The following is a 72,089-nucleotide window of genomic DNA, read 5'->3' on the forward strand; positions in this document are numbered from 1 at the left end:
TCTCAGATGGGTTTTTAAAAAGTCACTGATTTTCATTTTATATAGCCCAATCTAAAAATCTCTGCCCTAGAAGTTTGCACTAAAATATACTGGGAAAAAAAAAAAAAAGATTAATTCAGAACTTTAGGATCTCTGTACCAGGAATTTAGGATTTAAAAACTCAGGAGTTACATAATTTTGGGGGTGAGGGGTGCACATACATCTTTCTTTTTTTAAACTGATTTAAAACTGAAATTTATCATGTCTTTCAATTATAAGCATAAGCAACAATGCACAATAGTATTGGCAGTAACTGTGACATTGTTACCAATGGAACTCACATGTATTTTCATATTACATTTATAGTTTTTTCCTAATAAATTAATATATCATTTATGCTGAACCCTTTGAAAAAGTGTTAGTAGACTCACCACTTGATCTTATTATTTAAAGCATTAGTGAAGATGAGGACATATAACTAAATCACGAATTTGCTTAAACATTTCTTTCACTAACTATATTTAGGTATATTCATTTCCTTTTCAATTTGGTGTATTTTTATTTTAAAATACAAAATTATTCTGAAGAAGTATGCGAAGCAGAATAATGACCCCCAAAGATGTCCACACCCTATTCCCAGGTACCTGTGAATTTCTTAAAAGAGACTTTGGGTTTGTTGGCCTGTAAATTAGTTCAACCAGTGTTGAAGACACTGTGGAAGACAGTATGGTGATTCCTCAAGGATCTAGAACCAGAAATACCGTTTGACCCAGCAATCCCATTATTGGGTATATACCCAAAGGATTATAAATCATTCTACTATAAAGACACATGCACATATATGTTTACTGAAACACTATTCACAAAAGCAAATACTTGGAACCAACCCAAATGCCCATCAATGATAGACTGGATAAAGAAAATGTGGCACATATACATCATGGGATATACACTATGCAGACATGAAAAAAGATTAATGAAAAAAGAGTTCATTTCCTTTGCAGGGGCATGGATAAAGCTGGAAACCATCATTGTCAGCAAACTAACACAACAACAGAAAACCAAACACTGCATGTTCTCACTCATAAGTGGGAGTTGAACAATGAGAACACATGGACACAGAGAGGGAAACATCACACACCAGGGCCTGTTGGAGGCAGGGGGCAAGGGGAGGGGTAGCATTAGGAGAAATACCTAATGTAGATGACAGGTTGATGGGTGCAGCAAACCACCATGGCACGTGTATACCTATGAAACAAACCTGCATGTTCTGCACCGGTATTCCAGAACTTAAAGTATAATAATAATAAAAAGAGAGACTTTGGAGATATGATTAAAGTTAAGGACCTTGATATGGGGAGATTATCCCAGATTATACACATGGGCTCAATCTAATCATACAAGTCCTTAAAAGTGGAAAAGAAAGGCATAATGTTGGGTCAAAAAGATGAGACATGAGTAGAACTGTACCTGTTTTTGCTGGAGTTGAAACTGCAGGCAGGTGACCATGAGCCAAAGAATGCAGTGGGAAAGACCTTCAGCTACAGACAGGAAGAAAATGGGGATCTCAGTTCTACATCTGCAACAAGTTGAAATCTGCCAGCAATCCAAATGAATAGGAAACAGATTACCTCCTAGAACCTCCAGCCTGCCTACATTTTTATTTTAGTCTGGTGTGACCTGTACTAGACCTCTGACCTACAGAACTGTAATAAACTGTTGTTTTAAGCCACTAAGTTTGTTCTACTTTGTTACAGCAGTAATACTAAACTGATATGCAAAGGATGCCCATACTTCATCAAAATATCAATGTTGTCCATGGCAAGCAAAGAACCCAGCTGTAGTTTAATTCAACATCACAGTCCCAACATGTTTTCAAAGGTAAATGTTATGGAATGAAATAATTAATGATCATTAAAACACCCCAAATTTTGGCACTGAAAATGATTCCATCTATGTTAATAAAGGCATAAAACAATTGTAATAAATTTCTACCTTATCTCTTCTAATTTGGCTCCTGAATTTTCTAACTCTATGTGCATGGCTGATTATGACAATTCAAAATTCTTTTTCTGAAAATTATGATGCATATATAAACTTGGGCACCTAACTCAAGAGTAGCTTTTAAGGAATTGATTGCCATACGCAATCAATTGAATGTAAACTTATGTCATTGAAGAATGCATATGGGTGGAAAGGTTGTACTAGCAAAATCTAATGAGGAAAATGATGTATTAGAAATACAGAAGAGTGATGACTTGTTCTGAGTATGCCTCTTAGGTTAGAAGAGATTATCTTCTGTTATAATCTCAATATCCTTTGGTAAGAGTAACTCTGAAAATGTATGTTGGTGCCAAAGCAACATCACTGCGTATTATTTATGTAAATATGTTTCTAAAGTAGTAATCAGAAGACCATGAAATTCTTTAAACACCTGTTAGAATTAGGGAGTGGTAGAAATCTAAATTAGGCTGTTGGAATATTGCAGTATTGCTACCAGATAATAGAAAGTCCATAGGCAATTATATGAAGGGACAATTCTTGAAAAACAGATTCTTGATTTTTTTCTTGGCATACACTTTCTAATTAGTTTTACTTTAGCACCTTTCTTTTTTATAATTTGCCAAAATGTACTATCTTTTATTCACAGCTTTTGGTCCCAGGATTATTCAACCTAGCTCATAAAAGAAAACAATATTGCATTTCTAAGCATTTGTTCCTAGAATTGGCAAGTTTAGTCGAGAAAAGCTGGAATGACATTAAAACAACACCCTGTCATCTTTCAATCAGTCCTTAGCTGAAGTTAAAATCCCACTCATTCTACATGATTCAGGTAAAGATCTTCTTCCTTAAGGCACTTCACTGCTTCAGGCCTCTGTGGTTTGCTTTTTCCCTAAAAATCCTTAAATGTTTTGCACCCATAAACACTAAATTGAGTTTTCAGTATTCAATTCACTCATTCATCCAACACTATTTGATTGTCTGCTGGATGCCAGTCATGGGGCTAAGCTCTGTAGATACAAGGATGAAAAGGACTCTGACCATATTCTTAGTATAAGAGGGAAATAAACATGAAAAGTGATAGTTACGGTACAGTCTGATAAGCACTGTCTTAAAACTTGGAAGATTATCACACATTGACAATTATAAAATTATGGAGATGTGTTCTCTCTTTAGCTGTTAGTTAAGTCCCTAAAATGCTTTATGCTTTGTCTCCTTGTATTACCATGCTGATCTGTTCATAATGCCTGTTGTTAATTAAGTCTTCTTGATAAAATGTTTTTCTCTTACCGTGCTCTTCTCTTATGTTTTTTTCCCCATTCTTTCCATTTCGTACTGTGAACAGTGAGAAGGCATTTCTTCTCAGCCCAGTACTACTACTTTGAGTGAGGGGAGCGGTTAAAAATTCAGGCTCAGGGTAGAGATTAACTGCATTTGAATCTAGGTCCAGCCACTGGATAGCCTTTTAACATAGGCAAGTCATGCAAACTCACAGTGCCCAAATCTCCTCATCTGTAGAATGATGAGGAATAGCACCTGTTCCACAGTGTTCTTGTTAGGATGAAATGAGATACTGTGTGTAAAGTGCTTGGCATATATTAAGCACTGTGCAAATAGCGGCATTATTATTTGACAGCAGAACAGAGGCCAGACATTTCTTCAGTTTATAATTTAGGACCAAATAGAAATGCTATTAATAAGAAATATATTGTTTTTCTTTTTGATTGCACATGACTGCTGGAGAGCCTCTGTAGCATAGAGTAAGTAGCCCCTTAGCAAGAACCAAAATGGAGGGTATGGATGAGGCTCAGATCATCACCATCTGGAGAATAGAGACAGTGCCTGAGTCACCAGGAAATCTGTCCCCTGCTCATCCCAGAATCCCCAATCTTTGACTTTTTAAGGGAACATGTGACGGATAATGCCATCTGAGAAGGTAAGCAGCAGATCTTCTAAGTGGTAGAATTGAGATTTCAACCTTTGGCTCTCTGACTTTAAAACATGATTTTTCCCCTCCATAAAGAAAGTGTGTTCCCAATGGGACAAGGATCCAATGAATGAGTATGTAGGAAAGAGACTTGTACAGAAGATAAAGTGGTCTTAGCAAGAATTGGGAGCAGATACGGGAGTGTGGGATGTCATCTGTTGTCTAGGGCAATGACGATGTAGAACAGGGACAATATCTCTTAGTAGTGCTGCCATATGCTTAGATACACCCTAAGCTTTGTTGGTATGAAGTAGTCTGTAAGATGATTGGCTGTGGGTAAAACCACAATCAGTATTGGCCTTTAAATTATACTGTGTTGATATTCAATATTGACTCTGCTGGAGTGTCATATAGATTTGCTTTTTCTTCTCAATGCTGTGGCATGACATTGCCTTAAATTCGAATATATTATTAGTGTTTTAAAAGAGTGTGTCATTTTATATTCATATTAATGAAATTCTGATGTTGTTAAGGATCACACAAGGTTGTCAAGAAAGACAGCATTCATACAATGCGCCTTCCTACAATGCTCTTGGCTAAAGGGCTTTCACCACTGGCAGGACCTTGTTACAATAGCCCTACCTTCCTGGATTCCCACAGCCTGGACCCTGAGGGCTGCCACGGAGCCAGGCTCCTGTATGGCATGGGTTTGGGGAAGAAGCCAGACAGGGTTCTTAGCAGGAATATAAATTGTGTGAGGAGTCATAAAAACTAGATAAGGAATGTGTTGTTCAGTAGTTAAAGATGTGCTGGCCTTAGTTTAACTATTGTAAACCCTTAGAAGGATTTGGAAAATGAATTGAGAGCTGGTTTGTTATTTTTGCCCCCATGAGTCTTTCTTTCTTTGTCTTTTTAACAAGCACAACGGCTTTAGAAATCCTGTCTCTAGTGATGTTTACTTCTTTTCTACTTGGGAAACATTCTAAGGCTCACAATGGTACTTGTGGCACCCTAGCACATTTCCCCACCTCTTATCCCCCATCCCTCCCAATATAAAAAGAAAGAAAAGGAAAAGCTACTGACCGCACCTGAGGCTTTGTCAAAACTCTTTGGCACAATTCAGTGCCTGCAAATGTTACAGGAGGATGTGCAGATAGATGCAAAAGGGCGTTTGTCAAATCAAGAGAACACTATTCAACCGAGACACATTTCCAGCTCTCTGTTGTGTGGTTGCCTTGAGAATAATTATGTACAAGTACTGCTTGGATCTTACGGTGACCTGGCTAGGGGAAGAAGATTCTGGGAATAAATAGCAGCTAAGCAGCAACAGAGCTTGCCGTCTGTTTAAATAATGCTCTGTAAATGTCTTCAGGTAGCCTGTCTAAACCCTGGAATTTTATTTTCTTCAGGGCTGCTAACCACCTCTCTGTGCTACTAAACTGTATAGGAGAAACCTTTGCATTTTATCTTTTAAAAACCTGCTTCTCACCCCTCCCTACATACAGCTACCATCACATTTTTCATGATTATCTCAGACTCTTTTAGCATTTGCATGTGGTTAGTTTTCTTTCATTATTTGCTAGCCTTGAATGAATCTGTAGCCTTTTATATTTTATAGATATTATATAAAATACATCATGTTTGTTTCATAAAGATCTTGTTTTTCAACACTGATGACTGTAGATGCATAGTTTTTGCAGCATGCTAAATCTTAATCTCAATTTTGTATTTTCTGGTTGAAATCATCTCTGTAAAACATCAATAAAAGAGAGAAAGCACACTTTTTTTCCAGGTGCTCCCAGGTTGATCTTGTACGGTAGAAAGGTACAAGAGTTCACATATATTTGTCCAATCTAGAAAAATTTATTACACATATGATTCTGAGTGAAAATACAGAATTACTATCTTTAACTTTCAGGAAGCAAGGACTATAGTAGCTTTTTTTTTTTTTTTTTTTTTTTTTTTTTTTGCTAATGGAAAATATCCATTATTCCATAATTTTTGGAGCCTGTTGCCAAATTTGGTGGAGCATGAATAGAGCTCTGGTTTTATCTTTCGTGGTGCTTGAATCTTCGCTCTCTTTCTTGGCTTTGGAGAAGTGTACAGTTGTTTTTTCCTTCTTCTTTTCTCAGTCCTTCTCTGAAATTCTTGAATGGCTTGTTTGCCTCTGTTCACTGTTTTATGGCTTTAGAGCTCAATTTTATATCTCCTGCCCTGACATCTCTCATGAGCTCCAATACCTGGTGGAATTTCCACCTTAGACTTGGCCTGTCTAACATTGACTGAGCTCACATCTTCCTCACTCCATCTTTCAGCACATTTGTGCCAAAGTTGTTTGCTGCCTCCTTTAGTCAGGCTCCAGAGGGCTTTACTAAGATTTCTATCATTTATCTTGATTGTGCCTGATTTAAAAAATGATTTAAATAATAAACTCATCTTACTTTTAATTCTAAATCTTCCTGGATGGGTTTGAATTCAAAGTTTTCTTTTGTTTATTCAAAATCCACTGTCTAAAAATTTTCACTTGTGTTGAAGTTTTATGAAAAACTGAAAAGTATGAAAAAATTTAAAAATATATACTTTCTACATGCTTAAAAGGGTCTTAGAAGTCATTTGGTAAAATTACTCATTACATAGATGAATAATTCATTGTAGACTGTAGTGAGTTGGGTTTCTAGGCCCTTGGTGAAGCTTTGCTTCTACTAAATATAATGAGAAAAGTATGGTTGTTAATGAATTACGTATTCCACATCTCTATGTATATTCATGTTTATTTCTTCATTCATAACATTTTGAATCTTCAGACCTAAAAGAGGATCATCTTTTGGGCATTATATGCTTTGTATTTGCAAAAGTCCATTTCTAAAAGTCTGACCTGAGTTTCATATAACTTGAGTATATTGCTTTCCTTCAGAGAACATGTGTCTTTGGGCCTCATCACACGTTGTTTCTTGTGTAGAGTCACTGCCTCAGACCTGTCACATGGCCAGTCTCAAATCATTAGCCAAGTCCAAGTTTTGCAATAACCAACCCATGAATAATGACACAATAATGGGAATTGAGCAGCAATATAAATTATGTTAGATTTAGCAAACCACATGTTATGAACACATTAAAAAAAGAAATACTGTTCCACTTTTAGAATGACCTTATTATGTGATGAAAAAAGAACTGAAGAGAAGGTGGGCACTGCTAACTTCTAGAAGTAAGGAAAGTACACTTAGATATGGGCATAATTTTTGGTGAACTGAAATTCCTGTCCTCAAACTAATAAAATTTGATTCATTTCTCTAAATGATCATCTCTAAATAGATCTATACAATACTAAGTACCTACTGGCTTATATGGCTGTAGTTTCTCATAGTTATTTGAAATGAGCCTGTGGTGATGGTTTGAGGCTAATATAATTATTTTCTTCCACTGCGGGCAAGGTATAAATCCTCCAGGACTTCTGAAATGCCCTTTTATACACCTTTCAGGAAGGTAAAATGATCGCTTTATCAAATCCATGTCCGTAGGAATTGCATTTCTATGTATGCTGTTTGATCTTATTAGATCAAATCACTTTCTATGGATCAACTTGTCTCAGTCTTCATTTCTTTTAAGAGGAAGGAGTTATAAAGACTACGGTGGGGATATTTCACTTGGTTTGCACACTATTGATAAAGGATAAATGATAAAAGAGGATATAATCATGACTCATACAAATATAAAATAGATACATGTCAATGTTTTTATTTCACTCACTAATTAGTGAAGGAACTGGAAAAGTTGTTAAAATTGGTTGCTACAAAGGAGAATTTAAACAGCCAACCAATACACAAGCTCATCAGAAAGGCTGATTTAAATTTGCTTAATAGATGCAAAACTAGCTTCTTCAACAATGGGAGAGGGAAGTCGATTGAATTTCCACTGGACAGAGTTTATTTGCATGCCTCTAACCAAGAATTATTTGCATTGCTATCAGTTTTCTGCAGGTTAATGTCTACCTCTACAGAATTATAAAATAGCTGAAGAAAATGAAAAGCACAAACTTCACAAAATTAGATAACCTTGGGTGTGTTCTAAACAATGCATTGTTTTGCATTAATGACACCCTTAGTCTTTTGGTCTACTTCATTAGCTTTCCCAGTTTTTCCCTACAGATTGCCCTCTTCTTTTGGCTTTAATTTTTTCAATGGTTTTGGGGAAGGTAGCACCCAATTTATGTTTCAGAATAATTTTAATTATCTCTGCTTAAGCCTTTTGTTCCCTCTTCTTCAAGTCCAGCTTAGGCAACTAGTCATCAATGTGTCCTCGCAAAGAGCATATCCCCAAATTGGAAAATAATCCTTCAGGGCATCTGAACATAACTACATTTGGCTTACTTGGTGAAGCAGTTGTCTGAATACAATAAGACCACATGGAAGGAGGCGAGTGTTCGACATTTTAAAATGCATTTTAAGAAAAATTAATTTTGGGTCTTTTTGCTTACCATATTTATTTGCTATGTATTTTATTATTATTTTTTGAGACAGGGTCTTGCTCTGTCACTCAGGCTGGAGTGCAGTGGCACAATCATGGCTTACTGCAGCCTCTACCTCCCGGGCTCAAGCAATTCTACCACTTCAGTTTCTTGAGTAGCTGGGGCTACAAGAGTGTGCCACCACACCTAGCTAATTTTTTATTTTTTTGCAGAGATAGGGGTCTCACTATATTGCCCAAGCTGGACTTGAACGTCTAGGTTCAAGCAATCTTCCCACCTTGACCTCCCAAAGTTTTGGGATTATAGGCATGAACCACCATAGTCACCATACACTGCTATGCATTTTAGAGTAGTTAATACAATTGTGACAAATTACAGTGGGAGGTAAATCAATGAATATTGTAAAACATTAGCAAAAATTCAAGGTCATATGGTCCAAACATCTAAACAGTTTTACTATTACTTCACTAATGAATTAATTCATTTATTCACTAGATCAGAAGCTCGGTAAAGGCAATAACTTCACCTATTTTGTTCCCTATTGCCTCCCCAAAGCCTTGCACAGTGTTGGAGGCATAGTATATTTGTGATATACACTTATCCAGTGAAATTTTAAGAGTAATTTATTAACCACCTACTCTTCATCTGACACTATGATAGGTGCTGGGGGTTAAAAATAAATGTATAATATGCATTATGATTAATGTTTTAGAAAAGTTCCTCATCTTTTATTGGATCTTTTCCCTCAAAGGAATTTGTCCTTGATGAGAGAATTTTAGGCATTATGGCAGACTAACTGGAGAACAGTCTGAGTTTTCCCCAAATCACACCATATAGGCAAGTTTCTTTTGAATGTGTGGTTAATATTATCTCTAGTGGGATCTCTCCAAGCAGTAGGCTGGGTGTCACCCATATAGAGACATTGGAGGTTGCTGAGATATAGACCACTGGCTTCAATGGCAGCAGTTCAAGTTCTCCTAGCAACCCTTCACCGTGTTTCTGAGTCTGATCAGAGATTCTTCCTCTTATAGCAGCCTAAGAAGAAGAATCACTACTACCGATTAGTATGTGCCAGAATCTAGGCTAAGCACTTTGTAACTTATATCTCATTTAATCTTTATACCTACCCTGTGGAGTAGGTGAGAAGTTAAGGATTGTTATTTCATTAATGCAGCTAGTGAGTGGCAGGGTTAGGACATGATTTGAGGTCTGCCTGAAGTCAAAGGCCATACGCTTTGAACTGTGTAGCCTCAATATCTAGAACAGATGTGATGAGAATATGGCTGAGTCTATGTTGAGTGTTTTTGGGTCTGCATGAGTGGATGTGGGAGAAACAGGATTCTTTTTTCTTCATTCGTGATGCAATAAAGACAAAATGTGCATTATCCATTTTTGCTCTGCTGTAGACTTCTCTCCATCTAGGCTTCTGTTGAAAAATTACATAGTGACTCTGACAATTGAATCAAGACTTCTATTAAGACCCCAGAGAGGTCAGCCTTTCATACAATGGCATTTTGACCTTCTCTTCCACCCTCAGCCTGAAGAGTTCTGAAATAGCTGCTGTCTGCCCATAAGTCATCCTTCAAACCTTTGTATTTACAGGACAACTTGGCATTTTTCTTCTCTTCATCTTTCAAAATTTCCAATACCCTTAACATTTGATTTTTTCTCTCAGAATTTACTTCTCTGAAAATGTCTACATTTTGGCTTCCTTTAGTTTCGTTTCCAATTTTGAACTCAGTGTGCTCCTCTGAAATCATTTCCCTCCTTCTAATTAACCTGACTCCATTACATACACATTCCCTATTCTTAGCTTCATTGTATCATCTACATAAATTACTAAAGTTATTTCAGCTTTATCTCAGACCTCCTTTAACACCTACTCTTCAGAATTCTTGGTTTCTTGCCATTATCCCTGATTAGCCTCAAATCTCTCTCTTTTTTTTTTTGAGACAGAGTCTCTCTCTGTCGCCCAGGCTGGAGTGCAGTGGCATGATCTCTGCTCACTGCAACGTTTGCCTCCTGAGTTCAAGCAATTCTCCTACCTCGGCCTCCCAAGTAGCTGGGATTACAGGCACATGCCACCATGCCCAGCTAATATTTGTATTTTTATGATAGAGACGGGGTTTCAACATGTTGGCCAGGCTGATCTTGAATTCCTGACCTTTTGATCCACCCGCCTCAGCCTCCCAAAGTGCTGGGATTACAGGTGTGAGCCACCACACCCCCAAATTCTTTTGATTGTCTCTTTCTAATATCCCAACTAATGTGAACTGAGAGGAAAAAAAAAAAGAAAAAAGAATGTGTGGAAAACTAGAATAAATTCTATAAAGATTTACATAGTCGTTTAGTTTTTATAAACAGACTCTACTCAACTTTGTTGGTCTAAGTTCTAAAAGGTACCTCTGGGGTAAAAAATAACTACATAGCATATTATAGCAAAATAACTATGTTTTAAGAGTTTAATTTTCAATTTTTATTTGATCTGTGACTATTTCAATGTAATGGTTTATGTATACTCCTTTTGTTTTAACGTTTTTTTTTTGTAGAAAATTTCAAAAATATACAAAAATAGGATAGAATTAACAGCCATGTAGCTGTCACTTAGTTTTAACTATTTAGAACTCATGACCAATCTCATTCCATCTACTTCCTCCTTCCTCCTGAAGTGTTTGGAAACAAATTCCAGACATCATATCATTTTATATAAGTATTTCCGTATGTATTGCTAAAGGAAAAGCAGCACTTTGGGAAAAATCATAACTACAACTAAACATTTTCTTAAAGATCATCAAGTAATAGCCAATGTTCTATTGTCCTTGTCTTATTTATTTTACAGTTTGTTTGCTTCAATCAAAATCAAGTTCATGAATTGAATTGGTTGTTATATTTTGTGTCTTTTTAATATGTAGACTCTCACTCATCTCTTTATTGCCATCAATTCATTTGTTGAAGAAGTCAAATTATTTGTTTTATGGTGTTTCCAACAGTTTGGATTTTGTTGATTGTATTCCTGTGGTGTGTTAAATGTATTGCTTTAGCATTTATATTTTCTCTAAATTGGTGATCTGATTCAGATCACCTTAACCAGATTCAGGTTTGACTTCTTGGGAAGGTTACTTCATAGGCAGTATTGTGGACTTTCATCAGAAGGTAGCACAATGGCTGGTTATCTCTCTTTTTATGATGTTAGTGACCATTGGTTTTCACATCCTAGATTCACAGAGCAACCAAATAAAGATGATTGAGTGAATGGCTAAAGAAATAAATATGTTCGAATCTGTACTCATCTCATGTCTTTCCCAATGTAAGTATAGAAATTAAGATTATTCAAAGATCATAATAAGTTTTACCTCCTCCAAATAAATATCATTTTTTTCAATAAAGTTTCCAAGGACCTAGATCATTTAGGATTATCTTGTCCAATGAGACCTTGGAATATTTGTGTTTGGAGTCACTGTGGAAGACATATGCACATATTTTAGAAAGCTGAGGAGCAAGCTGGCATTCTCTAGATAAGATTAAAGAACACGGCTAGATGTATACTTTTTTAGGTGAGGGAGGGAAATGATCTGGGCACACACAAAGTAAGCTGTTAACAATGATTATCACTGGTGAGAATGAGTGGAGGAGATGGGAAAGTTTGTCATTTTATTTTGTACCTGTCTATTGTTTGAACTTTTTCCATGATTATCTAGATGGGATCATGTTCATTTCGATTTTCTTCCTTGTATTTATATAGTTAAAAATGTAGTAAATGCTAAATAAATGAATGAGTAATTAATTAAATTAGAAAGCTAATTAAGACACTTGTCTGGATGGAGATGCTTCCCATTCTTTTTTTTTTTTTTTTTTTGAGATGGAGTCTCACTCTGTCACCCAGGCTGGAGTGCAGTAGCTCGACCTTGGCTCACTGCAAGCTCCACCTCCTGGGTTCACGCCATTCTCCTGCCTCAGCCTCCCGAGTAGCTGGGACTACAGGCGCCGCTACCACACCCGGCTAATTTTGTGTATTTTTTGTAGAGACGGGGTTTCACCGTGTTAGCCAGGATGGTCTCGATCTCCTGACTTCGTGATCCATCCACCTCCCTCGGCCTCCCAAAGGGCTGGGATTACAGGTGTGAGCCACTGCACCCGGCCGATGCTTCCCGTTCTTAAGGCACTTACCTGGTTGGAGAAAAAAGAACAAAACTAGGACATAGCACTTACGTTTATCAGCACACTTACTGCACGTATACTAGGCACTGGGGGTGTTACAAGAGAAAAGATCATATTTCTTTTTAAGATTTCCCATAGGACTTTCATCAACTCTACTGTGTAGGAGAAGCGATCGATCATCAGGCCTCTGCCCATGCCCCCGAGCATATCACCTGTAGGCTCTGAAAGCCCCAAGATCTCAACTGGCTTCCTGTAAGCCTCTGTACCAGCTGCCTTGCACCCTAACCTAACTTGAAGGCATCATGCCCCAGGCTGCTTCTCTCCCACTGCAATTCTCCTCTGCACTGCTCTCTTTCCTTTTTGATCTCCTTAAGGGACAGGTTGATTTTACTTCTTTGGTAATATTCCCCTTCAGAGGCTTGAGGCGCCTTCAAACTATAAACTTATACACGATAATTTTTCTTCTCTCTTAGAAAAAGGATAAATTTATAATGGCTCTGTTAACTAAGGTTTTAAATAAGCTACACCAATATTAATGTGTACCCTTTTCCTGGAAGATATATTTTACTTACAGAAAAGAATGAAATATGCATTTTCAAAATTTTTGTAACAATTTTCCAGCCCCAAGTCATTCTGGTTGGAGGTTTAATGTGGGACCTGACCAGTGAGCCCATTTCAATTAAAGTAGGGAGCTATGACTCCCCTCACTGCACATAAGAACTTATGTCCCAGGAGAAGAAAGGGGCAAGGACCAGCACAGCTCTTAAAGCTGGTGGAACCCATCCTCAGTACCACTTTCCACAGGGCGTTGGGTTAGGAAAAAAGTCTAGATCTGCTCAGACAGCTGAAAAGAAAAAAGAGAAAAAGAAACCTAACAAGCAGAGTGCTAAAATCGATGTGCCCAATGTGAGAAAACAATAAAAGGTGCATCCCTTGTGAATTTATTTAGTTTCCAATAACAGAAAGTCCACCTAAAAGACTGACGTAAGTAGGCATTTATTCTGCTTATGAAACAAAACATCCAGAGGTGAGATTTTTCTGGTATCGGTTCAGTTGCTCAAGTTATCATCAGAGATTACATTGATTTCTCCTCTTTTGTTCTGCTATCTTACTTTGTTGATCATATAAGTATACATGTTTGCTGCATCTTTATCACAAGATGTGCCAGATATTTTGTCCACATTGACAGAAGAAAGAGGAAGCACATCCAATCATTCTCAACCTCTCTCTTCAGGAAGACAAAAGTCACCAACTTCCTCAAGCAAATGTTGCTTTATGCCTCATTGGCTCAAGCTGCATTCTCTTGGCACCCTCAAATGTAAGAGAAGCTGGGAGGCCAGGGAGCAGTCATTGTCTCACCTGAGACTGGATGTGTGGCAACATTAGGCAGTGATCTGTTAGCAAGGAACAAGCTGTGAAGCGAGGTTGGCAGGTGGAATTACAGGTAGGCAACTATGAAAGACGGCAGAATCTGTTTGACTGATACCTAGGCCTTTTGGAATCCTGGAGTGTCTGTCCTCACTACTTGTTTTAAAAAATCTCAAACGAAGCTCAGACTGGAGTATGAAGTCACTGATTTTCACACGTGCCTAAGATTATTCGACACAGAGGATTTTGGGGATATGTGAAAAGCAAATCCTAGGTCCAAATAAACTTCGTGTGTTGAGCTGAGAGGTGCCTTTTCCTGGGAACTGTGGAGAAAGATGATCCTAGGTCCAAATAAACTCCCTTGTGTTGAGTTGGGAGGTGCCTTTTCCTGGGAACTGTGGAGAAAGATGATGTAGTAAGTTAGAGTTTATTTTTTTCTCTTTTTGGCACTGTCTATCCCAAATGCCTGTCTCTTCTTTTCATGGGAGTATGGTAGGAAAAGTAACTCACTCATATCTTATCAATTATAACTATAAACTTTATTTTTTATATATGTGAGTTAATTTTTCTATTTTTGTCTGTGATTCTGAAGAAAAACCTGTGATCTTGGAATCCTTTATGCAAACATAAAAGAGGCTAATTTAGCTACAGTTGTGTTTATAGAGATCAAGGGTAAAAATGATTTTGTGGAAAAGATGACTCATAAACATAATTTTAAAAACTCAATTGATAACATAAAGCACCTAAGTTTAAAACATAAAGTTATCTTTTAAAGATTCTAATTGAAAGACAAATGGGTGCTAGCTAGTCCAGGAAAAGATGAAGAAGCCTGTTTGAAAGATTAGGTGGTTGTAATCTTTATTATTTCCAAGATGCATTTCCACTGAGTGGGCTAAAAAATCCTATTATGAGTTCCATCCTCTGTATCAGAACATTTTAAAAGAAACCTGCCAAGATCAGGGGAAATTCCCTTTTATTTGCCAGGATCTAATTAATGAATTGGGGTTTTGGAAAGCAGTGAAACATGCATTCACAGCTCTAAGAGATAGAAATCAGTTAAAAGATTTGTTTTCCATCCAAATTCTTCCGTAAGTTTGGAGCTAATATGATACAGTCTTCCAAAATCTAGATCATTGACAGTTAGGATGTCCAATCACAGCTGTTTTTATTTAAAATATTGTAATGTGTAGGAGTTTCTTTATGAAATATTTGAAGCAGTAAGCATACATATATTTTCTTCACTTAAATAATAAAAAATTTCTAGAACATTATATAAGTTCATTTCTATTCCTTGTTTTGAGTCAAATAAGTTATGTCTTGGGATAGAACAGGGCCTTGGTTGGGAGCTAGGCTTACTTGTTTTTTGTTTTTTTTTTCCTTGAGATGGAGTCTCCCTTTGTTGCCCAGGCTGGAGTGCAGTGGCACGATCTTGGCTCACTGCAACCTCTGCCTCCTGGGTTCAAGCGATTCTCCTGCCTCAGTCTCCCTGAGTAGCTGGGACTACAGGCGCATGCCACCATGCCCAGTTAATTTTTTTTTTTGGATTTTTAGTAGAGACGAGGTTTCATCATGTTGGCCAAGCCGGTCTTGAACTCTTGACCTCAGGTGATCCTCCTACCTCGGCCTCCCAAAGTGCTGGGATTACAGGTGTGAGCCACCACTCCTGACCAGGCTTGCTCATCTTTATTGCACATTTCTCTGCACACCCATATGCCTCCACCCAAGTGAAAAACCCACGCCCTTGAGAGGCTTGTGACTCTGGCATATTCTCTACGTCTCTGCATTGTTGTCATCCTTGAACAATCAGATGCCATTTGTTGAAGTCTTCAGCAATAAACTCACAGATGTCATGTCCATGTCCTGTCCTGTCATAATCCTGGCTCCAACTCTCTGACCATTCAGTCCTAGAATATAAATGACTTTGACCTACCTCTGCCTCATGTCTGTCAGTGTTCAGTCCACTTCAGTCCACACATGCTTTACAATAGTTTGAGACTTTTAGGCTCCCCTCACTCTGAAATCCTCTCTTCTTGGCACCTGTGGCACTTTCTAGCTTTTTTCCTGTTCTCTGGATGGGTCTTCTTAGGCTTTTTTAAAGCTCGTAATTCTCCATGCCTCCCTTGAATCTTGTTTCTCAGGCTTCAGTCTGTATGTTTTCCTTAGGCCAGCTCATCCTTTGCACGGCTTCAATTAGCACCTGATGAAAACAAAAATCTACAGCTGCAGTTGAGTACTCATCGTTGAACTCTAGGGCCCTATCAAACTTCATCCTGGGTCTCTCAATTTGAAAGTCTAATCTCAAACTCCCCAGGTACCTCCTGCACTCATTGCCTTCACCTTCCACACCACCATTTCGCCATTGACTATTTTACAGCTCTGACTCCTGTTTTCCATGTGTCAGTGTTGGCATCTCGTTGCCCAAGCTATAAATCCGGACGTTTTCTTTCACCCTTTCCTTTCCTCCTCATTTCCTCTATATAAAATCAATCCAGTCCTAAGAATTCTCCTTTTAAAATGTATCCATAACAGCTCTCAAATATGCTTATTGCTTTTTGTTCTTGCTGTTACGCATTTATAGGTGACTACTTCAATAGTTCTTGCTGCTTTCATCTTCCCTTTATCTACTCCAAAAAGTAACTATAGCAATTAGTTTACTCCCTTTTGATAGTGCCCCAATTTTTTCTTTCCTTTTTTTCTATTATTATACTTTAACTTCTAGGGTATATGTGCACAACCTGCAGATTTGTTACATATGTATACATGTGCCACGTTGGTGTGCTGCACCCACTAACTCATCATTTACATTAGGTATATCTCCTAATGCTATCCCTCCCGGCTACCCCCTCCCCACAATACGACCCAGTGTGTGATGTTCCCCTTCCTGTGTCCAAGTGATCTCATTGTTCAATTCCCACCTACTAGTGAGAACATGCAGTATTTGGTTTTCTGTTCTTGTGATAGTTTGCTGAGAATGATGGCTTCCAGCTGTATCCATGTCCTTACAAAAGACACGAACTCATCCATTTTTATGGCTGCATAGTATTCCATGGTGTATATGTGCCACATTTTCTTAATCCAGTCTGTCACTGATGGACATTTGGGTTGATTCCAAGTCTTTGCTGTTGTGAATAGTGCTGCAATAAACATACATGTGCATGTGTCTTTATAGCAAGCAGTATGACTTATAATCCTTTGGGTATATCCCCAGTAATGGGATGGCTGGGTCAAATAGTATTTCTAGTTCTAGATCCTTGAGGAATCGCCACACTGTTTTCCACAATGGTTGAACTACTTTACTGTCCCACCAACAGTGTAAAAGTATTCCTATTTCTCCACATCTTCTCCAGCACCTGTTGTTTCCTGATTTTTTAATGATTGCCATTCTAACTGGTGTGAGATGGTATCTCATTGTGGTTTTGATTTGCATTTCTCTGATGGCCAGTGATGTTGAGAATTTTTTCATGTGTCTGTTGGCTGTATTAATGTCTTCTTTTGAGAAGTGTCTGTCCATAACTTTTGCCCACTTTTTGATGGGGTTGTTTGCTTTTTTCTTGTAAATTTGATTGAGTTCTTTATAGGTTCTGGATATTAGCTCTTTGTCAGATGAGTAGATTGCAAAAATTTTCTCCCATTCTGTAGGTTGCCTGTTCACTCTGATGGTAGTTTCTTTTGCTGTGCAGAAGCTCTTTAGTTTAATTAGATCCCATTTGTCAATTTTGGCTTTTGTTGCCATTGCTTTTGGTGTTTTAGACATGAAGTCCTTGCCCATGCCTATGTCCTGAATGGTATTACCTAGGTTTTCTTCTAGGGTTTTTATGGTTTTAGTCTCTAATCCATCTTGAATTAATTTTTGTATAAGGAGTAAGGAAAGGATCCAGTTTCAGCTTTCTACTTATGGCTAGCCAATTTTCCCAGCACCATTTATTAAATAGGGAATCCTTTCCCCATTTCTTGTTTTTCTCAGGTTTGTCAAAGATCAGATGGCTGTAGATGTGTGGTATTATTTCTGAGGGCTCTGTTCTGTTCCATTGGTCTATATCTCTGTTTTGGTACCAGTACCATGCTGTTTTAGTTACTGTAGCCTTGTAGTATAGTTTGAAGTCAGGTAGTGTGATGCTTCCAGTTTTGTTCTTTTGGCTTAGGATGGTCTTGGCAATGTGGGGTCTTTTTTGTTCCATATGAACTTTAAAGCAGTTTTTTCCAATTCTGTGAAGAAAGTCATTGGTAGCTTAACGGGAATGGCATAGAATCTATAAATTACCTTGGGCAGTATGGCCATTTTTGCAATATTGATTCTTGCTATCCATGAGCATGGTATGTTCTTCCATTTGTTTATGTCTCTTTTATTTCACTGAGCAGTGGTTTGTAGTTCTCCTTGAAGAGGTACTTTGTATCCTTTGTAAGTTGGATTCCTAGGTATTTTATTCTCTTGGAAGCTATGGTGAATGGGAGTTCAATCATGATTTGGCTCTCTGTTTGTCTGTTACTGATGTATAAGAATGCTTGTGATTTTTGCACATTGATTTTGTATCCTGAGACTTTGCTGAAGTTGCTTATCAGCTTAAGGAGATTTTGAGCTGAGATGATGGGGTTTTCTAAATATACAATCATGTCATCTGCAAACAGGGACAATTTGACTTCATCTTTTCCTAACTGAAAACCCTTTATTTCTCTCTCTTGCTTGATTGCCCTAGCCAGAACTTCTAACACTATGTTGAATAGGAGTGGTGAGAGAGGGCATCTCTGTCTTGTGCAAGTTTTCAAAGGGAATACATCCAGTTTTTGCCCATTCAGTATGATATTGGCTGTGGGTTTGTCATAAATAGCTCTTATTATTTTCTGATACGTTCTATCAATATTGAATTTATTGAGAGTTTTTAGCATGAAGGGCTGTTGAATTTTGTCAAAGGCCTTTTCTGCATCTGTTGAGAAAATCATGTGTTTTTTGTCTTTGGTTCTGTTTATATACTGGATTACATTTATTGATTTGTGTTTGTTCAACCAGCCTTGTATCCCAGGGATGAAGCCCACTTGATCATGGTGGATAAGCTTTTTGATGTGCTGCTGGATTTGGTTTGCCAGTATTTTATTGAGGATTTTTGCATCGATGTTCATCAGGGATATTGTTCTAAAATTCCCTTGTCTTGTTGTATCTCTGTCAGGCTTTGGTATCAGGATGATGTTGGCCTCGTAAAATGAGTTAGGGAGGATTCCCTCATTTTCTGTTGATTGAAATAGTTTCAGAAGGAATGGTACCAACTCCTCCTTGTACCCCTGGTAGAATTCGGCTGTGAATCCTTCTGGTCCTGGACTTCCTTTGGTTGGTAGACTATTAATTATTGCCTCAATTTCAGAGCCTGCTCTTGGTCTACTCAGGGATTCAATTTCCTCCTGATTTAGTCTTGGGAAAGTGTAAGTGTCCAGGAAATTATCCATTTCTTCTAGGTTTTCTAGTTTATTTGCTTTTATAGTATTATTTATAGTATTTTCTGATGGTAGTTTGTATTTCTGTGGGGTCAGTGGTGATACCCCTTTATCATTTTTTATTGCATCTGTTTGATTCTTTTCTCTTTTCTTCTTTATTAGTCTTGCTAGCAGTCTATCAATTTTGTTGATCTTTTCAAAAAAACAGCTCCTGGATTCATCGATGTTTTGGAGGGTGTTTTGTGTGTCTATCTCCTTCAGTTCTGCTCTGATCTTAGTTATTTCTTGCCTTCTGCTAGCTTTCGAATGTGTTTGCTCTTGCTTCTCTAGTTCTTTTAATTGCGATGTTAGAGTGTCAATTTTAGATCTTTCCTGCTTTCTCTTGTGGGCATTTAGTGCTATAAATTTCCCTCTACACACTGCTTTAATGTGTCCCCGAGACTCTGGCACATTGTATCTTTGTTCTCATTGGTTTCAAAGAACATCTTTATTTCTGCCTTCATTTTGTTATGTACCCAGTAGTCATTCAGGAGCAGGTTATTCAGTTTCCATGTAGTTGAGTGGTTTTGATTGAGTTTCTTAGTCCTGAGTTCTAGTTTGATTGCACTGTGGTCTGAGAGACAGTTTGTTTTAATTTCTGTTCTTTTACATTTGCTGAGGAGTGCTTTACTTCCAATTCTGTGGTCAATTTTGGAATAAGTGTAATGTGGTGCTGAGAAGAATGTATATTCTGTTGATTTGGGGTGGAGAGTTCTGTTGATGTGTATTAGGTCTGCTTGGTGCAGAGTTGAGTTCAATTCCTGGATATCCTTGTTGACTTTCTGTCTCATTGATCTGTCTCATGTTGACAGTGGGGTGTAAAAGTCTCCCATTATTATTGTATGGGAGTCTAAGTCTCTTTGTAAGTCTCTACAGACTTGCTTTATGAATCTGGGTGCTCCTGTATTGGTTGCATATATATTTAGGATAGTTAGCTCTTCCTGTTGAATTGATCCCTTTACCATTATGTAATGAATGGCCTTCTTTGTCTCTTTTGATCTTTGATGGTTTAAAGTCTGTTTTATCAGACACTAGGATTGCAACCCCTGCTTCTTTTTGTTCTCCATTTGCTTGGTAGATCTTACTCCATCCCTTTATTTTGAACCTATGTATGTCTCTGCATGTGAGATGGGTCTCCTGAATACAGCAAACTGATGGGTCTTGACTCTTTATGCAATTTGCCAGTCTGTGCCTTTTAATTGGAGCATTTAGTCCATTTACATTTAAGGTTAATATTGTTATGTGTGAACTTGATTCTGTCATTATCATATTAGCTGGTTATTTTGCTTAGTAGTTGATGCAGTTTCTTCCTAGCATCGATGAACTTTACATTTTGACATGTTTTTGCAATGGCTGGTGCCTGTTGTTCTTTTTCATGTTTAGTGCTTCCTTCAGGATCTCTTGTAGGGCAGGCCTGGTGGTGACAAAATCTCTAAGCATTTGCTTATTTGTAAAGGATTTTATTTCTCCTTCACTTATGAAATGTAATTTGGCTGGATATGAAATTCTGGGTTGAAAATTATTTTCTTTAAGAAGGTTGAATATTGTCCCCCATTCTCTTCTGGCTTGTAGAGTTTCTGCCGAGAGATCTGCTGTTAGTCTGATGGGCTTCCCTTTGTGTGTAACCCGACCTTTCTCTCTGGCTGCCCTTAATGTTTTTTCCTTCAACTTTGGTGAATCTGACAATTATATGTCTTAGATTTGCTCTTCTCGAGGAGTATCTTTGTGGTGTTCTCTGTATTTCCTGAATTTGCATGTTGGCTTGCCATACTAGGTTGGGGATATTCTCCTGGATGATATCCTGCAGAGTGTTTTCCAACTTGTTTCCATTTTCCCATCACTTTCAGGCACACCAATCAGATGTAGATTTGGTCTTTTCACGTAATCCCGTACTTCTTGGAAGCTTCGTTCATTTCTTTTTACTCTTTTTTCTCCACACTTCTCTTCTCACTTCGTTTCATTCATTTGATCTTCAATCACTGATACTCTTTCTTCCAGTTGATTGAGTTGGTTACTGAAGCTTGTGCATTTGTCACGTAGTTCTCATGTTATGGTTTTCATCTCTATCAGTTCTTTTAAGGACTTCTCTACTTTGGTTATACTAGTTAGCTATTTGTCAAATCTTTTTTCAAGGTTTTTAGTTTCTTTACACTGGTTATATAGTTCCTCCTTTAGCTCTGAGACGTTTGGTTGACTGAAGTCTTTTTCTCTTGACTTGTCAAACTCATTCTCCATCCAGCTTTGTTCCATTGCTGGCAGTGAGCTGCGTTCCTTTGGAGGGTGAGATGCGCTCTGATTTTTTGAATTTCCAGCTTTTCTGCACTACTTTACCCCATCTTTGTGGTTTTATCTGCCTTTGGTCTTTAATCATGGTGATGTACTGATGGGGTTTTGGTGTGGGTGTCCTTTCTGTTTGTTAGTTTTCCTTCTAACAATCAGACCCTCAGCTGCAGGTCTGCTGGAGTTTGCTTGAGGTCCACTCCAGACCCTGTTTGCCTGGGTATCAGCAGCGGAGGCTCAGAAGATAGAATATTGCTGAACAGCGAGTGTTGGCGTCTGATTCTTGCTCTGGAAGCTTCATCTCAAGGGTGTACCCCGCCATGTGAGGTGTGAGGTGTCAGTCTGCACCTAGTAGGGGATGTTTCCCAGTTAGGCTACTCAGGGGTCAGAGGCACACTTGAGCAGGCAGTTTGTCCGTTCTCAGATCTCAACCTCTGTGCTGGGAGATCCACTACTCTCTTCAAAGCTGTCAGATGGGAGCATTTACCTCTGGGGAGGTTTCTGCTGCTTTTTGTTTAGGTATGACCTGTCCCCAGAGGAGGAGTCTACAGAGGCAGGCTGGCCTCCTTGAGCTGTGGTGGGCTCCACCCAATTCGAGCTTCCAGGCGGCTTTGTTTACCTACTTAAGCCTCAGCAATGGCAGGTGCCCCTCCCCCAGCCTGGCTGCTGCCTTGCAGTTAGATCTCAGACTGCTGTGCTAGCAATGAGGGAGGCTCCATGGGTGTGGGACCCTCTGGCCAGGTGTGGGATATTATGTCCTGGTGTGCCGTTTGCTAAGACCCTTGGCATAGCACAGTATTAGGGTGGGAGTTACCCGATTTTCCAGGTGTTGTGCATCTCAATTTCCTTTGGCTAGGAAAAGGAATTCCCTTCCCCCTTGCGCTTCCCAGGTGAGGCGATGCCTCGCCCTGCTTCAGCTCTCACTGGTCCGGCTGCGCCCGCCGACCAGCTCCATCTATCTGACAAGACCCAGTGAGATGAACCCTGTACCTCAGTTGAAAATGCAGAAATCACCTGTCTTCTGTGTTGCTCACGCTGGGAGCTCGAGGCTGGAGCTGTTCCTATTCAGCCATCTTGGACACGCCCCAGAATTTTGCCCCAATTTTTTCTTAACCTAAATGCCTAACTCTATGATTCATTTACAATACCCTTCCTGACCTGGCCCTTCACTTCCTTCCATTCCTCTCCTTGCCAACTCCCAAGGTGCAGTCCATGTTATTCCGCCTCCTTGAAAACATTTTCTATTATTCCCTCTTCCATGAAGCTTTTTCCTGAGCCTTCAACTACCAGACTTCCACAAACTTTTCATTTATTTGGTAGACATCATTTTCTCTGCAAAACCTCTCTTGTTCACTCCCTGTCTGCATGTTCAGTCCCCTGCCTCTCCTGCGTTCCCCTGGTTATAACAGTTGTTGCTCCATAACTATTCATTGTCTTTTATCTCCATGACACCATAAGTCCAAGATTTTTGTTTTGTTTAACTTGTTTACCACTGCTTTCCCTTTGCTATGAAAAGTGATTGGAACATAGTAAGTGCTCAATTAAAAAAATGGATGAATGAACAAATTAGTAAGGAACACTGCTAGGGATTCAACTACTGAGATCTGGAGTCAAATATGTGTGTTAGAGTTCCCTCTTCATTTTTCCTAGCCCTGTGATAGTTGAAACATTTATTAATTCCTATAAAAATATGTTTAGTACTTTTCTTGTTGTTATGCACCATTCTCATGGAATGACTATACTAATGAGTGAGCTAGGTCATGGATAAGTGAAAAATAAATGAATTAATTTAAAAGTGATGGTAATGTGTTGGTAAAGTGCTGTGAGGAAAGTGAGATGTAGTGTAACTCTATGGGGGAAGGGTGATGAGCAAAGGCTGAGAGGAGGTGGAATTTAGGCTGGGACATGGAGGAGAAGGAAACAGCCATGTTTAGAGCTAGGGGAAAAAGATTCCAGGAGGAAAGCACAGCAGCTGTGAGCTCCTCTGAGCTTTGTGCTTGTCTTCCTTCATCTGTAAATTAGCATAGTAATAATAAATGCCACATAGAATTACTTTAAAGTTAGAATCAGATCAATCATGGAAAGCACCTATTCCACTGTCTAGTTGATAGTGAGCACTAAGCAAAGGTCAGTTGGTTTTATTATGAAGAATAAAGTAGATCAAGTTGTCCTTTTTTAAAGGGGATCTTTAGTTATGGATATTTTACTTTACATAGAGACCCAGTTTCTCTTTACTTTTACCCTAAACAAATTATTATTGAGTACCTATTCTGTGTAAGGCAGTATGCTGGTGACTGTGGAAGGCTAAAGAAGTATCTAGGAACTAAGGTCTATTTTTTTACACTCTACATTTCACTTCTGTTATTTATTACTGCTTTGTCTCACCATCCATTCTAGAATTTACCTCCCCAAACACACACACACACACACACACACACACACACACACACACTCACGCACACACACATATCTCTCTTTATATTTTCCCTCTGTTTGGCAGCTAGAAAATTCAGTGTACATGGCTTTTCTTGGGTGATGACCTTATAAATCATTTGAATCACAGTTGGTATTTCTGAACATTTGAAATGCTCGCGGCAAGGAAGCCTTCACATTTCTGAAAGAAAGGCTGTCACAAATACTGAACTTTATTGAAAAAGGAGCCAGATGCTAATAGAAAATATAAATGTTATCCAAGAAAAGATTTGCATTTGTATATTAGGAATATTTTTTGTACATAATAGCTACATGTGGCTACATTTCTTTTCTTCCTGTGGGTGTCCACTTCCAAGGAAATGATGATTGAAATGTTAGAAATGCAAAATTAATTAACACCTTGTATAGTTCATTTGGCTCCCGCAGACTCAGTAATGGCTTTACTTGTATATAACTCTGTCTGTTGCCTATTTTTGACAAGTTTGGACAAAATATCTGCTTGGCACTATTTCTGGATTTCTGATGCTGCTGAGAATAGCTGCAAGGATAAGAGGTAATGAAAAGAGAACAAAAATACTCTAAAATGTTATTGAGAGGGATTATGCTTCTATTTTTATGATTTGGGGTCAATCTTGGGTTTTTATTTAAAAAGAAAATATATTTTAAGGCTAATGGCTTGTTTTTAAAAAACAAAGTAAACGACAATCATAATTTTTAAAACATAAAAATTGCATCTTTAAAGATGTTTTTGTAACTTGATGCCAAAGACAACCTCCCTCAATAAAGCAAGACTGGTCTAAATATGACATGTGGGAAAAGGGTCTTGAAATCTTACCTTTACTCTCATCCACTACTTAATTGTTCTTTTGTCTTCATCTTGCTTAGTTCTTTCTCTTTAGATGAAACAGTGCCTAAACTAACCCAAACAGGAGGGATCTTATCCTTTAAACTTACATTTTTAGAACCGTTTTAGTATGTAGTTGTAGGGCTGATTGCAAAACAGATTTTATCAAGTTTATGGTTTGATTATTATATTATATATTATATATATTAATATATCCTATATTAGGATATATTTCTCTGATATGAGAATGACCATTTGTTATGTGTGTATATATATGTGTGTGCATAAATATTAATGTGCATATATTTGTGGGCATAAATACAAATATATAAATTTATGTGGGTATATGTGTGTGTGTTTAAACCTTGATGAGAATTTTTGATTACTTGTAAACTTTCTCAATTTTTTTACATGATGTTACCATTGCATTTCCAAAGTCATAGGTTGGAAATATTTGGGGAACAGTTGGTTTATAAAGTATCAGAATTTAATGCTGTGAAATTGGAGGTGAACTATTGTTGGTAATTGTCTTCAGAGATACAATATGCTGGTAAAGTTGTTGTTAGATCCTAAAAGCATTATAGAACGAAGAAGGACAACTATTATTTGTTTATTAATTTAATATTTTTTGAGCACCTGTAAGTACCACAAGTTGTGCTAAGTTCCAGAGTAGCAAATTGTAGTTGCCCTGGTCTTTAGCTGTCTATCATGTTGCCATCTTTCCTCTTTCTCTTGGTATTAGCACACCCTTTCCTCACTTTTGGTCCTGTTGGGGTAATAATTATGATGCCAACGTCTCCTGAGCTCTTGGTGACAGATATTTGACTTAGGCTGGGCTAATTGTAGTACCTGACATAAATTCACAGAAGTGCCTATAACTTATAGGGGAATTAATCTGTGGGACATTTGGGAAAAAAAGATTTGCTTTCCTTTGGAGTTACTAATCTAAGTTTACATGATCCAGAATGTATTAGTTAGTAAACTAGTAGTTTTCCTTTTATGCCTAAATTAGAATTTGATTTCTATCTCTTGTAGCTAAAAGTCTCGATTAATGAAATTGTGGATGCAGAGATGTACAAAGTAAGGTTTTAGTCCTTAAGTAATTCTGTTTGATTAGAATGGACTCATGAAACAATAGTTCCAATGTAATATGAAAAGCATTATTTTTGGTGTATGTATAGCAAAGTGGAACCAGAGAGGAGAAAGAAACTTGGCTGGCGAAGACTTCAGAGAATGATATTTGAGCTAGGGGTTAAATTATGTGTGGATAGTCATGAAAGCAAAATGAGAGAGAAGGGATACATAAGACCTAAGAAATAGCATGTCAAAACATAGGAATCAGAAAATGCATGATGTATTGGGGAACTGCAGGAAGCTCTATATTTCCGCTGTTGCATAGACTGTGAATAGAAGTGGATGGTAGATGAAAGAGTGGCGGGTTGGGTTGCTTTTGGTACAATTTGAAAGATATGCACCTGTGGTAAAATCCCACTCCCAAAAGTAACAATAATCCCAGGGGAATTTTTAAAAATCCTGTTAAAAATAGGTTTTGAAAAAGTTAATGTGTGAGTGTTGAAAACCTATTATCATTTCCCTGCCTTTTCTGTATGTACCAGCTGGTTTCCCAAACTTTTCATATGCTGGCCCAGGTAATGGGTGAAGCAGGAGACTGGAAAAGGCAAAAAGGACAAATTATAAATGCTAAAGACCTAACTAGGGGAGCAAAGATTGCTTCTGGAGAAGTGAAACAATGGAAAAATGAAAAAGGGTGGGGGAAAAGCCAATGAAAGCTGAGTTTTAAGAGCTTTTGAGGCTTTTAAATACCTGAGCCTAGAACCTAAAAATCAGACACTGTGGGTAGCTATTGTATTGTGTGAGATGAAAAAGGATTGAGAGATTATATTTAAAACTGTTGCTGTGTGTTCTGAATGTAATGTTTCCCTTTGCCAGCGATATTAGTAAATGTTTTCTCAGTGATTTTCTTTCATTGTTATTGAATACATGTTTCTGTGGAATAGGACACCCATATTAAGGCTGTCCAACATTTATCAGGTTATATGAAAACAAAGGACTTCTCTATGAATCTTCATTTTAGAAAAGGTCAACTGTACATTTCAAATCTTTACTTTAATGAGGCTAATGTGTAGAAGAGTGTGGTGGTTAATTTTATTTGTCAACTTGGCTAGGCTATAGTACGCAGATATTTGGTCAAAACCAGTCTAGATGTTTCTGCGAAGGTATTTTTTAGATGAGATTAACTTTTAAATTAGTAGACATTGAGTAAAGCAGTTACCTTCTGGAATATTGGTCGACCTCATCTAATAAGTTGAAGATTTTAAGACAGGGGAAAAAAGACTCTATTTTTCTTTTTCCAGAGGAAAAGGATATTCTGCCTTCAGACTGCCTTCTGACTTGAGTTGAAACATCAATTCTTCCCTTATTCTTTAGCTTGCCAGCCCACTCTGCAGATTTCACTTTTAACCAGCCCCCACAATCACTTGAGCCAATTAAAAAATAAATCTCTCTCTGATACCCATGTACACACACATACACACATGCACACTCATGCATAACCTTCTATTCTTTCTATTTCTCTGGAGAAAGCTAATATAAAGTACAACAATCCAAAATGAGCAAATTAAATCTAATTGAGCCTATTCGGCAGTATGTTACTTAATGTCTCTGGAATAGAAAAGATTGAGAGAGGTGTCTAGGAGTCAAATCCTGAAACACTTGACCAACCACATACCATAGTTACCATAGTTTTACCACTTCACTAAGTGCCCAAATAGATGCATGCATAGAAAGCAAAGGCAAGTGAATCACAATGATGATAGGGGTTGTGAAGAATTCATATCTTTGTAGAGAAGATTTTCTTCTTCTGTCCTAACACCTACAAAAGTGTTCCCTACTTCTGCATATTTTCTCCAAAGCCTATATCCTAAGTTCAGTGCTCTCGATTTTGCTACTCTGATGGTGAGAGAAGTTAAGGTGAAAATTCCAAGGAAAATATCTTCAAGGGAGCATGGGAATGTTTTTTCCTTAGGTCCAAAGTACCGTTGTAAGCATCTTTCAAAGATGGGGTTTCTTCTGAGGAGAAAAGTAGACTCAGACCCATCTAAACAAATTTGAAAAGAGAGAATCAAAACAAGGTGGGTCCAAATACAAATTCTAGGGGAACAAGCTACTTGAAATTAAATGATTTAAATATCTTCTCTCCAAATAAGAAAAGTTTAAATTCTATTAGTTATGGGTCATAGTGTCTTGATCACTACTAGTATTTTCTTAGGTCCAAATTTATTGGTGGGGGCAGGATGTTATGGGAAGGAAGAAATTTTGAGTTTCTTCCAGAATTCAAGGTAAATTTTAGGTATCTGAAAAACTCAATATGTATCATCTGCTTTCCTAACATTTCTGTGATTCTGTAATATTCTCAAAGATCTTATGCACTCATTTTTTTTTTTTGCTTTGCCTTTTACTATAATTCTCCTTAACAACACTGTCAATATAGAATGAGTTAGAAAGAATGTCATTAATTTAGGTACAGAAATAAACATTGAGTATATGTCCTGATATCACAGAGGAGCTTAAAAATTTTTAAGACTGAGTCTCAAGGTCTTCAAAGAAACTCAAATCAATAATCTAATATCGCCAAATGTTTTGGGATAGTTTCAAGATACACACAAGACTGTTTAAAGACATTTAAAACACAAATATAAAACCATATCCAAACTCTATGCAATTTGTGGCCAACCAAGCCAAATTCAGTATTAAACAGGAAGTAGAAATAGGAAAAGAAAACTAGTCTTTCAGAGGTTTACATTGTTCATCTTTGTGTCTTCCACTGCTCTTAGTACAATTATATATATATTTATATATATATATAAGGCAATCAGATATTTTTGGAATTAAAATTTTAAATAAATTTTAATTTCAAGATGATGCTGGTGATTTTTATACTGATAAAGATAATTATCTTCTGAATAAGGACTCTGTAAACTCTCAGAACTTTACAATGTGCTTTTTAATGAAATAAAATAACTTTTCTATGCCCTTTAATGATAAGAGCAATCAATAAATATTTGCTGTGTCCTCTTATATGCATGTTAGTAGCATCCACTGCATGCCCAGTTGTGAATGAGCGGCTTTATTTAGTAAAGTTCCTGAAGCAACGCTGACACTTTATGACCTCTTCGAGAGATAGAAACAGCAAATCTCTCTGGTATTATTAGGGAAGAATACTGGTGAACCAATGTAACAGACTTCGTTTTCAAAGAAAAAATAGACTCATAATTGGAAAAGTGTTTTGGGTGTTGCTGACTTGACAAAAGATTAAAATTAAACTCTAAAGTAAAAATAACTGAAGTAAGATAATACTTTAAAGCATTTTTTTCTTCTCTTTTGCAATTGGTGTTCTCATAGATATACTGTAAAACACAATTATGTAATATATAATAATATACATATCATTTGGATATGTGATATAATCAAAGTAGATATAATAATTGCTATCATTTTTGAGAACAGACTATGTGCAGGGAATAGTGTTAGGTTCTTTAAATATATTCTCTTATTTATTACTCTGAACTAGTATATAAAATATATTTTATAATTCACAATTTAAAAGTGAGGAACTGAGGCATGGTGAAATTAAATAATTTGTCTAGAGCAACAGAGTTAGTAAGTTTGTGGAGCTGGAAATCAGAACCAGGTCTGTAATTCCAAAGACCACACTCTTTATTCAGTAGCTATTTATCATTGCCATCATCTTTGATGACATGTAAAGTAAATAAGTGAAACAAAAACCTCTATATGCAACATGATGGATACATTTTTATTTATCAAATAAAAAAATGACAATACACTTCTTGAAGAAAAATTTACTTGGCCAGGCACAATGGCTTACCCGTGTAATCCCAGAACATTGGGAGGCCAAGATGGGAGGACTGCTTGAGGCCAGGAGTCAAAGACCAGCCTGGTCAACAAAGTGAGATCCCCATCTCTATTTTTAAAAGTGAGAGAGAAACTTACTGGATGTTCCAGTATATAGAAAAACAGAAGATACAAGCTACATAAACCTCTTTTTGACTTTGGGTACATTACTGGTGATGTTGGTTCAATGAGCCTATATCAAACAAAAGAAAGATCAACGATCCAGAACTGGGGCGGGGGGTGGGTGGGCGGAGCAAGATGGTCAAATAGGAACAGCTCCAGTCTCCAGCTCCCAGCGTGAGCAACACAGAAGACAGGTGATTTCTGCATTTTCAACTGAGGTACTGGGTTCATCTCACTAGGGAGTGCCAGACAATCAATGCTGGTCAGCTGCTGCAGCCCGACCAGCAAGAGCTGAAGCAGGGTGAGGCATCACCTCACCTGGGAAGCGCAAGGGGGAAGGGAATTCCTTTTCCTAGCCAAGGGAACTGAGACACACAACACCTGGAAAATCGAGTAACTCCCACCCCAATACTGCGCTTTACCAAGGGTCTTAGCAAATGGGCACACCAGGAGATTATATCCCACACCTGGCGGGAGGGTCCTACACCCACAGAGCCTCCCTCATTGCTAGCACAGCAGTCTGCAATCTAACAGCAAGGCAGCAGCGAGGCTGGGGGAGGGGCGCCCTCCATTGCTGAGGCTTAAGTAGGTAGACAAAGCCGCTGGGAAGCTCGAACTGGGTGGAGCTCACAGCAGCTCAAGGAGGCCTGCCTGTCTATGTAGACTCCACCTCTGGGGACAGGGCACAGCTAAACAACAACAACAACAACAACAACAAAAAGGCAGCAGAAACCTCTGCAGACGCAAATGACTCTGTCTGACAGCTTTGAAGAGAGCAGTGGATCTCCCAACACGGAGGGTGAGATCTGAGAATGGACAAACTGCCTGCTCAAATGGGTCCCTGACCCCTGAGTAGCCTAACTGGGAGACATACCCACTAGGGGCAGACCGAACCCCCACACCTCACAGGGTGGAGTACACCCCTGAGAGGAAGCTTCCAAAGCAAGAATCAGACAGGTACACTCGCTGTTCAGCAATATTCTATCTTCTGCAGCCTCTGCTGCTGATACCCATGCAAACAGGGTCTGAAGTGGACCTCAAGCAATCTACAGCAGACCTACAGCTGAGGGTCCTGACTGTTAGAAGGAAAACTAACAAACAGGAAGGACACCCACACCAAAACCCCATCAGTACATCACCATGATCAAAGACCAAAGGCAGATAAAACCACAAAGATGGGGAAAAAGCAGTGCAGAAAAGTTGGAAATTCAAAAAATAAGAGCGCATCTCCCCCTGCAAAGGAACACAGCTCATCGCCAGCAACGAATCAAAGCTGGACGGAGAATGACTTTGAAGAGATGAGAGAAGAAGGCTTCAGTCCATCAAATTTCTCAAAGCTAAAGGAGTAATTATGTACCCAGTGCAAAGAAAGTAAAAATCTTGAAAAAAGAGTGGAAGAATTGATAACTAGAATAATTAATGCAGAGAAGGCCATAAACGAACTGACAGAGATGAAAACCATGACACGAGAAATACGTGACAAATGCACAAGCTTCAGTAACCGACTTGATCAACTGGAAGAAAGAGTATCAGCGATTGAGGGTCAAATGAATGAAATGAAGCGAGAAGAGAAACCAAAAGAAAAAAGAAGAAAAAGAAATGAACAAAGCCTCCAAGAAGTACGGGATTATGCAAAAAGACCAAATCTACATCTGATTGGGGTGCCTGAAAGTGAGGGGGAAAATGGAACCAAGTTGGAAAACACTCTGCAGGATATCATCCAGGAGAACTTCCCCAACCTAGTAGGGCAGGCCAACATTCAAATTCAGGAAATACAGAGAACGCCACAAAGATACTCCTCGAGAAGAGCAACTCCAAGATACGTAATTGCCATATTCACCAAAGTTGAAATGAAGGAAAAAATCTTAAGGGCAGCCAGAGAGAAAGGTCGGGTTACCCCCAAAGGAAAGTCCATCAGACTAACAGCAGATCTCTCGGCAGAAACTCTACAAGCCAGAAGAGAATGGGGGACAATATTCAACCTTCTTAAAGAAAATAATTTTCAACCCAGAATGTCATATCCAGCTAAACTAAGTTTCATAAGTGAAGGAGAAATAAAATCCTTTACAGACAAGCAAATTCTTAGAGATGTTGTTCCCACCAGGCCTGCCTTACAAGAGACCCTGAAGGAAGCATTAAACATAGAAAGGAACAACAGGTACCAGCCATTGCAAAAACATGTCAAAATGTAAAGACCATTGAGGCTAGGAAGAAACTGCATCAACTAATGAGCAGAATAACCAGTTTATATCATAATGGCAGGATCAAGTTCACACATAACAATATTAACCTTAAATGTAAATGAACTAAATGGTCCAACTAAAAGACACAGACTGGCAAACTGGATAAAGAGTCAAGACCTATCAGTTTGCTGTATTCAGGAGACCCATCTCACATGCAGAGACATACATAGGCTCAAAATAAAGGGATGGAGGAAGATCTACCAAGCAAATGGAGAACAAAAAAAAGCAGGGGTTGCAATCCTAGTGTCTGATAAAACAGACTTTAAACCATCAAAGATCAAAAGAGACAAAGGTGGCCATTACATAATGGTAAAAGGATCAATTCAACAGGAAGAGCTAACTATCCTAAATATATATGCAACCAATACAGGAGCACCCAGATTCATAAAGCAAGTCCTTAGAGACTTACAAAGAGACTTAGACTCCCATACAATAATAATGGGAGGCCGGGCGCGGTGGCTCAAGCCTGTAATCCCAGCACTTTGGGAGGCCGAGATGGGCGGATCACGAGGTCAGGAGATCGAGACCATCCTCGCTAACCCGGTGAAACCCCGTCTCTACTAAAAAAATACAAAAAACTAGCCAGGCGAGGTGGCGGGCGCCTGTAGTCCCAGCTACTCGGGAGGCTGAGGCAGGAGAATGGCGTGAACCCGGGAGGCGGAGCTTGCAGTGAGCAGAGATCCGGCCACTGCACTCCAGCCTGGGCGACAGAGCGAGACTCCGTCTCAAAAAAAAAAAAAAAAATAATAATAATAATAATGGGAGACTTCAACACCCCACTGTCAACATTAGACAGATCAATGAGACAGAAAGTTAACAAGGATATCCAGGAATTGAACTCATCTCTGCAGCAAGCAGACCTAATAGACATCTACAGAACTCTCCACCCCAAATCAACAGAATATACATTCTTCTCAGCACCACATTACACTTATTCCAAAATTGACCACAGAATTGGAAGTAAAGCACTCCTCAGCAAATGTAAAAGAACAGAAATTATAACAATCTGTCTCTCAGAACACAGTGCAATCAAACTAGAACTCAGGACTAAGAAACTCAATCAAAACCACTCAACTACATGGAAACTGAACAACCTGCTCCTGAGTGACTACTGGGTACATAATGAAATGAAGGCAGACATAAAGATGTTCTTTGAAACCAATGAGAACAAAGATACAATGTACCAGAATCTCTGGGACACATTTAAAGCAGTGTGTAGAGGGAAATTTATAGCACTAAATGCCCACAAGAGAAAGCAGGAAAGATCTAAAATTGACACCCTAACATCACAATTGAAAGAACTAGAGAAGCAAGAGCAAACACATTCAAAAGCTAGCAGAAGGCAAGAAATAACTAAGATTAGAGCAGAACTGAAAGAGATAGACACACAAAACACCCTCCAAAACATTGATGAAACCAGGAGCTGGTTTTTTTGAAAAGATCAACAAAATTGATAGACTGCTAGCAAGACTAATAAAGAAGAAAAGAGAGAAGAATCAAATAGATGCAATAAAAAATGATAAAGGGGATATCACCACTGACCCCACAGAAATACAAACTACCATCAGAGAATACTATAAACACCGCTATGCAAATAAACTAGAAAATCTAGAAGAAATGGATAATTTCCTGGACACTTACACTCTCCCAAGACTAAACAGGAAGCAGTTGAATCCCTGAATAGACCAATAGCAGTCTCTGAAATTGAGGCAATAATTAATAGCCTTCCAACCAAAAAAAGTCCAGGACCAGATGGATTCACAGCTGAATTCTACCAGAGGTTCAAGGAGGAGCTGGTACCATTCCTTCTGAAACTATTCCAGTCAATAGAAAAAGAGGGAATCCTCCCTAACTCATTTTATGAGGCCAACATCATCCTGATACCAAAGCCTGGCAGAGACACAACAAAAAAAGAGAATTTTAGACCAGTATCACTGATGACCATCATGCAAAAATCCTCAATAAAATACTGGCAAACCAAATCCAGAAGCACATCAAAAAGCTTATCCACCATGATCAAGTGGGCTTCATCCCTGGGATGCAAGGCTGGTTCAACATACACAAATCAATAAACATAACCCAGCATACAAACAGAACCAAAGACAAAAACCACATGATTATCTCAATAGATGCAGAAAAGGCCTTTGACAAAATTCAACAGCCCTTCATGCTAAAAACGCTCAATAAATTTGGTATTGATGGAAAGTATCTCAAAATAATAAGAGCTATTTATGACAGACCCACAGCCAATATCATACTGAATGGGCAAAAACTGGAAGTATTCCCTTTGAAAACTGGCACAAGACAGGGATGCCCTCTCTCACCACTCCTATTCAACATAGTGTTGGAAGTTCTGGCTAGGACAATCAGGCAAGAGAAAGAAATAAGGGGTATTCAGTTAGGAAAAGAAGAAGTTAAATTGTCCCTGTTTGCAGATGACATGATTGTATATTTAGAAAACCCCATCATCTCAGCCCAAAATCTCCTTAAGCTGGTAAGAAACTTCAGCAAAGTCTCAGGATACAAAATTAATATGCAAAAATCACAGGCATTTTTATACAGCAGTAACAGACAAACAGAGAGCCAAATCATGAATGAACTTCCATTCACAATTAACTTCAAAGAGAATAAAATACCTAGGAATCCAACTTACAAGGGATGTAAGGACCTCTTCAAGGAGAACTACAAACCACTGCTCATTGAAATAAAAGAGGACACAAACAAATGGAAGAACATACCATGTTCATGGATAGGAAGAATTAATATCATGAAAATGGCCATACTGCCCAAGGTAATTTATAGATTCAATGCCACCCCCATTAAGCTACCAATGACTTTCTTCACAGAATTGGAAAAAACTGCTTTAAAATTCATATGGAACCAAAAAAGAGCCCACATTGCCAAGACAATCCTAAGTCAAAAGAACAAAGCTGGAGGCATCACACTACCTGACTTCAAACTATACTACAAGGCTACAGTAACCAAAACAGCATGGTACTGGTACCAAAACAGAGATATAGACCAATGGAACAGAACAGAGTCCTCAGAAATAATACCACACATCTACAGCCATCTGATCTTTGACAAACCTGAGAGAAACAAGAAATGGGGAAAGGATTCCCTATTTAATAAATAGTGCTGGGAAAATTGGCTAGCCATAAGTAGAAAGCTGAAACTGGATCCTTTCCTTACTCCTTATATGAAAATTAATTCAAGATGTATTAGAGACTTGAATATTAGACCTAATACCATAAAAACCCTAGAAGATAACCTAGGTAATATCATTCAGGACATAGGCATGGGCAAGGACTTCGTGTCTAAAACACCAAAAGCAATGGCAACAAAAGCCAAAATTGACAAATGGGATCTAATTAAACTAAAGAGCTTCTGCACAGCAAAAGAAACTACCATCAGAGTGAACAGGCAATTGCAATCTACTCATCTGACAAAGGGTTAATATCCAGAACCGAAAAGAACTCAAACAAATTCACAAGGAAAAAACAAACAACCCCATCAAAAAGTGGGCAAAGGATATGAACAGACACTTCTCAAAAGAAGACATTCATACAGCCAACAGACACATGAAAAAATGCTCATCATCACTGGCCATCAGAGAAATGCAAATCAAAACCACAACGAGATACCATCTCATGCCAGTTAGAATGGCAGTCATTAAAAAATCAGGAAACAACAGGTGCTGGAGAGGATGTGGAGAAATAGGAACACTTTTACACTATTGGTGGGACCGTAAACTAATTCAACCTTTATGGAAAACAGTGTGGCGATTCCTCAAGGATCTAGAACTAGAAGTACCATATGACCCAGCCATCCCATTATTGGGTACATACCCAAAGGATTATAAATCATGCTGTTATAAAGACACATGCACATGTATGTTCATTGCGGCACTATTCACAATAGCAAAAACTTGGAATCAACCCAAATGTCCATCAGTGACAGACTGGATTAAGAAAATGTGACACATATACACCATAGAATACTATGCAGCCATAAAAAAAGGATGAGTTTGTGTCCTTTGTAGGGACATGATGCAGCTGGAAACCATCATTCTCAGCAAACTATCGCAAGAACAGAAAACCAAACACCGCATGTTCTCACTCATAGGTGGGATCTGAACAATGAGATCACTTGGACTCGGGAAGGGGAACATCACACACCGGGGCCTATCATGAGGAGGGGGGGAGGGGGAGGGATTGCATAGGGAGTTATACCTGATGTAAATGACTAGTTGATGGGTGCTGACGAGTTGATGGGTGCAACACACCAACATGGCACAAGTATACATATGTAACAAACCTGCACGTTATGCACATGTACCCTAGAACTTAAAGTATATAAAAAAAAATCCAGAACCTACGAAGAACTCAAACAAATTTACAAGAGAAAAACAAACAGTCTCATCCAACAGTGGGCATAGGATATGAACAGACACTTACTTCTCAAAAGAAGACATTCATACAGCCAACAGACACATGAAAAAATGCTCATCACCACTCACCATCAGAGAAATGCACATCAAAACCACAATGAGATACCATCTCACACCACTTAGAATGGCAATCATTAAAAAGTCAGGAAACAACAGGTGCTGGAGAGGATGTGGAGAAATAGGAACACTTTTACATTGTTGGTGGTACTGTAAACTAGTCAACCATTGTGGAAAACAGTGTGGCAATTCCTCAAGGATCTAGAACTAGAAATAGCATTTGACCCAGCCATCCTATTAGTGGGGATATACCCAAAGGATTATAAGTCATACTGCTTGCTATAAAGACACATGCATATGTATGTTCATTGCGGCACTATTCACAATAGCAAAGAGTTGGAATCAACTCAAATGTCCATCAGTGACAGACTGGATTAAGAAAATGTGGCACATATACACCATAGAATACTATGCAGCCATAAAAAAAGATGAGTTCTTGTCCTTTGTAGGGACATGGATGCAGCTGGAAACCATCATTCTCAGAAAACATCATTCTCAGCAAGAACAGAAAATCAAATACTGCATGTTCTCACTCATAGGTGGGAATTGAACAATGAGATCATTTGGACACAGGAAGTGGAGCATCACACACCGGGTCCTATTGTGGGAAGGGGGTAAGGAGGAGGGATAGCATTAGGAGATATACCTAATGTAAATGACGAGTTAATGGGTGCAGCACACCAACATGGCACATGTATACATATGTAACAAACCTGCACGTAGTGCACATGTACCCTAGAACTTAAAAAAAAAATCAGCAAACCTTATTTTTAGAAATCTGAAAACAATAAATACTGGTACTAAGATTATAATATATGGTGATTCTTTTCCACTTTTACTTGATTCTGTTGTCCTCAGAACTGAGGAAGAAGTGTTTTCCAGATATCTCAGAGTCTACTTTTGTTAATCCACGCTTGTCTTCTGAGGGGGATGAGATATTGTATGCTGCTACTGTATTTGAAAATCATACTAGAATTCACTTCAGACTAAGCACTGTTATGTAGTTGGAACTATATACACTTGGACATGCTTTATGACAACACTGAAAATGGGTGTTGTATATAAACTTCCCTCCATCTGGATATGTTTTAAATTCCATAGCAAATAGAAACATTGGCAAGACAGGAAAAATACTAAAGAATAAACATTTCAGCCCTCCAGAGGCTATAATTCATTTAGTCATTCATTCTAATACACTCATTCATTTAACAAGTATGTATTTAGCATATGCTAGAAACCAGGCATTGACATAGGTGCTAAGGACACACTAGTCAACCTTAAGGATGGATGGAAATCCCTACCTTGTTAAGCAGACCTTCTGCTAATAAGATGTATCTTCAACATACCAGACTCTTGTTAACATACTCCTAGAGCAGGGGCATGTTAATGTACCTAAATTTTTCTGTGAAGGGTCAGATAATACATATTTTAGTCCTTGTGGACTATATAGTTTCTATTGTAACCACTCTGATCTGCCATTGTAATATGAGAGCAGCCATAGATAATGTGTAAATAAATGTGGCTATATGTCAATAAAAACTTTAATTACAAAAACAGGTAGTTGAGTTAGACTGTAGATCATCTAGTCTGGGTCTCTGACTTGATAACTTAGAACAGAGACAAAAATCTGCACAATATGAAACGTTACTTTAGAAATCAATCCAGAAATCTTCATTTTGCAGGTGAATTAAATGAGGTCCTGAGAGGTTTAGCTCCAGGCAACAAAGTAAACTAATGGCAGAACCAGAACTAGAACCTATAACTCCTGACTCTTAGTAGAGTTTCTTTCTCCTTCACTAGATGGCCTCTCCTGTGCTGGAAGTCGTAGGACTTACTACAGCGTTGTTGTACTATGCGAAAGAGAACATTTTTCTTCGGTTTCTTGGGGTCCAAATACTACTAGTTTTAAAAACACCTGTGCACTATCATCACTATTACCACTATCATCACTACCATCATCACCAGCTTCACTATCATCACAACCACCACTACTACTAACCTCATCAGTATCATTATCACCACCATCATCACCATCATCATCACAAGAAACAACCAAAGACCACCACAAAAACTCAGAGTCACAAAGGGGTTTATTTTTCTTGGTGCAGCAGGATCTGAGAGTGCATTTAAGTGTCATTGTGGAAGCACCTCAGTAAGGGGACATTGAGAGGAGCTTCTTATGGGCTTGGGTTTGTGCCGATGGTTCTGAGGATGGATTACAAAGCAGAAATTCACTCTGGATCAAACGCTATCAAGAAACAGAGACTGTTTTGAAGTCCTTGGGATTAAAAAAAGAGAGAGAGAGAAACAGAGACAGCTGATGATTGGATTTCTTTATTTATTTTGTCTAGCGGTGGGAGGATTATAGCATGGGTAGAGTGGTGTTGGTAAAGAAGTACCAATCACTCAGCTGAGCCAGAAGAGGGGCAAGCTAGTCATTTTTGTGGTGGTGAGTGGTCTTGTTGCTCTTTTGTTTCAAACATCAGTTTTTTACTTTCTTACTTGTATTTTCACACTTCAATAGCAGTAAATAAGGTCTACTGTTTAAAAATTGTAAAATTCAGATAGGAAAAAAAGAAAATTAAAATCCTCCATCCATAGATAATAATTAACAGCTTGGTATGTACCACTTTTCTGTGTATACATGCACATACATATATTTGCACAAGATATGAGATAACAGTATACATTCCAATTTAAACTACATTTTTACTTAATGTATAAAACATGTTTCCATAAAAAGCATCATTTTTAATGAGTTCAAAGATATTTCACTATGTGAGTCTGCCATAATTTATTTAACCGATTACTTATTATTATATATTTAGAAGAAGGTTTCCAGTCTTTGCTGTTATTAAAAACATAGTCATTTTTTCGTGCAAATTCCAAATACTTTCCTTGGGATAAATTCCTAGAACTAAGAATGTTAAATCAATGCGTATATACATTTTAAGACTTTAAAAAAGTGTTAGTAAATTTCTATCAGAAAATCTGTATAAATTTTTGCTCATGCATATAGTGTATGAGAATATTCCTAATCCTCCAAAAATAAAATATCCATTTTACTTAAAACTGACTCTAGCATAATGTCCTAAGGGTATAATTTTATTCTTTTTACATAGAATTTATTCACATTTCCCATCAGTCCAATAAACTTTCATTGAATATTAGTGTGGGCCAGTCACTGTGCTAGGTGCTGAATATAATCTGTGATTTTTCATAGTCAGTATCTTTACTTGTCACAGTCTAGATACATGACCATCAACCACTTTTATAGAAAAAGGTAAGAGGAAGTATAAATCTTGTGAGATGAGGATTTTTAGGAGGAGAATTGTATCTGTATTGTAGCACCACGAACAATCCATTACAAATAATTTATCATCATCATCTTGGAGGTGCGACACAAGTTAACATTTTCTTCAAATATTTTATTTAGTTCTATACTTTATATAAATTAACATAACTTTTGGCTGTTATTTGTCCAAATATTTATTGAACTCCTAAGAAAATATTAGTAATCACCATAAAATACATTACTGACTCATAGGCAAACTCTGAACTAGTTGTTCTGGACAAAAAAAAAAGTTGCTGGATATAATTTCCATATCCTTGTTGTTCCACTGTTCAATTAGGAATATTTGTCAAGCCTCTATCAAGAGAGATAAGAACACAAGTGTTAATATGTGAGGTGGCACTAGCTATCTTGGAAATAAAGCTTCATGTTGCAAGGAAAAATTAAAACTGGCCATTGAAATGTCTAAAATACACAATTGTAAAGTGAGATTTTTTTTTCTTTAATTTTATTTTCTGCTGCGCTTTCTTAAGATTAGGGAGAGGGTTCATTATTAACCAGATTCTTGCTTTCTATTAAAAGCATACACACCATCAGCTTGGGCATATACACCATCCTAAAATTCTGTTGCATGTGTACACTTTTCATTTCCTTGTGTCTTTTTTTCCCAATTCAGTGCATGTCAATAAACACTATTAGACTTTCATACTAACAGCTGTAGCTATTTTATAAATTAAAATAAATTCATAAGAGTTTATGCTTTCAAAAGATAATTTCATTTGACATCTATGTTCAGAAGTGATATATATTTGCTAATATCACACTTAGGTTGTTTTCTCAATACTTTCTTTTGCTTTTTGAATTATTGTTGAGTCCTTTCACGTGAAACTTATTTAAGCTGTAATGATCTGTTTTTAAAACAAATCATTATAATGACTGTAATTTGTATTCTTTATAAGCCACTTTAATTTTTAAAGTAGCATTGAATCATTCTACAAAAATTTGGATTAAAAAAATATAAAATGCATTCAGCATATGAAATATTATTCCTTTGATATACTTTCTTTGTATCCACATCATTCTAAAGTAATTTTATGTATTTTATATTCATCAATTATAATAAAGATTAATTTTAATATGTGCAGAAAATCATAATCATACATAATATGTATAAGTCTTAGTCTTCTTTTTCATTATTACGATTTTTAAATTGCTGCTTTATAACTTAAAGTGACAACCAAAATTATCATTGGCACCCTGAGTTTTAAATATGCTAATACATTAATTGAGTTGGCTTTGTTGCTTTTATGTAACTTTGCAAGTTTTGTGTGTTGAGAGTGACATAAGTTCAAAGATCTCAATGTGAATCATTACTGAGACAGTTATAAATATCATTAATTGTTTAATTTTGGTATTTATATTTTGTAAATGAAATTAATTTGAAATAACTAGTATGCTTTGTTATTCTTTTATTCATTTTGACTTAACAAATGCATATTGAATAGTTACTCTGCATAAAACACTGCATGAGAGGTCAGCCCGTACTTCCCATACTTTCATAAAAGAACCATTATTTTTTGGCAAAATCTCTTTCTCTTTACTCTCTTTTTCTCTTTCTCTCTCATGCACACATACACACACAGAGAATTTATTCAGCAAAAGTAAAAATTATATATATATAATCAGTTTTTAATGTTTATAATTTTTTATTCTTTAATTTACAGTGAACTTTTCTGGGGCGGTGTACAGTGGTATATATTTTGCTAATACATGGAGTCCTGTGTTCACCACCACAATCAAGCTACTAAAGAGTTTCTTCACACACACATACCAATTTCTCATGCTGCCTTTTTGTAATTGGCCCCTCCTCCACTTCAATCCTTGGGAACCACTGATCTGTTCTCTGCCTGATAGTTCTTGCCTTTTCCAGAATGTCACATAAATGAAGTCATAGAGTGTGTAGTCTTTGAATGGAGTTTCTTGCACTTAGCATAATGCATTTGAGATTATTCATGTTGTCATACATATCAGTAGTTCCTTTTTGTTACTGAGCAATGTTACACTGAATGTATGTGCAACTGTTTCACTAATTGGGGGACATTTTGGTTGTTTCAACATTTAGCAGTTATGAATAAAGCACTTGAAAACATTAGCTTACAACTATTTTGGTAAACATAAGTTTTTATTTCTCTTGTATGAACAGGAGTGGGATTGCGGGTCATATGGTAAATGTATGTTTAATTTTAGAAGAAACAGCCAAACTGTTTTCCAAAGTGGCTGTGCCATTTTACATTCCCACCAGCAATGTGTGAGAGTTCCAGTTGCTCTGCCTCATTGCCAGACTTATGACGGTTAGTTCTATCAATTTCAACTATTTAAATAGATGTATGTTGTATTGCATTGTGGTTTTAATTTTTTCATTGTCCTAATGACTAATGACACTAAGGTTATTTTCCGTTTGTATATCTTCTCTGGTGAAGCATTTTAAAAAAATCTTTGACCATTTTAAAAATTGGCAGATTTTTGAAAATGTTGAATTCTGAGATTTGGATACAAGTCATTTGTCAGATACGTGATTTGAAAATAAATCACTTAAATACGCTTGTTGTTTTATTCTCTTAACAGTGTTAAAAGCCTTATTTAACAATTTTTTATTTTAGGGCTCATGCTTTTGTTGTCATATCTAAAATCCCTTTGCCTAATCCAAGGTCTTAAAACTTTCTCCCATGTATTCTGGTAGATGTTTTTTAAAGGATGGTTTAATGTTCAAGTCATCCTAGACAGAACCTTGCTGATTCTGTTAGGTCTTTGGACACTGAGCCTCATTATCTAGGTTTCTATCTTGATTTGGAGACTACCCAAGTGAAAGTGCTATGTAAATTCTAGAATGCTGTAGACTTTTTAGTTATGTTTCCTTACTTTTAAAATTATGAAAATAGGAACTGTTATGTACTTACATGTGGGTCACAACCCTGTGGCTCATTTCCTGAGTTCCCTGAACCTCTGCTCTTTCTAGCTCAGTAGAATGCAGCATGATGTTTATGAGTTCTAAGTAGATCTGCTTTTTGATAAATCTGGCTCTGGACCCACTAGCTGAGAGAATTTGGGAAGACTATGTAGCTCGAGTAGCAGTTTTCTCTGTGAAGTACAAAACTCAGTCCTTCTCAGTGTTTTAGCAAATCTGTTATTGTTAGTTAGCAATTGTTGTCATTTGTATTGAAATGCTGCCTTGCTCCTTCCATACTCCTTCAGTTATTAAATTACACAAGAGTCCAGGAGTTGAGGTTCTTTCCTTGTTGCCAGTCTTTCCTGTTGTTGGCCAGCATCCCAGATACCCCATTGCAGTGCACCCTCCGCCTACAGAGACTTTACCCCACCCAATTGCTCTCTGATGATGATAATCACCAGTTGTGCCAAAAGACACCGCGTGTCTCTAGACATTAAATTCCACCTGCCGAAACTGTCCCTCTCCACCACCTACCCTTCCCTGACGTTCACTACAAGTTAGAGTAAATGCTGATTCCCAGGTCCCAGCTCCTCGTGAGGTTGCCTGTACTCCACTCTCCAACTCAGAAGCTCTTTCCAATAGATCTATTTTGCCTCTTTTCAAAGCATTCAAAAAAGCTTTGTCACCTCTTTTTTAAGTTCTTAATTAAAAGGCAAAACTCATGTCATAAATTCACCACTGGTTTCTACTTGCATGGGATTGAAATCTCCTACTTTAGTTTAGGAAGTTCATAACAGACTGTATAGGTAATTTTCTGCCCCTCTTGATTTAAAATGGCTGCTAAGATGGAAATTCAGATTGCATAACATTCCATTTCAGTGGAACAGGATTGAGGGTGGCAATAATTTGAACATAATGGGTATTGAAAAGTTTCATGTTCCAGAACCGTGGGTATGTCGAGGCAAAGCCTGACTATTTTAGCTATAAAACTAACTGCCAAACTGTACAGAGGTTTACTGTCTCAGGTTACGTAAGATTTCTTTTGTGAAAGGTTCTTTTATTTGTTTGGGAGTTGGAGATACTGCTTACATTGCTCTGTAGTGTTTTGAATGCCATCATTTTTTCCCCTTTGAAAATACAGGAGTTTTCTGTGTGTTTTGAAGTCTGTTTTCATCTTCTTTCATCTCTTCTCACTCTCGAAACTAAAGTAAGGATGTGAGAGATGTAACATCTCCACTCACTTCCCCATCCGGGAGCTGTGATTTTTTCAGAGGAAGAGAGAGAAGTGCCTTTTGATTATTGTTTAGGGGCAATTGCGACATCTTCCTGGAAAGTTAAGCACAAGGAGAGATCAAATGCTCTGGTTTGAAGTCCAGTTGTATTCACAGCTCACGTGAGAAAAATGTGAAATCAAGGAAAAAAACAGCTGAATAAAAGTAAACCAAAATCCAAATGATAGTGAAGTTCGAGCAAAATATTGTAGAAATGTGAAGAAATGACATCCTGTAAGCCAGTGGAAGATGGATACTAATAATTTATTATCGAGTGTATGGGTATTTAAAAAAAAAAAAAAAAAAAAAAAACCCAGGTGGAATCCACTTCTTAGGCTCTTGGACCGCCATGCAGTTAGCTTCTGCCTGCTGTTCCATGGAAAGTCTCTCTGGAATCACCTGCTACCTCATAGGTACAGGCAGAGTCAAAGTGGGTGCCAGCCACCCATCTTAATGAATCAGTGCTAATGGGGTGCCAGGAAATAATTAATGCATTCAATTTCTTATTCTGAGGATGGTTAAAAAGTGAGATTTTTAAACAAAATTGTGTCTGAACCATTGAAGTCTTTGGTTAGCCTATCATGGCCTTGGCTGTCCTTCTATTTGTTCTGCTAGGAAGGGCTGTTATCACTTTTCAACATCGTGTATTCTCTTTTATTAATACTTTGGGCTCCTTTTGTGATTATGATATGGTTTGAGCTGTGATTTTTATGATTCGTGTCACTTTGGTGTTTATTAGAACTGCATGTTGCTGGGTACAGTTTATCAAAACTGCATATTACAGGCTCAGGCCTGTACTCACAGCATTTTGAGGGGCTGAGGTAGGAGGATCACTTGAGCCCAGGAGTTAAAGAGCAGCCTGGCAGCATGGCAAAACTCCATCACTACAAAAAATACAAAAGCTAGCTAGGTGTCATGGCGTGCATCCATAGTCCCAGCTACTAGGGAGGCAGAGGTGGGAGGATTGCTTGGGCCTGGGAGGTCAAGGCTACAGTGAGCCATGATAGCATCACTGCACTCCAGGCTGGGTGACAGAGCAAGATTCTATTTCAAAACAAAACAAAACAAAATAAAAACCCTGCATGTTGGGGTGGTACATCTTGATGTCAGAATGAGCAGAGCACCTAGCTCCATCTTAGGGATTTTCCCATTGCCAGTGACCTGGAACTCTCTCTTACATGATGTCAGCAGTCCTGAAGGAGGTAAGATAGAGTGAGACCCACCACACCACTGGAAAAACATCTTAAAACTGAGGTGAAGGTCACAGATGTTAGTTCCTGCGTCTTCTAGTGATACCTTTACTCCCTAGGAGAGGTCGTCAGACACGAATGATTGGGGAAACACTTAACAGTATGGATGGTGTGAGTAAACCTGTATCCCTGGAGCGAGATGACCCTACTTATTCTTGCACAGTGACTAAAGAAGAGACTATATGCTGAAATGCATTAGATCTGTGTATGCACTATTCCTGGGCACAGTTGGACCCACGGTAGAGCGATGCTCTTGGGAAGGGGCTCTAACTCTCGTGTTACTATCCTTTGTACTAAATGGAGAGAGCAAATAATATGCAGTCTAGATTTGCATACCAACTACTCAAGGAGTCACAGACAGATATCTCGTAGCTATCGACCTGCTATCATGGATATCAAATCCCTGGTGTGATAGAGCCTGGACACATTGTGCAAAGCTGAAAATAATAGAATCTCCTCCCATTGGAGAATGAGGAGCCACTAATCTCAGGCAGCTTCTTGTCAGGCAATGTGGAGGTAGTCACCAATATTATCCAGCAGAAACTCCTGTTTACCTCTCCAAAATAATATATGAAAAAGAGAACAGCCCGGGTGCGGTGGCTCAAGCCTGTAATCCTAGCACTTTGGGAGGCCGAGACGGGTGGATCACGAGGTCAGGAGATCGAGATCATCCTGGCTAACACGGTGAAACCCCATCTCTACTAAAAAATACAAAAAATTAGCTGGGCGTGGTGGCGGGCGCCTGTAGTCCCAGCTACTCAGGAGGCTGAGGCAGGAGAATGGCGTGAACCCGGGAGGCAGAGCTTGCAGTGAGCTGACATCCGGCCACTACACTCCAGCCTGGGTGACAGAGCGAGACTCCGTCTCAAAAAAAAAAAAAAAAAAGAAAAAGAGAATAATACATTGTGAGGACATATGTTAATTTTTGCATTTATAGCAAGGGAAGGAGGATAGAATATGGGTAAATATTCAGAAACAGATGAGGTTATGGGTTTGGTGGAGGAATTGAGGTAATTACATACAGCAGGTTTCTATTTTCTTTATTAACAGGTTAGGTCATTTGTTGAGAATGAAGTGAGCAGCATCTGGTTCAGAGGTTTGAGGAAGGTGGAGAAGTATAAGAATAGTCACTGTGGACAACAGGAAAGAGATTTTCCTGGAGAAGAACTGCAGGATTTCTGGACAGTTACAGTTTGAAGCCATGCATTTTTAATGGTATCAATCTCAGTGGTTGTGTGATTATTCTCTAGCAGTGATTGAATCAGCAGTCCAGGTATAAATATGAAGAAGGTAGACTTTGGGATGAAGCAGGGTTGAAAATTTACTTTATGGCATTGTGTCAGGGTGGTTGCACTTACCGTTACCATTTGTTGCCATTGCTTTTAATGGCAAAAACCGCTATTATTTTTGCACTAACCTAATATATTGGTAGAGAACAATTGTAATGATAAAAGTATTTAGGACATGGCCATAGGGCCTGAAGTTTGAAGTGGAATGGGAATAAAGATAATGAAATGAGGCAATGGAAAAGCTAAGAGTCTTAGAAATGTAGCTTAGACTCCAAAGCAGACTAAAATACCAAGGAAACAGTGAAACATTTGATGAAGAATGAATCAATTACTTGTAAAATTTAGGAAACATGGAAACATGAAGTAACTTAATGGCAATAACTATTTCATGGCTATTTTTGTGGGTTCCTCCTTTTGCTTATACCCCACAGGAAACTCTTATTTCCTCCAGCTTGAACTGTGTCAGAGCCAGATGGGAGTCTGCAGTTGTCCACTGAGGAGCCATGATGGTTACAAATACTCAACCATCATACAGGTCCATGGTTTCTCAACTCACAGGGATGAGTGAAAAAGTAACCAGAAGCTGAGGGAAGAAAAATTGGGCTTCTAATGACAGGAGAGAGTGAAATGAAGAAATGAAAGTTCTTGCAAGAGAGACATAGCCTTTAGTGAGGCCAACACAGCGCATGGTCAGCCCGTAGACCAAAGTCAATTGCTTAGCTTACCTGTGCTTATGTGTCTGCCCAGGCCCTTCCCACCTGCAGATCCATCCCACATAGACAGTGTTCCACCTGAATGTGAAATGCATTCACTGATTTCTCTAACTCACACCCTCGTACATCTCCCTATGTTAGAATAGAAGGTGGAATACTTAGAAAGATAGTGGGATAAGAAAGCCCTGCTCTTGATCAGGATTGAATTATATAAAATTAGTTTTAAATCTGCTTCTGAGTTGTGTAACAGAAACTCACAAGACTCCTGCAATCAGAATTATTATTATTATTATTTATTATACTTTAAGTTCTGGGATACATGTGCAGAACATGCAGGTTTGTTACACAGGTATACACGTACCATGGTGGTTTGCTGCACCCATCAACCCATTATCTACATTAGGTATTTCTCCTAATGCTATCACTCCCCTAGCCCTCCACCCCGGGACAGGCCCTGGTGTATGATGTTCCCCTCCCTGTGTCCATGTGTTCCCATTGTTCAACTCCCACTTGTAAATGAGAACATGCAGTGTTTTATTTTCTGTTCCTGTGTTAGTTTGTTGAGAATGATGGTTTCCAGCTTTATCCATGTCCCTGCAAAGAACATGAACACATCCTTTTTTATAGCTGCATAGTATTCCATGGTGTATATGTGCCATATTTTCTTTATCAAGTTTATCATTGATTGGCAGTTGGGTTGGTTCCAAGTATTTGCTATTGTGAACAGTGCTGCAATAAACATATGTGTGCATGTCTTTATAGTAGAATGATTTATAATCCTTTGGGTATATACCCAGTAATGGGATTGCTGGATCAAATGGTAATTCTGGTTCTAGATCCTTGAGGAATCGCCACACTGTCTTCCACACTGGTTGAACTAATTTACATTCCCACCAACAGTGTAAAAGCATTCCTATTTCTCTACATTTTCTCCAGCATCTATTGTTTCCTGCTAATGACTGCCATTCTAACTGGCGTGAGATGGTATCTCATTGTGGTTTTGATCTACATTTCTCTAACGACCAGTGATGATGAGCTTTTTAAAATATATATATATGTTTGTTGGCCATATAAATGTCTTCCTTTATCAGAATTATTTTTAAAGGTAGTTTTGAGAAAGAGAATTTGGGACTATACTACAGAAAGTCTTAAATTTCAAGATAAGGAATTTAGACTTTATTCTAAGATTCTAAACTAAGGCTCTCCCCTTTGGGGACAGAAAGATAACATGTTGGAAGTAGCACTTTTAGAAGATTCATGAGATGCTGGTGGATGGATGAAATGTGTTTGTTTCACCTTACATCAATGGGAAATTTGTCTTTTGTTCACTATCAACAGATCTTGTAGTTTCTTCCTAAATAATGTCTTTAAATAGTTTTCCTTTTTCTTCTATTATTCTCTCAATTTCATATGCAGCCACTATCATTTTATTTTGTTTCTCTTAATTTGCTCTCAGACATCCACCTTTCCTCCTTTAGTTTGAAAATGCCAGTTATTTTTGTCTTTTTAGTAACTTTTGCGGAAGAAGATCACCCATCAAACTAATCAAAAAGCTCTCAGTGGTCTCATTTTAATTAAATAAAAATTTCTAATTATGAGTTCAAGGTACTTCTATCCATTCTTTATCTAATTTAATTTCCTTTATTTCTTAGGATTGCCTCCTTTACTGTATGTTTTCCAGTGAGATGAAGATTTTGGTCATTTCCTCATTCATATTCCTGCTTTTCAAAACCCAAGCAAGAAAGGAAACTTCTGCAGTGACTTTCTCATTATGAAATCTTAGCATTCACTAACTGGCCATGATGGACAACCAGCCAAATGGACACATATACACTAGTCTGTACCTGCAGAGAAAGAACTGCAAATCTCTGTGATCAGAAAACTATCCTATCTTGTACATTATTAAAAGTCTGCCTCCAAAAAGTTTACTTCTGGAATACTGTAATTGAATAGAATCAGGGATTCTACCTGTGTCCTTCAACTTTCACATCTTGTCTACTGAAGTAAAGGTTGAATTTGCATTAGACCCAATGCAGTAGACACAGTAGTCTGTGAATGGAAATGGGCAAACCTGTGACCTCCCAAAAATTAAATGTGAAAGTTTTGTTTGTATATACTCATGGCATTATTCTTTTAATGAAGAGATAATCTGTATACTTTTCTTTTTTAAAAGATACTTTTATTTCTTTATTGTTGTGAACTGACACAGCTAATTTCTTTCTGAAGAGGTTCTTTGGTTGAGAATGGTAGCAACTAGTTTGATGTGGGGGGTGAGAGTTAGCAGTCCCCCACAATCTTACTTTCAGGTTATAATGAAAGAAATCTCTTACAAAATTTTTACACATGGTGAAGGCTGCTCTCTGCTTCCAAGATATCCTCTTCTCACTGCAGCCTTACATGACAGAAAGGCAAAAAGGGACTAATGCTGTGTCCTCACATGCAGAGAGATGGAAGGGCCAGGCAGCTCTCGGAAACCCCTTTTATAAGGTCATTAATCCCATTCACAAGGGTGGAGCCCTCATGACTTAATCACTTCCCAAAAATTCTTTTGTTTTTTCATGATTATGGGTACACAATTGTTATATATATTTATGGGGCACATGTGATGTTTTGATACAGGATACAACATGTAATAATTACATCAGGGTAATTGGGTATCCATCACCTATCATTTCTTTGTGTTAGAAACATTCCAGTCCACTCTTTCAATATTTTAAAATATACAATAAATTACTGTTGACTGTATCACCCTGATGTGCTACCAAATACTAGACCTTATTCATTCTATCTAACTATATTTTTGTCCCCATTAACCATCCTCACTTTTTCCCCTCCACCCTGATCCCCTTCCCAGTCTCTAATAGCCAATATTCTACTCTCTGTCTCCATGAAATAGTTGTTTTAACTTTAGCTCCTACACAGGAGTGAGAACATGCAAAATTTGTCTTTCTATGTCTGGCTTAGTTCACTTAACAGAATACACCCCAGTTCAATCCATGTTGTTGCAAATGACAGGAGTTTCTTCTTTTTTTTTGGTTGAATAATATCTCATTGGGTATATGTACCACATTTTCTTTATGCATTCATTTGTTGATAGAAACTTTGGTTGATTCCAAATTATGGCTATTGTGTATAGTGCTAAAATAAACTCTGGAGTGCAGATATCTCTTTCATATACTGATTTCCTTTCTTTAGGATACATGCTTAACAATGAGATTGCTGGATCATATGTTAATTATCCATATGCAGAAGAATGAAATTAGACCTCCATCTCTTGCCATATACAAAAATCAAAGCAAAATGGATTAAAAGCTTAAATCTAAGACTCCAGTCTATAAAACTACTACAAGAAAACACTGGGGAAACTCTTCAGGACATTGGTCTGCACAAATATTTCTTGAGCAATACCCCACAAGTACAGGCAACCAAAGCAAAAATGGACAAATGGGTTTACATCAAGCTGAAATGCTTCTGCATAGCAAAGGAAACAATCAACAAAGTCAGGAGACAATTCACTGAATGGGAAGAAATACTTGCAAACTACCCATTGACAAGTGCTTAATAATCAGAATATATAAGGAACTCAAACAAGTCAAAAGGAAAAAATAAAATAATCTCATTTAAAAATGGGCAAAAGATCTTAATAGACATTTCTCAAAAGAAGATGTACAAATGGCCAATAGACACATAAAAAAAGCCAACATCATTGATCATCAGAGAAATACATTTTAAAACAACAATGTAATATCATCTCAGCCATTAAAATGGCTTTTATACAAACAAACGCTGGCGAGAACGTGGAGAAAGAAGACATCTCATACACTGTTGGCGGGAATGTAAATTAGGATAGCCACTATGGGGAACAGTATGGAGATTCCTCAAAATACTATGCTGAAGTATTTAAAGTTAATTACAGGTACCATAACATTTATGCATATAACATACATATATAAAATTTTACATAAATGTAGAGATCTCATTGTATATGCTCTATTTTTTTTATTATTATACTTTAAGTTCTAGGGTACATGTGCACAACGTGCAGGTTTGTTACATATGTATACATGTGCCATATTGGTGTGCTGCACCCATTTACTCGTCATTTACATTAGGTATATCTCCTAATGTTATCCCTCCGCCCTCCCCCATCCCCAAATAGGACCTGGTGTGTGATGTTCCCCTTCCTGTGTCCAAGTGATCTCATTGTTCAGTTCCCACCTATGAGTGAGAACATGCGGTGTTTGGTTTTCTGTTCTTGCACTAGTTTGCTGAGAATGATGGTTTCCAGCTGCATCCATGTCCCTACAGAGGACACAAACTCATCCTTTTTTATGGCTGCATAGTATTCCATGGTGTGTATGTGCCATATTTTCTTAATCCAGTCTGTCACTGATGGACATTTGGGTTGATTCCAAGTCTTTACTATTGTGAATAGAGCCACAATAAACATATGTGTGCATGTGTCTTTATAGCAGCATACCTTATAATCCTTTGGATATATCCCCAGTAATGGGATGGCTATGTTAAATGGTATTTCTAGTTCTAGATCCTTGAGGAATCGCCATACTGTTTTCCACAATGGTTGAACTAGTTTACAGTCCCACCAACAGTGTAAAAGTCTTCCTATTTCCCCACATCCTCTCCAGTACCTGTTGTTTCCTGACTTTTTAATGATTGCCATTCTAAGTGGTGTGAGATGGTATCTCATTGTGGTTTTGATTTGCATTTCTCTGATGATGAGTGATGATGAGCATTTTTTCATGTGTCTGTTGGCTGTATGAATGTCTTCTTTTGAGAAGTATCTGTTCATATCCTTTGCCCACTTTTTGATGGGGTTGTTTGTTTTTTCTTATAAATTTGATTGAGTTCTTTATAAGTTCTGGATATTAGCCCTTTGTCAGATGAGTAGATTGCAAAAATTTTCTCCCATTCTGTAGGTTGCCTGTTCACTCTGATGGTAGTTTCTTTTGCTGTGCAGAAGCTCTTTAGTTTAATTAGATCCCATTTGTCAATTTTGGCTTTTGTTGCCATTGCTTTTGGTGTTTTAGACATGAAGTCCTTGCCCATGCCTATGTCCTGAATGGTATTACTTAGGTTTTCTTCTAGGGTTTTTATGGTATTAGGTCTAACATTTAAGTCTCTAATCCATCTTGAATTAATTTTCGTAGAAGGAGTAAGGAAAGGATCCAGTTTCAGCTTTCTACTTATGGCTAGCCAATTTTCCCAGCACCATTTATTAAATAGGGAATCCTTTCCCCATTTCTTGTTTCTCTCAGGTTTGTCAAAGATCAGATGGCTGTAGATGTGTGGTATTATTTCTGAGGACTCTGTTCTGTTCCATTGGTCTATATCTCTGTTTTGGTACCAGTACCATGCTGTTTTGGTTACTGTAGCCTTGTAGTATAGTTTGAAGTCAGGGAGTGTGATGCCTCCAGCTTTGTTCTTTTGACTTAGGATTGTCTTGGCAATGTGGGCTCTTTTTTGGTTCTATATGAACTTTAAAGCAGTTTTTTCCAATTCTGTGAAGAAAGTCATTGGTAGCTTAATGGGGATGGCATTGAATCTATAAATTACCTTGGGCAGTATGGCCATTTTCACAATATTGATTCCTCCTATCTATGAGCATGGTATGTTCTTCCATTTGTTTGTGTCCTCTTTTATTTCACTGAGCAGTGGTTTGTAGTTCTCCTTGAAGAGGTCCTTTACATCCCTTGTAAGTTGGATTCCTGGGTATTTTATTCTCTTTGAACATATTGTGAATGGGAGTTCATTCATGATTTAGTTCTGTTTGTCTGTTACTGGTGTATAAGAATGCTTGTGATTTTTGCACATTGATTTTGTATCCTGAGACTTTACTGAAGTTTCTTATCAGCTTAAGGAGATTTTGGGCTGAGACAATGGAGTTTTCTAAATATATAATCATGTCATCTGCAAACAGGGACAATTTGACTTCATCTTTTCCTAACTGAATACCCCTTATTTCTTTCTCTTGCCTGATTGCCCCAGGCAGACTTCCAACACTATGTTGAATAGGTGTGGTGAGAGAGGGCATCCCTGTCTTGTGCCAGTTTTCAAAGGGAATGCTTCCAGATTTTGCCCATTCAGTATAATATTGTCTGTGGGTTTGTCATAAATAGCTCTTATTATTTTGAGATAGGTTCCATCAATACCGAATGTATTGAGAGTTTTTAGCATGAAAGGCTGATGAATTTTGTCAAAGGCCTTTTCTGTACCTATTGAGATAATCCTGTGGTTTTTGTCTTTGGTTCTGTTTATATTCTGGATTTTGTTTATTGATTTGCGTATGTTGAACCAGCCTTGCATCCCAGGGATGAAACCCCCTTGATCATGCTGGATAAGCTTTTTGAAGTGCTGCTGGATTCAGTTTGCCAATATTTTATTGAGGATTTTTGCATCAATGTTCATCAGTGATATTGGTCTAAAATTCTCTTTTTTTGTTGTATCTCTGTCAGACTTTGGTATGAGGATGATGTTAGCCTCATAAAATGAGTTAGGGAGGATTCCCTCATTTTCTATTCGTTGTAATAGTTTCAGAAGGAATGGTACCAGCTCCTCCTTGTATCTCTGGTAGAATTCAGCTGTGAATCCATCTGGTCCTGGACTTTCTTTGGTTGGTAGGCTATTAATTATTGCCTCAATTTCAGAGCCTGCTCTTGGTCTACTCAGGGATTCAACTTCTTCCTGGTTTAGTCTTGGGAGAGCGTAAGTGTCCAGGAAATTATCCATTTCTTCTAGGTTTTTCTAGTTTATTTGCGTAGAGGTGTTTATAGTATTCTCTGATGGTAGTTTGTATTTCTGTGGGGTCAGTGGTGATATCCCCTTTATCATTTTTTATTGCATCTATTTGATTCTTCTCTCTTTTCTTCTTTATTAGTCTTGCTAGCAGTCTATCAATTTTGTTGATCTTTTCAAAAAAACCAGCTCCTTGTTTCATCGATGTTTTGGAGGGTGTTTTGTGTCTCTATCTCCTTCAGTTCTGCTCTGATCTTAGTTATTTCTTGCCTTCTGCTAGCTTTTGAATGTGTTTGCTCTTGCTTCTCTAGTTCTTTTAATTGTGATGTTAGAGTGTCAATTTTAGATCTTTCCTGCTTTCTCTTGTGGGCATTTAGTGCTATAAATTTCCCTCTACACACTGCTTTAAATGTATCCCCGAGACTCTGGTACATTGTATCTTTGTTCTCATTGGTTTCAAAGAACATCTTTATGTCTGCCTTCATTTCGTTATGTACCCAGTAGTCATTCAGGAGCAGGTTGTTCAGTTTCCATGTAGTTGAGCAGTTTTGATTGAGTTTCTTAGTCCTGAGTTCTAGTTTGATTGCACTGTGTTCTGAGAGACAGTTTGTTATAATTTCTGTTCTTTTACATTTGCTGAGGAGTGCTTTACTTCCAACTATGTGGTCAATTTTGGAATAAGTGTAATGTGGTGCTGAGAAGAATGTATATTCTGTTGATTTGGGGTGTAGAGTTCTGTAGATGTCTATTGGGTCTGCTTGGTGCAGAGTTGAGTTCAATTCCTGAATATCCTTGTTAACTTTCTGTCTCATTGATCTGTGTAATGTTGACAGTGGGGTGTTAAAGTCTCCCATTATTATTGTATGGGAGTCTAAGTCTCTTTGTAAGTCTCTAAGGACTTGCTTTATGAATCTGGGTGCTCCTGTATTGGTTGCATATATATTTAGGATAGTTAGCTCTTCCTGATGAATTGATCCTTTTACCATTATGTAGTGGCCTTCTTTGTCTCTTTTGATCTTTGATGGTTTAAAGTCTGTTTTATCAGACACTAGGATTGCAACCCCTGCTTTTTTTTGTTCTCCATTTGCTTGGTAGATCTTCCTCCATCCCTTTATTTTGAGCCTATGTGTGTCTCTGCATGTGAGAAGCGTCTCCTGAATACAGCAAACTGATGGGTCTTGACTCTTTATCCAATTTGCCAGTCTGTGTCTTTTAATTGGACCATTTAGTCCATTTACATTTAAGGTTAATATTGTTATGTGTGAACTTGATCCTGTCATTATCATATTAGCTAGTTATTTTGCTCAGTAGTTGATGCAGTTTCTTCCTAGCATCGACGGACTTTACATTTTGACATGTTTTTGCAATGGCTGGTACCTGTTGTTCCTTTCCATGTTTAGTGATTCCTTCAGGAACTCTTGTAGGGCATGCCTGGTGGTGACAAAATCTCTAAGCATTTACTTGTCTGTAAAGGATTTTATTTCTCCTTCACTTATGAAACTTAGTTTGGCTGCATATGAAATTCTGGGTTGAAAATTCTTTTCTTTAAGAATGTTGAATATTGGCCCCCACTCTCTTCTGGGTTGTAGAGTTTCTGCCGAGAGATCTTCTGTTAGTCTGATGGGCTTCCCTTTTTGTGTAACCTGACCTTTCTGTCTGACTGCCCTTAACATTTTTTCCTTCATTTCAACTTTGGTGAATCTGACAATTATGTGTCTTGGATTTGCTCTTCTCGAGGAGTATCTTTGTGTTGTTCTCTGTATTTCCTGAATTTGGATGTTGGCCTGCCCTACTAGGTTGGGGAAGTTCTCCTGGATGATATCCTGCAGAGTGTTTTCCAACTTGGTTCCATTTTCCTCGTCACTTTCAGGCACACCAATCAGACATAGATTTGGTCTTTTCGCATAATCCCATACTTCTTGGAAGCTTTGTTTATTTCTTTTTACTCTTTTTTCTCCACACTTCTCCTCTCACTTAATTTCATTCATTTGATCTTCAATCGCTGATACTCTTTCTTCCGTTAATTAAGTCAGTTACTGAAGCTTGTGCAGTTGTCACGTAGTTCTCGTGTTATGGTTTTCATCTCTATCAGTTCTTTTAAGGTCTTCTCTGCAGTGATTATTCTAGTTATCCATTCATCCATTCTTTTTTCAAGGTTTTTAGTTTCTTTGCACTGGTTACATAGTTCCTCCTTTAGCTCTGAGATGTTTGATGGACTGAAGCCTTCTTCTCTCAGCTCGTCAGTCATTCTCCATCAAGCTGTGTTCCATTGCTGGCAATGAGCTGCGTTCCTTTGGAGGGTGAGATGCTCTCTGATTTTTTTGAATTTCCAGCTTTTCTGTCCTGCTTTTTCCCCATCTTTGTGGTTTTATCTGCGTTTGGTCTTTGATGATGGTGAGGTACTGATGGGGTTTTGGTGTGGGTGTTCTTGCTGTTTATTAATTTTCCTTCTAACAGTCAGGACCCTCAGCTGCAGGTCTGTTGGAGTTTGCTTGAGGTCCACTCCAGACCCTGTTTGCCTGGGTATCAGCAGTGGAGGCTGCAGAAGATAGAATATTGCTGAACAGCTAGTGTTGCTGTTTGAGTTTTGCTCTGGAAGCTCATCTCAGGGGTGTACCCCGCCGTGTGAGATGTGAGGTGTCAGTCTGCACCTAGTGTGGGATGTCTCCCAGTTAGGCTACTCAGGGGTCAGGGACCCACTGGAGCAGGCAGTCTGTCTGTTCTCAGATCTCAACCTCCATGCTGGGAGATCCACTGCTCTCTTCAAAGCTGTCAGACAGGGGCATTTACCTCTGCCGAGGTTTCTGCTGCTTTTTGTTTAGCTATGCCCTACCCCCAGAGGAGGAGTCTACAGAGGTAGGCTGGCCTTCTTGAGGTGCAGTGGGCTCCACCCAATTGGAGCTTCCTGGCGGCTTTGTTTACCCACTTAAGCCTCAGCAATGGCCGGCACCCCTTCCCCAGCCTGGCTGTCCCCTTGCAGTTAGATCTCAGACTGCTGTGCTAGCAATGAGGGAGGCTCTGTGGGTGTGGAACCCTCCAGGCCAGCTGTGGGATATAATCTCCTGGTGTGCTGTTTGCTAAGACCCTTGGTATAGTGCAGTATTAGGGTGGGAGTTACCCAATTTTCCAGGTGTTGCGTGTCTCAGTTTCCCTTGGCTGGGAAAAGGAATTCCCTTCCCTCTTGTGCTTCCCAGGTGAGGCAATGGCTTGCCCTGCTTCAGCTCTCGCTGGTCGGGGCTGCACCAGCTGACCAGCACCGATTGTCCGGCACTCCCCAGTGAGATGAACCCTGTACCTCAGTTGAAAATGCAGAAATCACCCATCTTCTGTGTCACTCACGCTGGGAGCTGGAGGCTGGACCTGTTCCTATTCAGCCATCTTTGACGCACCCTCCATATATGCTCTATTTTTAGTGGAATCTTTTTATTTTATTTTATTGCTTGTTTAGTCTCCTCTTACACCTTCCTCAATTATGTGTTTTGCAAAGAAAAAAGCAATATTATGCCCATTTTTCTATACCTTTTAAAAATGTCTTGTTTAAAAATTTTAAACAAAATGTAATTTAAATAACATAAAATTCATCTATTTTAAGTGCACAGCTCAATGATTTTTAAATAACTTTTCTGAGTTTTACAATCATTACCATAATCCACTTTAGAACATTTTCATCACCCCAGTATGATCTCTGCTGGGATCAATAGTTAATCCCTGTTCCCATCTCCAGCCCTTGATGACCATTAATCTAATTGTTTTGGATACTTTCACTGTACCCAATTTGTAGACTTTTACCCCTCACCCCCCTTCCCACTCTTTTCCTCAAGTCTCTGTAGATTTGACTATCTTGCTTTTTAAAAATAATATGCAATGGAAATCCCTCCAACTCAAATGAGTAGTCTCTAATTCTTTGCTTTGAATTTCAGCACATTTTTCCAGGGTGTAGATACACAGTATTTTATTCAGTTCTTTCACTATTGATGCTAATCAGTAAATGTGAACATGTTTGCCCTGTTTTAAGACCTTGGATATCTTCTCTGTGCATGTTCATTCATATGCTTTGCCATTTTTTTTCTGTTGGGATATTTGTCTTCTCTATGTCAACTTATAATGGCTCGTATATCATTCATATGAGCCTTTTGCCTATTTCTTGTATTACAATTTTTTACTAGGTCTATTAATTTTTAATTGTATTGTATTATGCTGAGAATGTGACTGAAAAATCTTTACTTAAAAAAAATTCACTAGGATTGTCTTTGTGACCAAGATGACTAATTTGTGTAAACATTACAGGGACATACATTTACTGAAATCCTCCTGTTTCTTTTGAGGTATGTGTAGTTCTTACCATATATTAGCTCACATTTAATGAATTCTATTACTCAATTTTTATCTGACTCAAACCTACTACATCTGTCCATTTCTGACAGAAATATATTGAAGCCTCCCACAGTAATTAACTTTTTATTCTTTGCTATCCTGGCACCTTAGAAAGGTTTGATTTTGTGAGCTACCAGCTATATTGGTTGTTACATACATGTTTATGACAGTTACACAGCCACTTTTCTCACTATCGTATATTAACTGATTCATAATTGTATCCATTTTATCTGACTAGTGTATTTAATGTTATATCCCATTCTGGTTGATACTGTACACCCCTCCTCAGTTCATCCCACTTTCTGTTTGGTTTCCCTGACATGATATCTCTTTGCTTACACTTCATTAAGCTTTTTAAAAATTACTTATTTTCAAACAGTCTATAGCTGGTCTTCTCCCTGACTCCTTGACTACTACTGGAATCTCTTTTAAATTTTATTTTGTCTCACTTTCTCTTCATTACTTAGATTCTGCTTTAATTTCTTTCTTTTTTTTTATTTCCATAGGTTTCTGGGGAACAGGTGGCATTTAGTTATATAAATTCTTTAGTGGTGATTTGTGGGATTTTGGTGAACTCATCATCTGAGCAGTATGCACTGTACCCAATTTGTGGTCTTTTATCCCTCACCCCCTTCCCATCCTTTCCGCCAAGTCCCTAAAATCCATTGTATCATTTTTATGTCTTTGCTTCCTCATAGTTTAGCTCCTACTTATGAGTGAGAACATACGATATTTAGGTTTCCATTCCTGAGTTACTTCACTTAGAAAAATGATCTCCAATTCCATTCAGGTTGCTGAAAATGTCATTATTTCATTCTTTTTTATGGCTAAAGGGTATTCCATGGTGATATCTATGTATGTATGTATGTATGTATGTATGTATGTAACTATCTATCAATCATCATCTATGTATCTCAAAAATTCTGTTTCTATTTCTATATTTTCTTTTTCTTTATTGTTTCTGCTTTGGTCAAGTTTGTGTTCAGTCTGCTAGCCCTCCCCCTTATTAATTTGAAAGTATTTTTAAAAATACTATTTCTGTTACACTTGGATTACATTTACTACTCTTTTCTTTTACCTAATTTCTTTGTTTTTGGTGAGATCATTTAGTAATAATACTAGTAATAACCAATATTTATTGATTTTTTTCTTGATTAGGAAATTTTCTAAAGTGTTTTCCTCAGAGGTAGTACATAGGTGATATATTCTCTGATGTCTTGTACTTCCTAAAATATTTTTCTTTCACCTCAACCTGTAATTAATATATCATTTTCCTGTAGAATTCTTGGACTGTAATCATTTTTTTCAGTGGTTCTGTGAATGCGATTCCACTGGCTATTATTTACTCTGGATTGAAGGTGAGATGTCTGGTACTAGTATGAATTTGATTGGATAATTTATTACATTTACATTGACAGGTAAGGACTTACTACTGCGGTTTTATTACTTCTGGAGTTTCCTCAGAACTGTTATTTTGAACTCTTGATCTGAAAAATCACACATTACTATCTCTTTAGGTTTGATTACTGCGTCGTCGTTTCCCATTTGTGCATGTCATGGCTCCATGTTTTTTTTTTCTCTCTCTCTTTTTTTTAAATATATAAACATATGTCATGCCTTCACATGGAAGTATTAGTTACTCCAGTCTTTATTGTCTGGCTTGGTTTGGTCTTTTACAAGTACACCTGTCTAGAAGTTTTATGCAGATTGACTATTGGGTTCCTTTAGTTCAAGACTGCTGCCTCCTTTTAGGCACTTGATAGGACACTAAGTCCAGGTTTCCTGTGGCCCTCACAAAAGTTTGGAGCACTGCCCATCCCAGATGGGATACTCTGGCTGTGTGAGAAGACTGGCTAGGGATTTGTGTCCAGAGGACCTATGGAGCATGCCTCTTACAGCATGGTGCTGCTGAACAGCATCTCTGATTTGGCATCTCCTTTGACTGACATGAAGAGCAGCCACTGAGTTTCACATGCCGGGAGTTGCTAGCCCCACATCCACTCTTCATTTCTAGTTGCCCTCAGAATTATTCACCCTACAGGCTTGACGCTTTCCATGGATTGAAGCAGGGACCATTTTCCTGTGAAGGAACCCAAGGTCATGGGGAAGCTTGATGTCTGCCTCAAGCTCGCTTTTCCCAGTGAGTCCAGGAGGACTTTTCAATGAAGTGCCTGGAAGTTTGGGCGAGAGGTGTTATGGCTAGAGAGGTCCATTTATCTTACTTTCTGCTCATAGTTTTTCACTTCTCTATGGCCCCTGGGATTGTCACAGACTCAGTTTTGAGTTCTGGACTTTTGCTGGTGATAATTTCGGCACTGGATAGTGGTTGGTGGTTTTCTGTGGAGGAGAGGGAAGCCGGATTGCTTCTACTCCTCTGTTTTCTAGTCATTCTCAGTTTGATTTTAATTTCCCTTTATTAGCTAAGTGATTCTTTCAGCTGGAAAGTCTATGAATTTTTTAAAAAATTTATCTTCCAAGTTCAAGAAGTTACCAAGGCATGCTTAGTTGCACATCTTTTCTCATCAATCCAGCCCTTAGCAAGTCCCTTGAATTTTCAGACTCAGGTATCTTCCTTTCCTTGGGAAATTTTCCTTCTAATATTAGTTTATTTTCTTTTCTTCCATCTGCTCCTATTTTTCCTCTGGAGCTAAGAAAATATTCTTATGTTAGTTCTTCTGCGTTTATTCTTTGATTGTCTTATTTTATTTTTACCTGGTGATTTTCATCTCCTTAATTTGCTCTGTATTTTAAGACAATGTGAGAGTTCTCACACTTAAACTTCTAAGTCACTAATTTGGGCCTCAATAGTGCTTTATCCTTCAACTCATCTGTTGAATTTTTAAATTTGGAAATTGTAACTTTTAGCTCCAGGAGTTCTTTATGCTTCCCTTGAAGAATTCTCAAGTGAATATATTTTTATTCAGATCCTAAGTTATCTTCTCTAGCAGTTCTGTATCACAGGATATCTATTCTGATTATTTTTCTGGATCAACTCTAGCTTTTCAGGCCCTTTAGCTTAGTTGACATTTTTTCTTGGACTTGCTGGGCTGAGGTTTGTCAAATACAGTATTGTAAACAGCAAGAACCTTACTTGAGTGTCTGCATTACTGGTGCATATTGTGTAGGTTTTCAGGCCCTGTTAAGTTGCAGATACTATTCCTTGATCTCTGCTTTTACTGCTGTCTCCTCATTTCAGGGTTAGCCTTTCCATCTCCTGGCCTTCTGCAGTCAGAGAAACCTACCATACTTCTCGGAGGCATCTGATCTCTGAGAATCAGTTTAATCCCAGGACCGTAACTTTTTGTCTTTGGTTCTGAGCTCTGAAGCTATTTTTCAGGTGCTTTTCTAAGTACAGGGAATAAAGTTTCTTATGAATTCTTTCTGCTGTGGTGACAAAGGAGTTGAGATCTTATTTGAGCCAAGCTATGTTTAAGTCTCTGCAGGCCAGAGACACAGGTAGACATGATTTCAGACTGGGTCTGAAGAGATGTAAATATAGCATCATTATTTATGGAACATAAACTAATTGCTCCATGTGCTCTAAACATACATCTCTAAATGATGTAGAATTGGGAAGAGACGGAAAGGAGCCACTGTCATGACGTCCTGCATTCTTTCTCGCTTGTCTGTTCAGATCCAAATAGATTTTGATCTAAATCTTTGTTTTGAGTGGGTTTTCAAAGCAGCCTGTAACTCACAAAGTAACTGTTTCTCTGGATAATAGCAACACAACTGCTAAAGTCATGGGTTCTCCATGTCTTTAATGCATTTATCTGGGAATGACTTTGCACATGGATTACAATGCCTATTAAGATTCATAGGACTGTCCATCTAATCTACCAGACAGTGGCCTGTAGTTTCCTCCTACTATGACAAACTTTTTTTTTCACCTGTAGGGCAAAACATTATAAATGTAGCTTATTATAGGGGCTCTGGCAGATACTTAAAAACAAGTACATCACAAACCCTCTGTAAGTCTTTGATCTTTAAAAGTGTCTTTATCCTAAATGACTGAGCACTATGAAAAATTGATATTTCAAAAAGGCTTTTCTATCTGCTAAAACATCTGATTGTTAGAAAGAGACATTTCAAAAAAATAATAACTTCAGAAATCCTGATTGGGTCTTAAATCCCTTCACTACAGAATTTGAAGGAACATTAAAGATCCTTAGTCCAATTTCTCATTAATGCCAAGTGGTTAGTTGGTTTCTACCTTAATTCCCTGGAGAGGCTAATTTAATACCCCATGGGTAGTCAATCCATTTATTGGAAAACTCTGACTGTTAGAAAGGTCTTGGTATATTGAAGTTGAATCTATCTCTTTGCAAACTATAACCGTTGATTCCAGTTCTACCTTTGGAACATCTATTTTGCAGAAGAACATTATTCTTATAAAAGCAAGATTTTATCATCGGGAGAAAAGCATATGTACTTGCAGAGTTTTCTAAGAAGGTATATGTGCTTAAATGCTATTATTATTTGGAAGCTTAAATGCTATTTTGACCTTTCATGTAATTTTAATTTGGAATATTCTGAATTAACTGGGTGAGATAGGCATATAGAGTTGACCCTTGAACAAAGCAGGTTGAAAATCCATGTATAACTTTTGATTCCCCAAAAACTTAACTTCTAATACATACTGTTGACTGAAAGCCTTATCAATAACATAAACAGTTGACTAACACATATTTTTATATGTGTTATATACTGTACTCTTACAGTAAAGTAAGCTAAATAAAAGAGTTATTGAGAAAATTATAAGAGAAAATATATTTACTATTCTTAAGTGAAAATGGATTATCATAAAGACCTTCATCTTTGTTGTCCTCACATTGAGTAGACTGAAGAAGAGAAGGAAGAGGCGGGGTTGGTCTTGCTGTCTTAGGGGTGACAGAGGAGGAAGAAAATCCATGTATAACTGCATCTGTGCAATTCAAAACTGTGTTGTTCAAGTGTCAACTGAATATTGATCTAATCTTATGACATTTAATTATGAAACTTGGGATTTTAGTACTGGAAGTAACTTTACATATATACAACCTAGCACAGTAAACTTTTTTTTTTTTTTTTTTTTTTTTTGAAACCGAGTCTTGCTCTTTTGCCCAGGCTGGAGTGCAGCGCATAATCTCCGCTCACTGCAAGTTCCGCCTCCCGGGTTCACGCCATTCTCCTGCCTCACCCTCCCCAGTAGCTGAAACTACAGGTGCCCACCACCAGGCCAGGCTAATGTTTTATATTTTAGTGGAGACAGGGTTTTACCGTGTTAGCTAGGATGGTCTCGATCTCCTGACATCGTGATCCGCCCGCCTCGGCCTCCCAAAGTGCTAGGATTACAGGCACCAGCCACCGCATCCGGCCAACATTTTTTCTTTTTTTTTTTTCTTCTAAACCTAGGAGGTTACTGAAGTCCAAATAAATCAAATTTCTTTAAAAAGTCAATGCCATTCCTGCCTAAAATTCAAACCTCCTCACCTCTCATGTAACAGTTTTAAAACCTACTACACAATAACTAGAGATTAAAGAAGGATTCAATGGATGCTAAAAGGTAGATAACAAAGAATACTGAAATGATTTATAAGTGTCAGAGACTAACATAGACAGATTTGAGATGCAGAAGAAACAATAAATATCATTATGGAAGACCAACTAGTTACTTACCGCCACCTACTTTAGTACTTTAAAAATAAGTCCATTCATAATAAACCCTATCTCTAAGAAATTTGCAAACTTCTTATAGAGATAAAACCTAAGTAATTACTTAGTACTCAGTACTGTCTAGATCTAGCCTAATATGAAAACTAATAAAAAAAATAATCTTTCAAAATTCACCATCGGTTGAAAACTAATTATAGTGTTAAAATTACTGAGCTGCTGAGTTATTAATTTTTTTGACAAGAAAGAAAATCTAATGCTAAAAGTTAAAAATAACATAAAAATTCTGTTACTAAAGAATAGGTAAGAGAAAGTTTTTAATGTAAATACATCTTAATTAATGATTCCAGATGGCATGTGACCATATCATTAAAGGAATTCACCTGTTGAATTATTTATGGATAAAAAAACCAGGAAGAATGATAAAAAGGACTCCAAAGGAGACTGGAGAGTATAAGAAAGATAAAACATTTCTTCTTTTGCTTGTTGAAGTGCTAAAGGAAGATGATTCAGAATCAGTTTTCCTTGGTGGAGATGTTATTCTTTTTAAGATGCTTATGAGATCACTTTCCTGCTGGGTGGTTGGATATGCATGCAAGGAAACCCTCATCACTTCAACACCGTTGTGCTTTATGAGGAACCGAGAAGTATTTCTCATCTACCTGCCACATATGGTGGCATGCAGTAATATAGACACAAGACTATTAAAATGGAAACACACAGCAGACTTTGACTAAAACAATTCTTTATTTTTATTATTTATGCCATTGTTGCAGGATACAACCATCTCTGAATTACTACTCCTTGGGGGCTGGACCCGTGTTTTTTCTTTGTGTTATACTACAACATTGAGATGAAACCATAGTTTATTTTCTTTCTCCTTCTTTCCTTAAAGCTTTTGAAGAAACTCTGGCCTGGCAGTTCAGCTTTTATTGAACAAAACTAAAAGAAATCAAAATGAGCAAAATACACGTGTGTGGTATCACCCCACATGGTACATAAACAACCTTGCTCCCTTAGTGAATGTAATATTTTAACTATCAAGAGGTAACCAATTGCAAGACTATTTCTCAGTTATACTAGTGGGTATAAAAATACCATGTGATTTCATTTCATCAATACACTGGGCAAAGAAGAATTATTGTTTCTTTTACTTGGTGGCTCTGGTGAGTCCTCAGGAAGTGTAGTTGAAAAATCAATTTTCCAGACTGAAGTCTTGGCTGGTCACAGTTCAGGGATTAGAGAAATCCAATTTGAAGAAAATATTGGTCTGCCTGAAGGCTCCCTTATAGCTTATCTTTTTGAAGTGCTAAGATGGCTTCCCTTCTGGGTGAATATACAAGCCAAGATTTTCATCTGTTAATGTAGAACTTCCTCCTTGCTGCTTATGTAATAGGTGCTCAAGACTTCTGGATTTTTACCTTCATTCAGAAACAAAAGGTATCTGCACATCACTAGAGGGTTTAAATGTGTACCAATTGCCATTTAGGTCCTGCTAAGGCCTACTAATATGGTGTTATTTGAAGAACCTTGGTCTAAAGGACATGTTTTCTATCCACTTATATAGGAAGACTAATTTCCATCCTTTTAGTGTAATACTTGATCATAAATAAGCCTCGGTAACACTAAATTCAGTGATGGGGTCAAGAGTAAGGTCAAGTTGTTAGTTTTGATGACTGTATATCAAAATCTTTAATTTAATATTTAGGAGGAGTATACTTCACAGAGGTTTCTGTAGGTAACTGTGCCTGGAGGAAACCAGTTGACCCCAACAGAACCTACACTCTGAATGTAAATTATAAGTAACTTACTCTTTATATAAGCTGTGCTGCCCTTGCAAAGTAACTAAAAATTGCTCAGTTTCTCTCCCGAATAAACAGAGCTCCTAATAGTGGCATACCCAGGCCTGTCTGTATCTTTATACTATAACTTTATACTATACTTTATGCTGTACTGTTAGCACCTAATGGCTGACAGAAGTTGCTCAATAATTAAAAATGTATCTCAGCATTAGTACTGTAAACACTTAGCACATAATTGATGAGCTTTTTAAAATTTTCTTTGCATGTACTACATCTCAGGGGAACAACTGGTTTACAGTCTTACCATGGGACACTATGCTGCAAGAACCACATTAAGAATCAATGTGTGGGAAACACAGTTGCATCTTAGTACAGGTTTTTCTCATAACTATGAGTTAGTTTTACAGATCTGGGTGTTGGAACTAACACTGATCTACTTTTAATTCAATATCCCTACTGCCTCAGGTGAAGGGAAAAGTTATTAGCCACATATAATCAAGACAGTATCAGGTCTTTCTTTTTTCGTCCAATCTGGATGCTACACTGTCCTGTCTTGCCTGATCTGCATTGTGACTGTTACGAGGTCTAGAACAGACCAAACACTTCTTGATTTTTACTCACTCTCTGCCAATTGCTGTGATTTTTTTGTTTCTTACCCCCAAATGCTTGACTTAATCTTTAAATAATTTGATGTTTTCATCACACCATTCAATTTGAAGCCCTCTTTTTTTGATACTGGAGGAATTTGGGTGAAGCAGGAATTATGGTTGTGGCTGTGTAGCAACTTCGGGAATACACTTCTAGGAGCTGTCAACATGACTGCATGGGAAAGAATTTCATAGTTTGCCATGGTTTTAGCAGGGAATGTGAATATTTTCTGGGCTAAGTGCTCTCTAGAAGGTTTACTTCCATTACTCAAGCAGTGAACCTTTTCTTTACATTGCTCTCACCTGTCTCTTTACATTGCTCTTTATATTGCTCTTACCTGTCTCTCACCATTGCACCTCTAAAGAAGAAAGGATTCTAAAGAAGAAATTGTTCCTGGGACTGTGGATAAAATAGATATGTAGCAGATTGTTTAATTTCTCCATATCTATATGCCCAGTTTGCATGTGTGTATTCTTATATATGCACACTGCCTATAATCTAAAGTTTAAGACAAAATCAATAATCATCATGAATCTGCTATAGAACTGGACGTGACACTGTGGTCCTCGGTGCCTCGGTGTTCCATAAAGTGTTTTGCTCAAGAGTAGTGGCAATTTCTGAGATTTTCCAGGTGGGAGCCTTTCAGAACTTTGTCTTCTGGACTGTAATATTCATTGCCTCCCATGCCTTTGGCCTCTCACTGTTATGGGTTTTTCTCTGCTCCTGCCTCTGTTGTCCACTGCTGGAAAATCATCAGAGCCCAGTCCTCATCTCATCAGCAATTATTTTTCCTGTAGCAATGCCTAGAGAAATTTTAGGCACTCCGGGGCTACGGAATTTTTCCGGAATCTCAGATTCAAAAGAGATCACCTGGGATCTTTGTAGCCCCTTATACAGGAGCTTTAGGAGTCTCTCTTGACCTGACCAACATCTTGCTTCTCAAGAATACGTTGGGGCATTCCTTCTCCAAAGAAGCATCCTGTATTCCTCAGAGTCTGACAAGGCACATCAATTTTTTTGGTCATGGATCACTGCGTAGAAAACATCAAGTCACCTGGACGTTCATTGACGAATACTGATATTTCTCCTGTTTCATGAAGCTGTGTTTATAGGAACCCATACAGTTATAGTATTTACCCTGCTTCTAATTTTCTGGAATACTTTGTTCCATACCAGACTACTCAAGGACACACAGCTGGCTATTAGAAAGTAAGAACTGGAACCCAGCTCTCTGTCAGTTCACAGCAAATATGGCTCTGGCTGTGCTGGCAACAAAACGTATTTAATATATAGACATACATTATACCCTTAGGATATATGAGTCATAAAGCAGGAAAATGACAGAAAGCATCTGGTTTATTATGGCTATTTATTGTTCAGTTTCACTGAGGATTTTTAGTTTTTGAAAGAGAGAGGTGTTGTAGAGAATCCACAATGAAGAGATAATTTTGTTTTGTGTTTTGTGTTTTGATTGAGCTGAAATATTCATCTACCTTGATTTTTAGCTCAAAAGCTCCTAAAATGATCAGCAGCTGTTCATTCAAGAGTGTACTACCTGTCTGAATACGGAACAAAGTATATTTGTCTTTGAAATTTCACAAAGGTAACAGGAGAAACGATTGCTTCTTTGTGGCGAAACAAACCTACACTGGCATGAGAAATCTGATCTGTACAGCTTGTTGAGTTTTCTTAATAATCAATACATTTCATTACATGAATGATGTGGCTTCTGCAATCCACTATGTAAATTGTTCTTATCTCTGACCAATTTTACCATAATGCTTTGTAGGTACTGATATTGACTTTAAACTTGCTTTTAAAAATAGAGAAAATACTAGTATGATAAATGCAGTGTGATAGAAAATAAATATAACTGAAGCCTTTTCATCCCGTGTCTCAGCCAGTACGAAAAATATTGGCTGAGAGGAAAGTTAATTTTGTTTAAATACCTGATAAGTAGTACAAGAATTGTTTAATACTGCAGTGTCTCTTTTAAAAATGAGTACAGTGTTCTGTGCAATCACAAATTTCTAAACTATTGAATGTTGCAGATAGGAGTTGCCAAACTACAGCCAAAGGGTCAAATCTAATCCAATGCTTATTTTTGTAAATAAAGTTTTATTGTAATACAGCCACATTCATGCATTTATGTATTGTCTGTGGCTGTTATCACGCTACGGGGGCAGAGTTAAGTAGCTGCAGCACAGACTGTGTGACACATAAAGTCTAACATATTTATCATCTGGCCCTTTACAGGAAAAGTTTACTGATTCCTGGTATAGAATAGTAATTTTTATATTGTTCCTTCATTGATATTAATATTATTTTACCTACCCATTCTCTTAACCATCCTCTTTTCTTTAAATGGTTAAATTATTCCCTAAATAGAACTGACTTTTTAAGTATGTGTGCCTATGAATGTAAATATTCAAAGACTGAACATATGCCTATTAATTTTTTTGTGTTCTTTTGATTAAAAATATAGGTCTACATAATTACAATAAAGCACATGCTTTTTTTACTAATTGGAGTAAGTAAAAACATGGATAGTTAAGGATTGATTTTACTAGATTTTAGACAAAAATCTTATGAGTAATTAAAAATATACCTCGTGGTATATTCTGTGTTTCTTGAGAACCAGTGAGGTTAGTGGTTAGCTTAAAGTCACAGAGCAGTCAAAATTGATACAAGCATAGTATTGCCTGAGTCACCAAGCAACTGTGACTTCCTTCATTTGTTCTCTGCAGAGTTAGACATGGTGTCTTCTGTTATGACTGTGAGGATGCTGTATAAAATGCATCTCAGAAATCTTGGCAGGTTTAGCCTGTTCTCACTCATAGGTGGGAATCGAACAATGAGAACACTTGGACACAGTGTGGGGAACATCACACACCGGGGCCTGTCGTGAGGTGGGGAGGAGGGGGAGGGATAGCATTAGGAGATATACCTAATGTAAATGACGAGTTATTGGGTGCAGCACACCAACATGGCATATGTAACAAACCTGCACGTTGTGCGCATGTACCGCAGAACTTAAAGTACAATAAAAAAAAGAAAAAAGAAATATTGGCAGGTTTATTTAGAATGTTAGGTTTTTGGAGGTTTCTGGAACAGGTTCAGTGTTCACTTTGCAGCACTCTCTGCTAGGCCAGCAAGATTTAGTGGACACTTGTTGAAATAATTGTTTGCCAGGGATGTTTACATTAGTGATTGGATATTTATGGTACATGTTGAATATCTACTCACTTTCTATTTGCCAATAAATTTTGAGTGTAACCAATATATTGGGTCTGTAGGTGTCACATTTCCCAGACAGCATCAAAGTATGTCTGAAAATAAAATAACAGCAATGTTGTCCCAAATTGAAGGCCTTTTTGTGACTAATATTTATTTATTAATGGATGATAACTTGTATTACATTTTAAGACCCTGGTTAGTTATGCAATGATTGTATATGAACAGGAAGTATAGTTTAAAATCTGAAAGTTAAGTTTAAACTTTATAATTCTGAAACTCTAGATCTAATATATTCATTGTTCTATTTTGAGAGGATTAAATATTTCAATCCTCTAAAATAATTTTATGCATTTAATCTTTACTAAAAGCAGCAACACTTTTTTTCTGTAAATGTGTGTAAAAAATTAGAGAAATACATACTGATTTAGGTATGCCTAAACTGATTTAGAATGCCCAATATATATTATACCTTTATGATTGAGGACTGTTAAAAATGAAAACAAAGTTGGAGAAAGCAGCAGAAAATATTGGAGGGGAGGATATAAATAAAAGCTTATAGCAATAATATAAACTACAACCCTGTTTTCTAATTTGGTAAATCTTGGTAATTCTTTGTGTCCTTTACTCTCAGTGCATCTTACACCAGATTAGATACATTTCCGGTGTTCAGTAGCCAAATGTGGCTAATAGCTGCCATGTTAGGCAGCGTGTCTCTAGACTAATCATCCTAATTACTGTGTGGCGTTAATTCTATAAATATTTAATCTCTTTTGATTGGCAATTAGGATGTTTTCAATTATTTTGCCATGATAAATGCTGCTTTGCTGAACTTTCTTATACATGTGTCATAAGTATGTGGAAGAATCTTCCACACTGTATTCATATTAGTGGATTTACTGGGTTAAGGGGATACTTAATTTCAACTTTACTGGAGAGGCATCACAATGCTCTCCAATTTGGAGCAATTTCCATTAATTTGGGAGTTCCCATGGCTCAACATCTATGCCCAAGTGTATTCTTACACTTTAAAATACTCTGAGCCTGATGGATGTGAAACATTATCCCATTGTGATTTTAAAATTTTATATAGTCATGATTAACAGTGAAGCCAAGCATCTTTGCATTTACTTTCTGACTGCCCAGGTTTCTTCTGTGAATTATCTGTTCTTACATTTTGGCTAATATTTATTGGCTTGTTTATTTTCCACTTTTTGATTTATGTAAGTTTTTAAAATGTTCAGGATGTTAATATTTCATCTCAAGAATTGCAAATCTCTTCTTCCAGCCTGAACCTTGTCATTTTCTAGTGTGTGTGTGTGTGTGTGTGTGTGTGTGTATGTGTGTGTATGTGTGTGTTGTTAAGTAGTTTTAAATGTAATAAAGCTAAATGGATCAGTAGTTTCCCCAATGGGGTATGTTTATGCATCTTGTTTAATAGTGTTCTGCCTCGGTTTCTTATGTTTTTGTCTAAGATTTAAGTTTTTCTTTTTCTACATTTGCATATTTGATACATCTGGATTTAAAGTGTATATGTACACTGTATGATAGAGATCTGATGAATTATTTTTCAAAGGGTCATGTAATTATTTTCCAAAGTGATGATGGTTCATTTATTTTCCAAAAAAAAAAATCAGTTGGTCTTCATGATTTATTGAAAATTACATCCTTTCTCTGCTGATCTATCATATATCAAACTTCCATGTATATACAGTCTCTTTCTGGGCTCTTCATTCCTTTCTATTTTTGTCCAGTCATAATGAATGTAACTTGATTATAAATACTGAGACCTGGTAGATTAAAGTCTTTCACCCTCTTCTTTGGTAGTCTTGACTAGTGTTGGTCCTTTAGTTGTCCATCAAGTTCTATGAAAAGTTTATTAGAATTTTCATTGTAATTATGCTAAGTTGATATATTCATTTCGGTACAACTGATATTTTAATGATATAGTGACATTATAGTTTATGACTATGGTGTATATCACTAACATCAGTGAAAATGTGTTGCAAATAGATTTTATAGTTTTCTCTTAATAAGGGTCTTAGAAACATTTTACTAAATTTATTCTTACTACTTTTTTTGATTATTATAAATAAGTATATTTACATATATTTAAAATTACTTTTTTTTTTTCTTCTTTG

General features: G+C 37.5%; 1 long non-coding RNA gene across 1 annotated transcript; it reads left to right on the forward strand.

Annotated features, from left to right (window-relative positions):
- Positions 1 to 2,720: 2,720 nt before the first annotated feature.
- On the forward strand, positions 2,721 to 49,653 carry LOC119620709 (uncharacterized). The gene is made up of 3 exons (XR_005237261.2): positions 2,721 to 2,812; positions 3,726 to 3,916; positions 49,138 to 49,653. It is a non-coding gene; the product is annotated as an uncharacterized lncRNA (long non-coding RNA).
- Positions 49,654 to 72,089: the final 22,436 nt, after the last annotated feature.

Source organism: Chlorocebus sabaeus, chromosome 15 (assembly GCF_047675955.1).
Source record: "Chlorocebus sabaeus isolate Y175 chromosome 15, mChlSab1.0.hap1, whole genome shotgun sequence".
NCBI classification, from domain to species: domain Eukaryota; kingdom Metazoa; phylum Chordata; class Mammalia; order Primates; family Cercopithecidae; genus Chlorocebus; species Chlorocebus sabaeus.